At 41.9% G+C, this 72,089-nt stretch overlaps 5 protein-coding genes across 10 annotated transcripts in view; all 5 read right to left on the bottom strand.

Moving 5' to 3' along the window:
- The window catches only part of lpar2b (lysophosphatidic acid receptor 2b), a 22,671-nt gene extending 17,640 nt beyond the window's left edge, over positions 1–5,031 (bottom strand). For 2 of the 3 annotated variants that reach the window (XM_084100775.1, XM_084100776.1), the window contains exon 1: positions 4,710–4,850. The gene's annotated coding sequence lies outside the window, so the exon portion shown is untranslated. Of the gene's footprint in view, positions 1–4,709 lie in introns of all 3 variants that reach the window. The other variant, XR_014604271.1, reaches the window with a different exon arrangement.
- A 7,743-nt stretch (positions 5,032–12,774) lies between these two features.
- Positions 12,775–23,712, bottom strand: akap8l (A kinase (PRKA) anchor protein 8-like; the record flags this gene model as incomplete). 4 transcript variants are annotated; one of them, XM_084100838.1, is made up of 13 exons in its annotated part: positions 12,775–13,613; positions 14,682–14,777; positions 14,855–14,985; positions 15,427–15,532; positions 17,043–17,184; positions 17,260–17,380; positions 18,187–18,220; positions 18,306–18,364; positions 18,451–18,565; positions 19,906–20,407; positions 21,558–21,786; positions 22,024–22,074; positions 23,604–23,712. In XM_084100838.1, the coding sequence occupies 13 exons, from the start codon at positions 23,623–23,625 to the stop codon at positions 13,221–13,223; spliced, it is 2,001 nt and encodes a 666-aa protein (XP_083956964.1). In that variant the 3' UTR covers positions 12,775–13,220. The 4 variants fall into 4 exon arrangements, with proteins under 4 accessions (XP_083956964.1, XP_083956966.1, XP_083956963.1 ...); XM_084100840.1 differs by having other exon boundaries at positions 17,287–17,380; XM_084100837.1 differs by lacking the exon at positions 23,604–23,712 and having other exon boundaries at positions 22,024–22,099.
- A 453-nt stretch (positions 23,713–24,165) lies between these two features.
- On the bottom strand, positions 24,166–30,951 carry mvb12a (multivesicular body subunit 12A). Its single transcript, XM_084099485.1, has 10 exons — positions 30,824–30,951; positions 30,093–30,188; positions 29,935–30,018; positions 29,220–29,319; positions 29,002–29,131; positions 26,970–27,110; positions 25,583–25,698; positions 25,324–25,382; positions 25,001–25,060; positions 24,166–24,771 (listed from the first exon to the last, which is right to left on the bottom strand). Exons 2-10 carry the CDS (start codon positions 30,186–30,188, stop codon positions 24,709–24,711), a joined length of 849 nt encoding a protein of 282 aa, XP_083955611.1. The 5' UTR covers positions 30,824–30,951; the 3' UTR covers positions 24,166–24,708.
- A 556-nt stretch (positions 30,952–31,507) lies between these two features.
- olfm2b (olfactomedin 2b) lies at positions 31,508–40,519 on the bottom strand. The gene is made up of 7 exons (XM_084104986.1): positions 40,104–40,519; positions 38,352–38,492; positions 38,102–38,257; positions 36,694–36,913; positions 36,449–36,555; positions 34,837–34,951; positions 31,508–32,721 (listed from the first exon to the last, which is right to left on the bottom strand). Exons 1-7 carry the CDS (start codon positions 40,242–40,244, stop codon positions 32,141–32,143), a joined length of 1,461 nt encoding a protein of 486 aa, XP_083961112.1. The 5' UTR covers positions 40,245–40,519; the 3' UTR covers positions 31,508–32,140.
- Positions 40,520–41,470: 951 nt separating this feature from the next.
- On the bottom strand, positions 41,471–67,928 carry col5a3b (collagen, type V, alpha 3b; the record flags this gene model as incomplete). The annotated part of the gene is made up of 58 exons (XM_084093108.1): positions 41,471–41,948; positions 42,722–42,955; positions 43,034–43,102; positions 43,250–43,362; positions 43,460–43,730; positions 43,806–43,859; positions 45,243–45,278; positions 45,370–45,423; positions 45,501–45,608; positions 45,703–45,756; positions 45,835–45,888; positions 46,087–46,194; positions 46,970–47,023; positions 47,130–47,183; positions 47,288–47,341; positions 47,415–47,468; positions 49,400–49,507; positions 49,599–49,652; positions 49,784–49,837; positions 50,219–50,272; positions 50,363–50,416; positions 50,559–50,666; positions 50,744–50,797; positions 50,877–50,930; positions 51,284–51,391; positions 51,482–51,589; positions 52,256–52,309; positions 52,941–53,030; positions 53,124–53,231; positions 53,359–53,412; positions 54,479–54,532; positions 54,604–54,657; positions 54,819–54,863; positions 55,008–55,061; positions 55,152–55,196; positions 55,286–55,339; positions 55,429–55,482; positions 55,887–55,994; positions 56,091–56,144; positions 57,934–57,978; positions 58,086–58,139; positions 58,242–58,286; positions 58,364–58,417; positions 58,620–58,664; positions 58,757–58,810; positions 58,907–58,951; positions 59,108–59,161; positions 59,331–59,375; positions 60,152–60,205; positions 60,477–60,530; positions 60,840–60,893; positions 60,999–61,052; positions 61,144–61,197; positions 61,903–61,959; positions 67,220–67,303; positions 67,491–67,565; positions 67,650–67,739; positions 67,803–67,928. 58 exons carry the CDS (start codon positions 67,926–67,928, stop codon positions 41,802–41,804), a joined length of 4,245 nt encoding a protein of 1,414 aa, XP_083949234.1. The 3' UTR covers positions 41,471–41,801.
- Between the last annotated feature and the right edge of the window lie 4,161 nt (positions 67,929–72,089).

Genomic DNA, 72,089 nt, shown 5'->3' with positions numbered 1-72,089 from the left:
AAGAAAAGATATGAAATTATGATTTGCATGAAGGCGATGAACACTGTTTTTACAACCATTAGGATGTGTGACATTTTCATAACAAATAAACACATTTTAAGGCAGATTATGCATCTGGATGTTTTACTGATGGGTTTTTTTTTTCATTGATTATTCTACTGTAATGCAATGATTTATTTTTACTTTATTTAAATCTGCATAAATTAAAGAGAGTACAATACAACTGACATACTGTATATAAACAACATGCATTAAAAAACAAGATACATCTTCACTTGAAATAAAATACTGATATCTTAATCGTCACATTACAGAAATGAGAATTAACTTTTTTAAATGACAGTAAATGTCATGAAAACTGTAAAATGTGATTCATTTTCTATTAGACTTTTACATTTCCTGACAAGTTTTGTGAGATTCACTGAGCCTCAAAACTGCCTAAGTCACACACAACTGAAGCAACTACCATAAATAAATATGTTTCAATACATTTCACATAATCACACCAGGTCATCCATCCGTCTAACACACTCTCACCCGAGTAACTCGACCGCAGCACAAACCCAGAAAAACATTTCCCGCTGAGATGGAGAGACCACACCTCAACCAATCACAGCCTGCGCATCAGCTCAGACGCGTGCTGATTGGACGCCGCGCTTGTCAATCATCTGCCCGAGCAGAAGGTTTCCCGTAACATGACTGTTATCATCTCACAAACCTCAGATTCAACCCACACAAGGACAAACATCCTCCTCATCATGTGTGTAAAACTGTGAAACGGTGTGTTTTCCGTCAGCTCAGGAAACACTTCAAATAGACTACACTGAAAATAAATCAGATTTCATTACGCAGAAGTCACTAATCGCTACTATCTAACACTACTAGCGTATCCAGGACACTAAAACAAAAGTTAAGAGATGACGTGTCGCAATCGTATCATGCATTTCTTAAAAATAAATGTTTCAAAAGTGGGATTCCTCAGAAGAACCATGTTTGTCTTTTCTTAGTCAAAAGTTAAAAATTCTTAGTTAAAAATATACTTCTACTGTAAAGAAGCTTGTGGCCAATGGAAAGGCAAGAAACACATTGAATTAAAGGAATAGTTCACCCAAAAATGAAAATGCTGTCATCATTTACTCTCCCTCAAGTTGTTCCAAACCTGTATGACTTTCTTTCTTCTGCTGAACACAAAAGAAGATATTTTGAAGAAAGTCGGTAACCAAACGACTGATGGACCCCATTGACTTCCATAGTAGGAAAAAATAAATACTATGGAAGTCAATGGGGACCAGCAACTGTTTAATTACCAACCTTCTTTAAAATATCTTCTTTTTTGTTCAGCAGAAGAAAGAAAGTCATACAGGTTTGGAACAACTTGAGGGAGAGTAAATGATGACAGAATTTACATTTTTGGGTGAACTATCCCTTTAAACATGTAATATTTTCGTATAGGCCTAAAACCTGCGACAACTTTTTGTTTACATCTTGGTGTACGTCACTCGGAAACAGGTCAAAGGTCAAGTCTTGGCATTAAAGGGTTTGTTCACCCAAAAATTTAAATTATGCCAGTAATCACTCTCCCTCATGTTGTTCGATGAGATCTGAGAGCGGACTCACTCCTCCATAGGCTGCTGGGTAATCGAGATCTGCCGAAACGTTAGTAAAGACATCGTTAAAATAGTCCAACCTTAAGGTCATCAAGCGACGAGAATACTTTTTGTGCGCAAAAAACCCCCTAAAATAACGACTTTATTCAACTCGACTTTATTACTGACAGAATTTTTATTTTTGGGTGAACGAACCCTTTAAAGTTTGTTTCCCTGGGTTATTTTAGCTATAACAGCGTTATTGTCATTAACTAAAACTATTAAAAGCATTAATTGAAATAAAATTGAAAAAATATTTGTTGAAAAACTAAATAAATGTTTTTAATTTTGCCTTGGCATTAATAAACTGAAGTAATTTGAAGCCCTAAAATTATTACCTGGAAATGAATAAAAACTCAAACTGAAATAAAAGTAAATTAAAACCTAAATAGCAACATTTAAATAAAAAAAATGACAAAAGTTCAAGTTCAATAAAACGATGAATATTTTCAAATAACCTGAGCTAAGTTTAAAGTGCTCGACCTTGAGAGGGTCATGGTGTTTCAGTGTTTCTCAGACAGAATAGAGATCAGCTTGTGTTAGTGAAGCGCTGAACAGTGATTGTCAGAAAACTTGGGAGGAAGTTTCATCATCATCAACCATAAAAACCGAGCAACACATTCCTGTACAGACGAAAAGAGAACTGAGAGGGAAATGAAACTGTGTGTGTGTGTGTGTGTTTGAGAGACACAGACTTAAACAGAAGAATGAATAATTTGAGATATCCGTTTCAAAAGTGTGTGTGTGTGTGTGATGAACGCAAGAGCCCAGTAATGAACTTAAACCTGTTATTACAGCAAGACACACCCTTCAGCAGCCGGTTGCTCTCTCTGTGAACTTCAAGCCATTACACACTGCAAAGGTACTAGGTAGTTTCCGTCTGTATGTCTCACACACACACACACACACACACACTAACATGTGTGCAGCTGAACCCATAAACAATTCAGAAAGTAAAACACCTGCAAACTGAGCTTATACACAGATCTACTCCACACAGAAACACACACACACACACACTAACATGTGTGCAAACTGAGCTTATACACAGATCTACTCCACACAGAAACACACACACTAACATGTGTGCAAACTGAGCTTATACACAGATCTACTCCACACAGACACACACACACACACACACACACACACACACACTAACATGTGTGCAAACTGAGCTTATACACAGATCTACTCCACACAGAAACACACACACACACACACACACACACTAACATGTGTGCAAACTGAGCTTATACACAGATCTACTCCACACAGACACACACACACACACACACACACTAACATGTGTGCAAACTGAGCTTATACACAGATCTACTCCACACAGTCAGACACACAGGTTTCAGTGCGAGTGTGTTTTACCACACACATAAATAAGTCACTTGAGTTTCTATACGTTATAAAAGCTCTTACATGATACTTTCATTCAGGAAACCTGCCTTTCAACTTTCAATCATTCATTTTTGATTTTATTTTAATATTTGACATTGGTGTTGGAGATGTGGAGACTCTTTGATTTACTCATGAATGATAAACAAGAGCGCACATTATACAGTATCAGCCAAAAGCCTGGACCCACTTCAACACATACATGTTGAATTTCTTGTCAAACCTATTTCTATAAACATTATTATAATTCTATATTCTATAATTCTATAGGGTAAAAAGTAACTAATAAACTTTCCGCAGTTTTGTTCTAAGTTTTCTGAAATGCTATGTTTAAATATGCACTCATTTCTATGCAGTTCCAGAAAAGAAATGTGTTCAAAATGATTGTTTGAATTTGTTGTTATATTAGAGTTGGAGGTTTCTACCGAAGGGATTTTGGATTTCTCTTTTTATCGCTCCATAAATCAGAAAATACTGTCAACAGACAGAAAAAAATACATTTTCACCATGTTTTTAGGAATAAGGTGTTGTGTAAAAGCATGTGAATGTTACATCAACAAACCCCTCAGTAAAAACCTTTAGTATATAGATAGGAATAAAACTGTAAGTTTTAGAGAATACAAGTAATGCTGAAGTGGAGAAAGAAACTCATTTAGAGATAGTGACCATTAAAAAATGTCTTGTAACTGAAATCTAAAAACGCAAATAGACAAAGTGCAATACAATAAACACTTAAACATGTATTTTGGGATGTTGTAGTGTGGAAGCAAACTTGCCCAAAATCATAAAATTGACCAATGCATAAAAAAACAATGCTTTAAAAATAAAACAATGAGTAAATGTGACCATTTTTTGTTGTTGTTAACTATCAAATTAATACAACGCTCATGAGTTTAATAATAATAGCTTTTTAAAATATGAATGTTCTTGGGAAAAGGCAGTTTGAGCAGTTTTTATGATCATAAGTGTGATTCCTCTCTTCTTATCAGTCAGTATCTGGGTCAATGACATGACGCCTACATGTTCTGTCTGATTGCATTTTTATCAGTTTAAATTCATAAAAAGATACCATATGCATGTAGTACCTCTCCCATGCATGTACTCACTTTAACTTTTCAAAAATCATGTCATTTGCCATTTTTATCTGTTATTTAAAGTTTAATAATGTCATGTGGCGCGACCGTCCAATTCATCTAGATGAAGAAAAAAACACTAAAATCACTTCATTTTAAATTTGAATATGCATTTATGTGTTCACAGCATCCTTAATGTTTGAACAATTGCAATTATTTTTAGTATTTTAAAATTGCACAGTCGAAAATCCTTACACGTCATTGACCAATCTAATGAATGTGAAACAGCTAACAAACACCGTGTGTGTGTGTGTGTGTGTGTGTGTGTGTGTTTGTGTGTTGTGGGTGCGTCGCATTTTTCAGTACACATATAACACATACACACAATATTCATAAACACTTGAGTTATTCTTCAAAACGTTGATAACTTCGCCTGTCTAATAAGAGCCGAGTTGTAAATCTGCAACACAAAGGCTGAACCCTCCGCGAAACTGAAGCGCACATCAGACTAAACTCCAGAAGTGAGTGAAACTCTCCTCGTTTCGCATCGGTCGGTCAGAGTAAAACACACAACACTCACGGGCTCCTCGCTTCTGGTTCTGATCTGGTCAAACTGGACCGTTCGGCTCGTGCTCGTCTCGACCGCAGTGGATCCTCAGGCTCGCGCTCGCTTCGCTGGCTGCTGTGCGCGCGCACTCACTCACCTGTGCGCTGCTGGGGGGTGTAGGTGAGGGCGGGGCCAAGCACCCCTGAGCACGCAGCTGATTGGATGCAGCAGGTGACGTTTACAAATATTTCTGTTCGTCATACTGAGTTTCTTTTCTATGGCATGCTCGATGTCTTGGTTTTTTATTGTGTGTGTGTGTGTGTGTGTTGATGTCGTATGGAGCTGTTTATCATCTGGTACAGATTTGAGGCTGGTGAAATATCACCCCACCCACACACACACACACTCCCACACAAACACACTCACATACTCCCACACACACGTTGTTTTTGGATCTGTGAGCACTTCTACCCACGAGAAATGATGTCATTCACTCCGTGTCAGAGACACACACACACACACACACTAAAGAATGTACTGTAAGTAACACTGACACATTCAAAACATCCTGAAAACAACCAATCGTGTTAACACGCACACACATGCAAAAACTGTTGATCCTCATCGATGTAAATGAGACACATTCACACACACACACACCGGTAATCGCATGGTCTGTGTGTGTGTGTGTGTGTGTGTGTGTGTGAATGTGTGTGTGTGTGTGTGTGATGTAAAGTAAATGTGTGTGTGTGTGTGTGATGTAAATGTGTGTGTGATGTAAATGTACGTGTGTCAGTGTGTGTGTGTGTGTGTGTGTGTGCGTAAATGTGTGTGTGTGTGTGTGTGTGTGTGTGTGTGTGATGTAAATATATGTGTTTGTGTGTGCGTAAATGTGTGTCCTGCTCCCTCTGCTGCTGAAAACCTTAATTTATCTGGACTAAACCTCATGTTAATGATGTAAATGTGTGTGTGTGTGTGTGTTTGTGTGTGGCTTGGGTGATGTAAATGTGTGTGTGTGTGTGTGTGCGTAAGTGTGTGTCCTGCTCCCTCTGCTGCTGAAAACCTTCATTTATCTGGACTAAACCTCATGTTAATGATGTAAATGTGTGTGTGTGTGTGTGTGTGTGTTTGTGTGTGGCGTGGGTGATGTAAATGTGTGTGTGTGTGTGTGTGTGTGTGTGTGTGTGTGCGTAAGTGTGTGTCCTGCTCCCTCTGCTGCTGAAAACCTTCATTTATCTGGACTAAATGATGTAAATGTGTGTGTGTGTGTGATGTAAATGTGTGTGTGTGTGTGTGTGTGTGTGTGTGCATAAGTGTGTGTCCTGCTCCCTCTGCTGCTGAAAACCTTCATTTATCTGGACTAAACCTCATGTTAATGATGTAAATGTGTGTGATGTAAATGTGTGTGTGTGTGTGTGTGTGATGTAAATGTGTGTGTGTGTGTGTGTGTGTGTGTGTGTGTGTGTGTGTGTGTGTGTGTGTGATGTAAATGTGTGTGTGTGTGTGTGTGCGTAAGTGTGTGTCCTGCTCCCTCTGCTGCTGAAAACCTTCATTTATCTGGACTAAACCTCATGTTAATGATGTAAATGTGTGTGATGTAAATGTGTGTGTGTGTGTGTGTGTGTGTGTGTGTGTGTGTGATGTAAATATGTGTGTGTGTGTGTGTGCGTAAGTGTGTGTCCTGCTCCCTCTGCTGCTGAAAACCTTCATTTATCTGGACTAAACCTCATGTTAATTATGTAAATGTGTGTGTGTGTGTGTGTCTGTGTCTGTGTGTGTGTGTGGCGTGGGTGATGTAAATGTATGTGTGTGTGTGTGTGTGTGTGTGTGTGTGTGTGTGTTTCAGTGTTAATTTCGTTAACGAAAACTATGACGAAAAATGTTCGTTGACGACCTTTTTTCCCCTGACTAAGACAAGACGATGAGAGACGACACCCACGTCATTAAACGATAACTGTGACTATATCAACACATGCAATATCGTTGACGAAAAAAGACGAGACTGAAATGTGTTTAAACATTTTTAAACTTAACCAAAACCACTTGTTTGTGTCAAATAAAGGAGACGACAACACATTGACTGTTTTTACGAGCGTTCATGCTTACGGTTGCCAGATTTTAATAATTAAATCCCCAGACAGAGCTTTTCTGTTAAAAGAGCACGTTTTCTACCCGGTCTTTTCAATAGTATCTGGCAACCATGCGCGCGCGCTCTCTACACTGCTGAAGAAGCGCGGATGATCTGAAAACAACACAGACAAGTAAGCTGGAGTTTAGCGATCTTCATTTGACATTTTCTACTTAAATTAAAGTGTCTTTCAGTCGGTCTGTGTTCTGTCACGAGCCGTTTGCGCTATCTGTGCTACTAAATCTGCGATCAAAATATAGGCTGATATCCAGAGTTTTTAATGTCGATCATATTATACGAGCAAGAATGCAATGTTTCCTGAATATCCACACGATTTCAAATGAGACATTGATTTTATACAACAGTTCAACAAACAGAAGGGTAACATTAAATTATTTACTACATTTAAAACAGTATATTGTCATAGGCGTATTGCTCTATTTTGCAACGAAAGCCACAGCAGAACTGCAGCACACAGCGGTGATTCGTGAACGATTCTGTGGCTTAGAATGAATCGTGAGATTCCTGACCCGTTCATAAAAATAGCAGCTTGCTTCCTTACTGAATGAATGACTCCATGACTCACTCATAAAGACAGTGACTTACTACTGGCTTTAATTTAATATTTTAAAAGTACCGGTATCACTAAGTTTTTACCATCATTGCATATTTATTGAACATTGTTTAATTTAAAAATATATATATAAAAAAATATTGTCCCTTAATGGAAAAAGTGTGACTGCAGTCTAAGTGGAAGAGAGGGGGTACCAGGGGGTAGGGCACTCTAAAAACCACTGAACGAAAAGGGGTATGTAGAATTGCACAAGTGCTACTGCTAAAGAGTGCAATGTCAATACAGCCTGTTACCTTAATTTACATTTCTCATAAGCTTAATTGAATTGGCCTAGAGATAAAAAATTAGGACATTTTTTTGTCTAAAGACTACATATAAATAGCTACCAAAATTAATGTCGGTAACTGCAGTTTGACTAAAAGTTGACAAAAAACGCAATGACTTTTCGTCAACTAAAACTAGACTAAAACTATGAAAGACAAAATGACTAAAATGTGACTAAGACCAATAAGTATTTTCGTCTCAAGATGAAAACTAAGACTAAATCAAAAATGGCTGCCAAAATTAACACTGGTGTGTTTGTGTGTGGCGTGGGTGATGTAAATGTGTGTGTGTGTGTGTGATGTAAATGTGTGTGTGTGTGTGTGTGTGTGTGTGTGCATAAGTGTGTGTCCTGCTCCCTCTGCTGCTGAAAACCTTCATTTATCTGGACTAAACCTCATGTTAATGATGTAAATGTGTGTGATGTAAATGTGTGTGTGTGTGTGTGTGTGTGTGTGTGTGTGCGTAAGTGTGTGTCCTGCTCCCTCTGCTGCTGAAAACCTTCATTTATCTGGACTAAACCTCATGTTAATGATGTAAATGTGTGTGATGTAAGTGTGTGTGTGTGTGTGTGTGTGTGTGCGTAAGTGTGTGTCCTGCTCCCTCTGCTGTTGAAAACCTTCATTTATCTGGACTAAACCTCATGTTAATGATGTAAATGTGTGTGTGTGTGTTTGTGTGTGGCGTGGGTGATGTAAATGTGTGTGTGTGTGTGTGTGTGTGTGTGTGTGTGTGTGCGTAAGTGTGTGTCCTGCTCCCTCTGCTGCTGAAAACCTTCATTTATCTGGACTAAACCTCATGTTAATGATGTAAATGTGTGTGATGTAAATGTGTGTGTGTGTGTGTGTGTGTGTGTGTGTGTGTGCGTAAGTGTGTGTCCTGCTCCCTCTGCTGCTGAAAACCTTCATTTATCTGGACTAAACCTCATGTTAATGATGTAAATGTGTGTGTGTGTGTGTGTGTGTGTGCGTAAGTGTGTGTCCTGCTCCCTCTGCTGTTGAAAACCTTCATTTATCTGGACTAAACCTCATGTTAATGATGTAAATGTGTGTGTGTGTGTGTGTGTGTGCGTAAGTGTGTGTCCTGCTCCCTCTGCTGTTGAAAACCTTCATTTATCTGGACTAAACCTCATGTTAATGATGTAAATGTGTGTGTGTGTGTGTGTGTGTGTGTGCGTAAGTGTGTGTCCTGCTCCCTCTGCTGTTGAAAACCTTCATTTATCTGGACTAAACCTCATGTTAATGATGTAAATGTGTGTGTGTGTGTGTGTGTGCGTAAGTGTGTGTCCTGCTCCCTCTGCTGTTGAAAACCTTCATTTATCTGGACTAAACCTCATGTTAATGATGTAAATGTGTGTGTGTGTGTGTGTGTGCGTAAGTGTGTGTCCTGCTCCCTCTGCTGCTGAAAACCTTCATTTATCTGGACTAAACCTCATGTTAATGATGTAAATGTGTGTGTGTGTGTGTGTGTGCGTAAGTGTGTGTCCTGCTCCCTCTGCTGTTGAAAACCTTCATTTATCTGGACTAAACCTCATGTTAATGATGTAAATGTGTGTGTGTGTGTGTGTGTGTGTGTGTGTGTGTGTGTGTGCGTAAGTGTGTGTCCTGCTCCCTCTGCTGTTGAAAACCTTCATTTATCTGGACTAAACCTCATGTTAATGATGTAAATGTGTGTATGTGTGTGTGTGTGTGTGTGTGTGTGTGTGTGTGCGTAAGTGTGTGTCCTGCTCCCTCTGCTGTTGAAAACCATTTATCTGGACTAAACCTCATGTTAATGATGTAAATGTGTGTGTGTGTGTGTGTGTGTGTGTGTGTGTGTGTGTGTGTGTGTGTGTGTGTGTGTGTGTGTGTGCGTAAGTGTGTGTCCTGCTCCCTCTGCTGTTGAAAACCATTTATCTGGACTAAACCTCATGTTAATGATGTAAATGTGTGTATGTGTGTGTGTGTGTGTGTGTGTGTGTGTGTGTGCGTAAGTGTGTGTGTGTGTGTGTGCGTAAGTGTGTGTGTGTGTGTGCGTAATTGTGTGTCCTGCTCCCTCTGCTGTTGAAAACCTTCATTTATCTGGACTAAACCTCATGTTAATGATGTAAATGTGTGTGTGTGTGTGTGTGTGTGCGTAAGTGTGTGTCCTGCTCCCTCTGCTGTTGAAAACCTTCATTTATCTGGACTAAACCTCATGTTAATGATGTAAATGTGTGTGTGTGTGTGTGTGTGTGTCCTGCTCCCTCTGCTGTTGAAAACCTTCATTTATCTGGACTAAACCTCATGTTAATGATGTAAATGTGTGTGTGTGTGTGTGTGTGTGTGTGTGCGTAATTGTGTGTCCTGCTCCCTCTGCTGTTGAAAACCTTCATTTATCTGGACTAAACCTCATGTTAATGATGTAAATGTGTGTGTGTGTGTGTGTGTGTGCGTAATTGTGTGTCCTGCTCCCTCTGCTGTTGAAAACCTTCATTTATCTGGACTAAACCTCATGTTAATGATGTAAATGTGTGTGTGTGTGTGTGTGTGTGTGTGTGCGTAAGTGTGTGTCCTGCTCCCTCTGCTGTTGAAAACCTTCATTTATCTGGACTAAACCTCATGTTAATGATGTAAATGTGTGTGTGTGTGTGTGTGTGTGTGTGCGTAAGTGTGTGTCCTGCTCCCTCTGCTGTTGAAAACCTTCATTTATCTGGACTAAACCTCATGTTAATGATGTAAATGTGTGTGTGTGTGTGTGTGTGCGTAAGTGTGTGTCCTGCTCCCTCTGCTGTTGAAAACCTTAATTTATCTGGACTAAACCTCATGTTAATGATGTAAATGTGTGTGTGTGTGTGTGTGTGTGTGTGTGTGCGTAATTGTGTGTCCTGCTCCCTCTGCTGTTGAAAACCTTCATTTATCTGGACTAAACCTCATGTTAAAGCCAGACTCTATTATTATGCGTGTAATAGTCATAGAGATTATAATAATATGATGTTCAGGAACCAGGTCTCACATCAGTAAATGCATGAAGACAGTGGGCAGACTAACTGATCCATAAGTAAAAGAAGCAACAAGAATATATAGCTGCGCGCAACAAGTATTGGGGCCAATAACACAAAGAGTTCTGCAAGCATGAGTAATTAAAGACATTTTTAGATTATTATAGTCAAAAAGGCTGAAAAATCACTAATACAAGTATGATTAACTTACCACTTTTGTATGGAATCTTTCCGCCTCATAATGAAATATAAAAAAGCTAATTGCGACTTTTTTCCCCTTACAATTTCGAGTTTACATCTCGCACATGACATAAAGACGCAATTGTGAGAAATAAACTCAAAATTCTTTTTTTCCCCTCAGAATTGCATGTTTATATCTCGCAATTCTGACTTTATAACACGCAATTGTGAGACATAAAGTCAGAATAGTCATTACATTCAACAATTATTGCTCCATTTATACTTATAAGTATTACTATTCTATAAATATATTTAAAAATACACATTAAGACCTATACTGCTTTATAAGAAGTTATAGTTAGATTTATATTATTTTTTATCATACATTTCCTTTTTAAATGCTCATGCTCATAATCCATTATACACTGCTTTATAAATGATCAAATATAAAATAGTTCCAGAGACACTTGTTTGCTGCTCCAGTTAGTTATCAATTATGTCTTTAATGGCTAATAGTTGCATTAGAGGTCATGAATGGTAATTTTGATTTGTTAAATCTACATCTCAGACATATGCGTCATATTGCTTATAGCAGTTTGAAATTATACTTTAAAAAATATTGTTGCATTGTTCTGCTAGTATGTCAGATTTTTTTTCCCAACTGTTTGTTGATTAGTTACATTTACAAATAAACAACTTAAAATGTATGATGAGCTTCATGATTTCTTAATATTTACTTTCAGAAAATTGCTTCCTGTTTTCACTTTACTTAAAGCCATCAAGGATGCAATTATAGAGGTTAGTAACTGTATTCACTCACAGGAAGTATTTATCGAATTTATACTTAAATACAAAGTAAATGTATCTCGTTACATTCCACCACTGGTTATTTGGAAAATAAAACTAACACAATTTCTTGTCACAATATTAATAAATTATTGCTAACTGCGTCCCGGGAGTTGTTCTCAACTCAACTCAATTTTATTTATTTAGCACCACTAAACACAACAATTGCTGGTAACATACAAGTCAACATTTAACTTTTATTGTATTTTTTTTTCATTTGCATCATTACATACATTAGATTATACAAGTAAATTGAAACACAATACTTGCATTTAAAAGTGTAATCTGGTAAAAGTGGTAATCACCAGTACACAATGAACTCTGGGATGGGCAAGGCAGCGAAGGGTGCATCTGTTGGCTCCTTCATTTCACGGCGAACGAAGAGCGCATTTGAAGGAGCGTTTGAATCGGGACAGCTTTCGCCACGGTCTTCAAAACTGGTTTGATGTGTTATTTGAGAACAGTTGGGTTCATCAAAATACTTTTAATAATTTTTCGGTTTGAAGATAATCTGAGCCAACGTAGGTTTTTCTGGAAACTTCAAAATGGCGGTAAAATGGTTGTGACGGAAAATGAGTCGAATCGCCTTCAGCTCAAGGAATCAGAAAGGAAAATTGTTTTTTAGAATTTTGTTTCTGTCCCTTATAGTTCACAAGTTAAAATAAACTTGAGTTTATGTTAGAGGGATTGAGTTAGAGACTCCAAATTTGCTATGGTGACAGTTCAGACTGTCCTCCATCAGTGCACCAAATTTCATTACTTTCCCGCAAGCGGTTGTACTTACCTTACAAAACCAGATCTCTGAAAATGTTTGCTGATGCATGTGTGTGTGTGTGTGTGTGAATGCATGTTTTGACCATATATACAGTATATGTATATAACAAAAACACTGAATTTCCATCGGTCACTTTTATTTGTACCCTGCCGTCACTCTTAATGTGTTGCCTCTCTGTATGCCCACTAGAACACGCAGTTTCTAATAAAGAGCAAAATATCAGATAAAGACACTCCTGTCAATGTTGCATTTTTACTGGCAGAATATATAGAGCAGAACATCAACACTCGCTCAGAAAACACCCTCACACACGGATGACTTACAGACATTTATTTCCTCAACACAAGAGAAAAACAATGAGTGGAAATTGAAAAAATTAAAGTATTTAATCTCTACAGGCCACGTCCATAAAACCAAATAAAAAAACAAGCAAAAGGAAAAAAGAGAGAAGGAAATTAAACGTTTTACTTCAGCGTGTAAAGACGTGACAAACTGAAATCATCTCAATAGCACATCAATAGTCACATGACGCACGCGTGCATCTAATCGGACCGAACGGGACACGGGCGTAGAGAGGGGGCGGAGCAATCCTGTGATTGGATGAACACAAGACGACTGGTCAATTCTGATTGGTCCTCAGGCTGCAGAGTGCATTCTGGGAGATCTGCCCTGACCCAAGGTCAGTTTTCATATAAAGTTCAAAGGAATAGGATGTAGAACTGACTCTCCAAACGAACGCTAATCAGCGGTTTAGTTGACGGCTACTCGACGGGCGCGGCGGCGGCGGCGGCGGCGGCGGCGGCGTCAGCATCTCCTAGCGCTCCTGCGTCTGCGCTAACGGCAAGCTCCGCCTCCTCCTCGCCCACCTCCACGCCCTCCACTCCCTCCTCCTCCTCCTCCTCCTCTCCTTCACCCGCCTCCACACCCTCCTCCTCCTCTGTGGCTCCGCCCGTCTCCATCTTCATTTCCTCGTCATGCCCCGCCCCGTTTCCCACGGCTTCTGCTACAGGCTCCGCCCCCTCTGCCTGAGGCTCCTCCTCTTCCTGTTTGACCTCGTTCAGGCTTTCATTGGTGAGATCGCCCTCGGACACATCCATCACCATGGAGTCCTCGGGATCCTGGTCGTCCTGGTTACCGTTGAACGGGTTTTCGCCCTGCGAATTAAGCGAAACTCGTAAACGAACGAATCAAGCAATATCTCAGACATACTGAACGAGTGTATTGAGCACAGTTGAACAAAATGCAAAATTAACACTCACCAAACACTACAATGTAAAAAAATATTTTGTAAATAAAATGAGCGTTATTGGAGTACTACTATAATTTCACGCTTAACTCAATAGTAGGGATGCATGATATATCGGCCACCATATCAGTATTGGCCAATATACATCTCAATATCGGCCCGGTAAGAGAATTTGGCCGATATATTAAAGCGGATAAATAATGTATTATTTCCTCCAGCTGAGACGCTTCAGATGCGCACTGTTCAACATGATGGGTTTGAATTGCTTGAAATATGATTGGAATCACTTTAATACAGTTATGTGCTGGCATATAGGCTACATAAAGTTATAACGAGAACAGCATAATTGAGTACTTTTAATGGTGAAACTTGTTTTTGTAATCAGGCTCTAAAAATTATAGAAAAATTTGGATTTAAATTTATCGGCCAATATATCGATTATCGGCTTTTAAATATAAAGAATTATCGGTTAACGGTATCAACTAAAATCTTCTTATCAGTGCATCCCTACTCAATAGTTGAGTAACTTGCCATTTCTTTATAATTATTTACAAATAATAATAATAATAATAATAATAATAATAAAATCATCTTGTTTCTTTACTTTTATAACAGCAGCAGAAAAAAATATTTTAACAATAGGCAAAATAAATGGACAAAGTTGAATGTTCTCAAATGGAGAACAATGAAGTCATTAAACAAATCTAAATTAAAAACTTAAAATTAAAATGAAGGTTTGTGTTTAATATGCTGAGGAGTGGAGACAACAAGTTGACTGGAATAATAAAGTAAACAAAACAGTAGAAACCAATATCTTCAGGAAAAATGCTTAAATATCAGGGGGAAATGGTTATAAACTGATTAAACCAATTAAGTCTACCAAACGTAGTACCAATTTTAAGATGCGGTATCATTAAAAACAGAAAAAATGACTAAATATGGCTTCATGACTGGCGAGTGCGAGTATGAGACGAACCTTCAGGTAGCTCTCCAGCTTCTTGCCGATGACCTTGTGGTTGAGGATGCTGCGCGCCACAGACAGACTCGCCCTCTTGGACTGCTCCATCATGCCCTGACACACACACACACACACGGGTCAGACCAACACCTCTCCAGGAGCTCCACACACTGATCAGATGCGGTTGGTACCTTGCGGTTGTAGTTGTGGTCCGAGGACTTGAGGTGTTTCTGGATCAGCATGTACTGCATGGGGATGAACACGTCACACGCCGCGCAGTGAGCCGCCTCCACCTTCTTCATGAAGTGCTCCATGCCCAGATCTGCACAGGAAGTGACATCATGAGCTTCAGGCCAGCAGGGCGGGCACAATTGCTGACAAGCTCACTTCGAATTTATTTCTTAAATATTAGCAAAATTTGAATTATCTTCAAATTCTAAAGGCAATACTGGAGGAAAACAGTGCTGTATTGTCTCCTGTGCCCACAAGAGGGCGCAAGCGAGCGCAATAAGCCAATATAAACCAAAATCAATCATCTTTAAAATAACATCTACTTTTTAAAGTGCATGAACTTTTGAAACAATTGTTCTTAAATAAAATACAATTTCCTTAATGTGCATGCAAGGACAACTGGGTTACAATAGTGCATAAATCTGTGTCCACGCATCAGTAACCTGAGAACACACACGCTTCAACACACAGCGTAATGAACTACATGACAGGAAATGACATCATGAGAGCTTCTCGGCAGATCTAGGCGTACCTCGCGTCAGATCCTGGTCTTTGAACACCTGACAGATGGTGGCGCTGTGGTTCTCCATCTGATTCACTCGCTGCTCCGTCTTCCTGAACTTATTGTTCAGATACTCCTATAAAACACCAGTATCGGTTCACTAATAACCCTTGTGCATCGCTAAAAGTGACACATAGGTCCAGTGCACAAAAATGTCCAAGTCCAAAAACTGTCATAACACTTTTAAAGACCCGTGGCACATTATTGTTCAAGTAAAAATGTATATGAAAAAAGAAAATGTATACGAAAATATATTTTATGAAACATGTTGAACTCTGAATCTGCAAGAAAAACAAAGCCATAAATCTAAACAAGTTGTGTTCTAAATCTGAGGCTGATATCTCCAGAAATTAGCTAAATGTTTCCCCATTAGGAGCCAGTGAAGCTCCACTGGGACACACTGATTGAGTTTCTCTCGCTCAAATATTACAAGCACATTCTTTTTATTACACACATACAAACCACACTCTGACATCCACACTAACACACACACACACACACACACTCACAGCTGCATAATTTATCCAACTGGCTCTATAATATGAAGCAGCAGAAAACAGGAATAAAGCGAGTGTTTGCTTTATAGACCAAACCTGAGAAAATGGCAACATCTGGTAAAAGAAAAGTTTTTAAATAAAAGCAAAAATGAAAGCTTATTAAGAAATACTGCATCATTTTATAGTTAAAGGTGCAGTGTGTAATATTTAGGAGGATCTGTTGACAGAAATGCATTATCATGTACATAACTATGTTTTCAGTGGTGTATAAAGACTTTACTTAATGAACTTTATGTGTTTATTGGCTTAGAATGAGGCGTCTCTCTACACACACCGCGGGTCCGCTTACATCCACGTTTCTACGGTGGCCCTGAACGGACAAACGCGTTTCCTCACTATGTTGTTCTTCGTGATAAGAAGCTAAAGCTAAAGTCAGCGAATAAAACACTGACACAATGATGAACAGGTGACAATAATATTCACAATAACATATCACTTTACTGAATAATTAAATATACCTAATTTCTTAATCTTTGTAAAGAATCCTCTTTGTTTAACTGGCTACTCTCTGCTGTCTCAGACGACGACATCACTTCCTGTCGGCCAAAGTAACTTCTGTTGGCTGCAGTTCACAACCTCACCACTAGATGCTGCTAAACTTACACACTGCACCTTTAAATGGCCTGGGATTAAAAATTGCAGTTTTAATGGGGAAGTTTTTGTCCTTAAGATCCTGAGAGGAACTATTTTGTGTTTCTAGTGCAAAATAGATTTTTTTAAAGGAAATAGGGGTGAAATAGTAAAAATCTATACACACCTGTGCCAAAATGTATGCAGTCGGCATTAACACAGACGAAATGATAAAAAAACTGAATGTGTGTAGAGAGAAATGGCTCATTCTAAGCTAATAAACACACAACGGTTCATTATGTAAGGTCTTTATACACCACTGAAAACATAGTTATGTGTATGATATTGCATTTCTGTCGACAGATCCTCCTAAATATGCACCTTTAACTGGCAAAATGATAAAAAAAACAGAACTGAAAGACTAATGCGTCATGAGGCCGTTAAGGCAAGCGCCCGCACCTGCAGGAAGTCGGTGGTGGGCTTGGACAGCTGATTGGACAGGAACCTGAAGTGGTCCTTGTGGAACTTGCTCTCCAGGTGGGCGTCCATGTCCTCACTGTAGAAGGAGCGAAACTTGCAGACGGAGCAGGCGAACGTCACCCTGGGAACGAGCGTACACACGTGAGCCTCACACACCCCAGAACACACACCTTACACGGACAGCAAAGAACCTGACCTGTGAGCGGACACTTTGACCCCTGACCTTTCAAAGAAGCCCCTCCTCTTCCTGATTTTTGATGCAGGGGGTGGAGTCTGCTTCGCCTTGGCCTGAGCTCCCTCGTCCTGATTGGATGTTGCTAATGAGAGAGAGAGAGAGAAACACACGTTACATCCAAACGTTGTTTTTTAAGCATCTCACGCCATGAGCGTCAACTTAAAGTCAAAGTTAAGTCATTTGCAGTGCATTTAACTTTAAAGGAACACTCCACTGTTTTTTGAAATAGGGCTTATTCACCTTCTTTCCTACATTTAGATAGGTGGGCAAATGTATTTTTGTCTCAGTGCATGCATTGTTTTAGTTTGACAGGGTCGGCGCTAGGAATATCGGCGCATATCTGCCTAGGAAATCGCCTAGTGTTAATCTGCATCGCTATTTGTACTCATTGTGAATACGCAGGCCACAAGAAGTAATTAGGTGGGTTTTTTTATTTTTATATATCACTTTTACTCAGGACATGCTAGCTGGCAACAAAGGATTCCATTCATTATGCTAAGCTAAGCTAGCGCCGACCCTGTCAAACTAAAACGATGCATGCACTGAGACAAAAATGCATTTGCCCACCTATCTAAATGTAGGAAAGAAGGTGAATAAGCCCTATTTCAAAAAACGGTGGAGTGTTCCTTTAATTTAATTTTAGAGGAATTTGGTTGAAATTAGAGGAGATTTAAGGGGAACAACTGGGAACTAGAATTTTAATGGGCGTGAACTAGATTGTGCACACCAATGTCAGTTAATGGACCAATCAGAAACAGCTGGAGGTGGGACAATCAATTTTTGCGGGGCTGGCACATATTTATGCACTGAAATTTATATTCAATTGACATATTTAGTCCATTAAATAAAAGCAGAAGAAACCAGGAGACGGTAAAGTCCCCAACGCACCAGCACTCTCTCCTCCATCTTCTGCTCGGGAGTCCTGAGGAGCAGAGAGAAGCGTTAGTTGTGTTTCGGGAACAGTCAATGACATAACTCACAGACCACTGAAATAAACGTGAACGTACAGCAGCGACGGCTTCGCTCGCCTCCTCCGAGTCCCGCCTGTGTTCTTCAGTGGCAGCTTCTGAAACACAACACACTTATGAACACACACACACACAGAGGAAGCAGGAGATCAGAAGGCATCATGGGACAGGGGTGTGCTCGTACCGGTGGCCCTCCTCTCCCTCGCGGTCTCGGTTTTGCCCATCTTGGACTCGGGCTCGTCGGTGGCGCTCAGGGTCTGTTTCCGCTTCTTCTGTCCGTCGCGCTGGGACTTCACCTGCTGCTTGACATCATCACATATGCAAATGAGATCTGAGGTCATGTGTATGCGTGTAGTCATGAAGGTGAGTCAATGAGGAGAGGATCTACAACAGGTGTGTTCGACTTTGGCACGCGACACCACGTGACTGTTGCTATCGAACAACCGCGAGCGCAATTCAAGAGCTGTCGGCTGGTGTGTATAGCGTCATATTTATCAAACTGATAAAAAAAAATATAGATCCCGACTATTCGGCATTTAAATAGTTAATAATAGTTTAGGCTCATGCTGAACTTTTTTGACTATTATTGTACATCATCCTTCCCTCGCGGGTCAAAATGACCCGAAGCCTTAAAATTATACTTACATTTTTTTTGTCCAGAAAGCTTATTTTATTTCATTTTGATAATATTTTTTCTGTTTTTTAATGAGATTGTTATTTTTTGTTTCATTTACCTTTAAATTACTAAATTTGATCAATAAATAATTAATAAATAGTAATTTAAGCACATTCTTCACATACTTTCAACTTAACACAAATTCAAGCATAAGCCTTTTAATTCAGCTCCAAATATCTTACACTGGGTGTCTTTGCCGACCTCTTGTGGAAAATAATGATATAAGATGATATTTCATGATTTTAGATGGCCTTATAGCTCTATATGGAGCAAACGAGCTGTTCCGCTGGGTCCTAAAGCCAGTTCCCCTTCAGTATGCATTCAGATACGCATGTAGACATTATAAAATCAGTTTTGGTAAAGTTTTAGCATTTCTAGTTTCTATTTTGAGCATTTTAAGGGTTTTTCTATGTGTACTGAAGCATTCCTGGCATTCCATTCATTCCTAAGGGGGTCAAATTGACCCGAGAGGGAAGGATTTGTTACTTTTTAAAATTTCAACCACAAACCTCCTCGAATCCCATCAAGAAGCAGAATGTGTCTGACTTCATGTCTCGGTTTTTAACTCCTCGTCGAAGTCGAAAAAGACCCGAGGGAAGGATGAGGGCAGAATATAAAAGTGTTGAATAAAAAGCGTTACTGTTGTGCATTTGACGCAACGATAAAAATGCTTCTACGTTGTTACGAGAACCAAAACGTATCGTTTTTTTAACTCCTCGTCGAAGTCGAACACACCTAGCGCTTTTTTAAACGTGAACTATCCCTTTAACACACCCATTATCACCGCCCTGTAATCATGTGACTCTTTACAATTATCCTCCAGTGTGTAACTAAGAGGTCAAAGGTCAAATGTGGGCAGGCTGGGGCTCCTCCAGGGGTTGTTTGTTTGGTGGGATGAATGCGCTTGATTGGCTCTGCTGATCTCTCAGCCCCGCCCCCCCGCAGGGAGTGGGAGGTACTTACTCGGTTCAGGGGTCTCTTGCGGCCGCGCTGCCGGTTGGCCCTCGGGCCCCCTCCGAAGTTCCGGAAGTCCTGGGGCCCGCGCTGGGACTGGAAGGCCCCGCTGTCAGGGTACATGCGGTTGGCCAGCAGCGAGGGCAGCTTTCCTCGCCCCGCGGGGGAGTGGCCTTGGCCTCCGCCCCGCCCACTTCCGGAGGAGGAGGAGTCCTGCCTGCGGCTGTAGCCGCGCCCTCCTGAAGCTCCACCCCTTCGCGGGGATCTTTGCCCCGCCCCCCAGCCGGAGCCCGAGAAGGCGGAGTCTCGATTCGACCGCATTTTGGCAGATCCGAATCCGTCAAAGCCGGACCCGCCCCCTCCAGCTCCGCCCATGACCCCAAAGGCCACGCCTCCGCGCTGGGCCATCATGTCGCCCCGGGAGTCGCTGTACCCAAAGCTACCGGATCTGTAGAGATCTCGGGGGCCGAGGGAGGCGGAGCGCGAGTCGAAAGACTCGTATTGGTCAAACCTGCAGAGGGAGGGAGGCGCAGAGCAAAGGTCAAGCGGGGGACCGACCATCGGCTGCATTTTCATCATGAGCTCTCAGATGACAAATAAACTCAAGCCCTTCCACAGCCACGTTGTTTGTTTCTCAGGTGCATTGTGGGAAGGCTGTGGAAAAGCTTCAGAATGACTGGTTGCACAGATGGACATATAAGGCAACGAGGTGGAAACAGTGAGATAGCAGGGACTTCTAGGGGTCTGTGAGGGCGTCGTTAGCATTATCTGGGACGCTAGATCTGGACGTCTGAACATGAAACGGGTTTTTGTGTGTTCAAATGGTCAGGAGGGCATTTTAAAAGAACGGCAACTGCTTTATAAGTGTTTTAGCCAAGAACTGAGCATTACCGTAGACAGCAAATCATTACAAATAACAGCTTCCACAGGGTAGACGCCACATTTAACTTTATGATCAATTTAAGATGTACACTAGCGTTCAAGAGTCTCTTCTGCTCACCAAGGCTGTGTTCACTTGATCAAGAATACTGTAAAAACAGTGAAAGATTATTCCAATGTAAAACAGCTGTTTTCTGGACTTCTGGGGTCTGTGGGGGCGTCGTTAGCATTAACTGGGACGCTAGATCTGTGAGGGCCGTCTGAACATGAAACAGGTTTTTGTGTGTGTTCAAATGGCCAGGAGGGCATTTAAAAGAGTGTGTTCACCAAGAACTGAGCATAATCATTAAAAACAACTTCCTCAGGGTAGACGCCACATTTAACTTTTAAGAAAAACTTCTGAGGGGAAGATGTAAACTAGAGTCTCTTCTGCTCACCAAGGCTGCGTTTATTTAATCAAAAATACAGTAAAAACACTGAAATATTATTAGGATGTAAACCAGCTGTTTTCTATGTGAACATATAAAAATTATCGATATCCAACGCAATATGGCATCTACCCTGACTAGCCTACAAGACGACATCTAGACAGGATCTTGTCCAAATTTACAGTAAATTATCACCAATTATTATCAGACAAACTAGTGCGACATGAGAAAATAACTGATCTGAATTATTTTGAGAGTGAAATTGTATTGCATACATTTTAATACGCAAAAAAGCATAACTCCTGCATCTGTAGACATGCATGAGTGGTTGTGTGTGTGTGTGTGTGTGTGTACCTCTCCCGGGTGCTGCTCTTCATGCCCCCCTCCAGCTGCGTGAGCATGTCCAGGCGCTGGTTGATCTTGGCGATGACGGCGTCTGCGGTGGCGCCGGAGGACAGCAGAGATCCCCCTGAGAGACCTCTCTTCATGCGCTCGCTGGAGCCGTACCCCCCGCTGCCCCCGAACCCCCCGCTGCCCCCCGACATCGAGTCCTTATAGCCGTACATGTCGTAGCTGCCCGACCCTGAGCCAGAACAGAGCACCATCATGAAGACACTACACACATGAGTCTAGGGCTGGGCAAAAAAATCGATTTCTCGATTCATCATTTTATAAATATAGGATTAGTATTAAATTTATATAGATTGAGTCGAATCGAGAATTGAATTTAGAGCATGCAAATCGAACCGAACATCTGAATGGATACCCAGCCCTACATGATTCTGCTGTATTAATGTATGTGAACTAAAGCGTGTCTCACCTCGGGACGATCCTCCTCCTCCTCCTCCTGATCCTCCCCATCCAGAGAATCCTGACCAGATTACAAACATGTACATGAAGCACAGCACACATCCCAAACTCATCTCAAAGTATTAGAGATGCACAGATATGATCATTCAGGCCGTTAACCGATAATTATTTATATTTGGAAGCCGATAACCAATATATTGGGCGATAAATCTAGCCTAAATCACAATTTCTATAATTTGAGAGCCTGATTACAAAAACAAAAGTCTCACCATTAAAATCCATGTCCTACGCACACAATTTTATACTAGCCTATATCTCATTACGTATGCAGCCGATATGACAGACGTATGTTGGACTTTACTGTATTTTCCTTTTTGAAGTGATTCCAATCATATTTCAAACAATTCAGAAACATAGGCTAATGTTGAACAGTGCGCATCTGAAGCAATACATTATTTATCGCTTTAATATATCGGCCAAATTCTCTTATCGGGCGATAACGATAACATTAAAAATGAGCATCAGCCGATACCGATATGGTGGCCGATATATCGTGAATTTATACACTAAGATGTCGTCGCTCTTTCCAAAAGCTGATAACCCTACAGTTTCATATTCGAGTCCTCTAAATGATCTTCATGATATACTCAATCTCCTCCAGTCTCTGATTGAGACTCTTATATCTATCAGGTAAAAGTGTGTTAGCTTGAACGCTTATAACTGGCCAGGCCAGTGTAATTAGGGGGCGGGACATTCACTCAAAATAACATTTGACTGGACAGAAATGTAAATCTGACTCTTTAGACATGATGATCATGTCAACTATAATTCCGTCTGTTTTCCCGAGAGAAAGCGTATAGAGATGAACTTACGCACGTACACTAGACACGAATTTAAAGCCACAAAAGAACAATAGCATGAGGTCTTTTAAGATGGCAGTACACTCAAATATCTGTAAATCCTGTAGATTAATACTGATATCCAAACAATCAACCGAATAATCGAACAATAGAGCGGCAGAATGGACACGGCAGCCATTTTACGATTAAACGCCCCCATTTCACCGATCCAGCACTCAGTGTCTATTTAGCGAGAAAATATGGCGAGTCTTCTCTTTCGATTCGCCATTTTAGGCGCTAAACTGCAGAATTTATCGCTGCGCGTGAACTCGAGCAATCGGGCCTCGTGTAAAACATTTCACTGCAGAAAATCCCTCACAAGAAAAAAACATTATTAGTTTGATCGATTTAACAATACGTTAATGTTTCGTGTTTCGAAAAGCGCGTTCGTGTGCGCGCTTCCGCAAGCAGACAATAACAATGGGATTTACGTCGACATTGACAACAATCGATGAAACTACACTTTAAAATGTAAATACTTACACAAAAGGAAACTAACGTATTAATAAGGTCTGTATGAATGATTAAAACGAGTTTTCCGCTTCATTTCGACCTGCGCCATTTCACGCACACAGCGAATCATCGAACTGCGTTTCTCAAATACAGAGTAATACATGATGCCAGCATACAAACGATTGCATTAAACACAGAGAGATGCTTATTTAAAGTGAATAAAGATTAAATCACTAACCTGAAGAATATCCTCGGTCCATCCTGCTGCAGTGTTTAGGGTAGGTGTGACTGAAAGCGAGGCGGTCAGGCCAGTATCAGGCCGCGAAGACTCCGCCCACTAAGAGGGCGTGGCCACATGATTGACGTGTGAACGAACCAATGATCGACTTCCAGCGGCCGGAAACAGCATTAATTATTTCAAAACAAAAGTGTGTATTTCACTGTCTGGGATTTAACTGTTGCGTTTAAAATAGGTGATAATCAGCATTAGGTGCTTCAGTTGTTTCATTTATAGACATAATAAATACATTTATAATGTCTATGGTTTCATTAATATGTTGGATAAAGCAACATAATTTAATCACATTTGTTGCCGTTTTTAATGGATCGAGGAACTGACTTACTGGGGTTATAATCATTGTGATCCTTAAAATAACACATTTGTGTAGGTATAGAAAATTAATATTAACAATTAAAAGGAAAAATATGAACTGGTAGTCTCAACATGTAAAATTTGTACAGAAAACGACTTAACATTTAATTTCCTTAGTGTAAACCTGCAAGTGTATTCAGCCAAAATCTGATTTTATAAATAATTTTTATTAAAATTCCACAAAATAGACAGAATTTCAGCAGAGCAAGTAAAAAGACTATCTCACAGAGCACCATCTGATATATAAAAGAGCATTTAAACAGACAAAAGAGTGATTCAGAGAATACAAGAGCATTTTTGGTCCCCACATTTCTTAAACGTACACTTTATGAGATAAATAAAGAAGTGTAAATACACTGTTTAAATACGAAACTACAGCCCAAAATCCCAAATCATTCTGGCCTCATAATATAACATATCTCTGTCGAGATGCACTTTGATTCGCTTGTTAGTGTTTCGCAGAAACACACGAAGCTGTAACATACACAAACACATCTACATAATGTGTTTGCATGCAGAAAATCCTTCATGTTTAACAAACCCAGACAAGAAACAGAGAACGAGAACAGCCAGAACCCAAAGTGTGAGAAAGACTTGATCATAAAACCAGAAAGAACCATAATTTCACGGTGTGATTGCATAGATCAGAGCTGATATGAAGAAACGGATATGATCTGAAGAAGGGAAGCGTTCAGGACACCGACGGACGGATTCTCTTCGCTGCCTGTTCCTCCACTGCAAACGTGTAGTTATACTGCAGAGAAACATCTGAGGTTCACTTCTGCTCAGCCACACACAAATACACCAACACACACTCAGGCTTCAAAATAAAAGTCCTCAGCAGAGCCAGAGACAAACATCTCTGCATTGGTTTAAGATCATGTGCTACAATCGTACAATGAGAATAATTATTAATAATTATTAGTAATTATTGTCTTATTATCAGAATGATGAACTCAATGAAGTGTTGCACAGGACCTCACCTCATTCTCGATGTCCTGCACCGATTTGATTCGGATGTCACTCAGTGTGATCACAGACACCTGACACACACACACACACACACACACACACAAACATCACAGTTCAGCAAGCTGTTGTTGGTCACTTGATTATGATTGGTTAATGAAAGCATGCCGTGGTCAGAGATGTATGCATGTATAATATTGTTTTTCAGGATCTCTTTCTCCTCACATAATAAAGTAATTTACATATAAATAAAATCATTTCCTGTACATTTTTACTGTTTACTGTGCCATAATGACCAGATGATTGCATGTAAATGAGTGATGCAGTGACCTCTGACCTTTGTGTTTGACTGAGACTCAAACTTGGGGTGTAGAGTGAAAGGAACACCATCCATCGCTGAGAGAACAGACAAACAAGAGTGACTGACGTGTTTTTACTCGTACCACATGTGATTTATATTAGGAAATCTAAGTACGAATGATGAACCATTATTAGTGACTTCAAGAATGATAATGCATGATGTGTATGTGATGATATATACAGTATAGAGGAAACAGATCGGAAGGATGATGAAGTAAGTTTGCCTGTTGCTGTACCTGTGATACCATAGATGTTGCTATGGTTACCGCTGTCATACACTCCCTCTGTCGGCTTGCTCATGTCCAGCTTACTGCGGCGACGGCTGACTTTCGGTGGGATATCGGGAGCGTTGCTATGGAGATAGACAGTCAGAGGGAGAAAACCACCCAAGGAACCACATAGCAACAGCCTAAACACTCTAGAACCTACACAGCAATACCCTATCAATCACCCTAAAACCCACATAACAACACCCTAGCAACACCCTGAATTATCTAGAAACTACACAGCAACACCCTACCAATCACCCAAAAACCCACATAGCAATACCCTAGCAACCAGCCTGAATTATCTAAATTATCTAGAACCACAACACCCTATCAATCACCCTAAAACCCACATAACAACACCCTAGAAACACCCTAGCAACACCCTGAATTATCTAGAAACTACACAGCAATACCCTAGCAACCAGCCTGAATTATCTAAATTATCTAGAACCGCAACACCCTATCAATCACCCTAAAACCCACATAACAACACCCTAGCAACACCCTGAATTATCTAGAAACTACACAGCAACACCCTACCAATCACCCAAAAACCCACATAGCAATACCCTAGCAACCAGCCTGAATTATCTAAATTATCTAGAACCGCAACAACCTATCAATCACCCTAAAACCCACATAACAACACCCTAGAAACACCCTAGCAACACCCTGAATTATCTAGAAACTACACAGCAATACCCTAGCAACCAACCTGAATTATCTAAATTATCTAGAACCGCAACACCCTATCAATCACCCTAAAACCCACATAACAACACCCTAGAAACGCCCTAGCAACACCCTGAATTATCTAGAAACTACACAGCAGCACCCTACCAATCACCCAAAAACCCACATAGCAATACCCTAGCAACCAACCTGAACATCCTAGAAACTACACAGCAATACCCTATCAATCACCCTAAAACCCACATAACAACACCCTAGCAACACCCTGAATTATCTAGAAACTACACAGCAATACCCTATCAATCACCCTAAAACCCACATAACAACACCCTTGCAACCACCCTGAATTATCTAGAAACTACACATCAACGCCCTAACCACAACCCTAAACACCCTAGAAACCTCATAGCAACACCCTAGCAACCAGCGTGAAGACCGTAAGGCTGCAGCTCTTCAGTCAGCACTAGACTACAGTGAGATCAAACATAGAACACAGTAAAGATGCAGTGGCAGAGAGCAGGTGCGGATTCTGACTCTACACGCTGCTCTCCACACACATAGCTGATTTGCATCAGCCTGATTTAGCAGTCAAATCACGCAAACACTGGAGTCTCACACGCCTCACCAACAGACTCCAGTGTTCTCGCTGATGTGGTGGTACCTGGGTTTGAGTGGCTGGGGGGGTCCGGGGCCGTCCAGGGAGAGACTGCGCAGGTCCAGACTGACACTGCGAGGCTTGGCCTGAGGCATCGGGCTGGAGAACGGGCCCTTCAGACACCACACCACGAAGCCATTCATGTCCCTGACACACACACAGACAAACAAACACTTAACGGGAGAATGGAGCGTCTGATAGTGCTGGGCGGTATAAACAAACATTTATATCACTGTATTTTTCAAAATTATACCAGTTTCACGGTATATGGCGTTTTTTCAAGCATGACTGGGTGTTAAGCACATGTTCTACTGAGTGAGAGAGGAGATACTGCAGTAGATTGACTCAGAATGCCCTATTTTACTGTCATGAGTGAATATTGTAGAACAACTCCACACTACTATTAATACAGGTTTGCAGTGTTTATAAAGAGCACCAGCAGGAGGCGCTGTAGGAGCGCAGAAACCGCGGTTTCCACGGTAACGGCTCATAAACGCTACTTTAAATGATCCCAACACTGTTAAAGCGACATATTAAAAATTCATACCATAACAACAATAAACCGGAACACCGCCCAGCACTAGCGTCTGATATAAGAAACTTATGATGAAAGGTCTGATATTAAAGGGCCCCAATTATGGATTTTTGAGAATGTCCTTTCATGTAGTGTGTAACAGCTCTGAGTGAATGACATCCTGCAAAGTTTTAAATCTGAAAGCGCACCGTTTTGTCTTTCAAAAGTAAGAGTCGACTCTGAGCCAATGAAATTAATCGATTTTCAAACGAGTCATAAGCCGTTTCGTGGTGACGTCAAGACGAAACATTAGCATATTGCGCGCGCAGACACCAGGGAAAACTTGAACCTCAAACACTGCAGCTGTGAAGAATCAGAGGTTAAAGTTCATCTTTACCACGGTATCACAGCAGTATAATCCTAAACTCTTGCTGTGTTCCCTTTATTTCACTGACGACTGCTTCTCAAATCTCAGAGTTCAGTGCAGGAATCGCAAACCACTTGCTCTTGAAAGATGGTGTTCAAAATACTAAGTTTTGTGTTGTATATTGTGTAGGTCTCCTGCTAACTGGCTAACTCACGTTATCACTGTCTTACTGAAACACTTCTGCTAATCAGTTGTGGGCCACGATTACCTATAACTGTGTCTATTAATGCAGATCGTCTGTCGTTCTCACTACTTTGAGGAAAGATTACGCATGGAGCAAGATTTGTTTTACCAACGTTTATGTTTCATCAGTCATTCACGCTAGAGCTCGGCTAATGTGTGCACTGTTATTGATACAGTTTTCACGTTCACCGCAATAAATTAGAAAAATACTCGGTAAATAAATAAGTACAAGTAAAATAATGGGTTTGTTGATGGACATGCGCGTGTTAATGCTGATGGAGAGGAATTACAGTTGCAACATCTCATAATGTCCCTCAAACTGAGTAGAGTATCACTGAGAAACGGCATCCTTGTGATAGAGGTTCGGGTTCAATAACTAGTTCTTCCAGTGTTTCATCATCGCACTCGCACTCACATTGATATGGTCAAATCGACGTCATTGTTCATTTCTGTGTTTAGTTTTCGGTGTAGGAAGCCTCAGGACTTGCAGAGTTGACGTTGTTATGGCAATGGGCGTTTTTGTTTTCGAAGCGCACGCTGTACGCGGCAGACCAATCGCAACAGACTGAGCTGTCAGGCCAATCAGAGCAGAGTAGACCAATCACAACAGACTGAGCTGTCTGGCCAATCAGAGCAGAGTAGACCAATCACAACAGACTGAGCTGTCTGGCCAATCAGAGCAGAGTAGCTTGCGGAAAGGCGGGATTTAGAGAGATTGATTCATCTGACGAGTCGTTTGAGAGTCACTGAAAATGTGGTGATGTGCAAATGTATATTATGAGGAAATGAAACAGTTTTTTGACCTTTGATGCACGTAAACCTGTTGTAGGAGACTCCACAACAACATTAGGAAACTTTAAAATAGCATAATAGGGCCCTTTAAAAGTGGCGAGCCAGCATGGAGCGAGTCTCACCCCAGGCAGGTGTACTGCTGCACCATGGTCTTGTTCTTCGCCGTCAGTTTGAGATCTAGAACCGCCATCGTAACGCTGCCCACTGGAACCATCCGCACACAGATGCGCTTCTTCTTCCCCACAGACGCCTCTACACACACACACACACACACAGGTTTACTCTTCCACCGCACGTCAGAAGGTCAGGAGAAGCAGATCTGTCCAGTAAACCGTCTTACTGGGCTCCAGGTATTCTGGGATGTAACAGTAACCATGAGGAATCGTCTCTTTATCCGACATCAACAGCGCATCCGCCACGACCATCCCACCGGACAGATCCTACGAGACGGAGGCAGACGAGAACGAGACAGGGGTGGTTGATTATGATTTCACTTCTCTAACTTTAGTTAGTGTGTAATGTTGCTGTTTGAGCATAAACAACATAAAGTTACAACGCTCAAAGTTCAAAGCAAAGGGAGATATGTTCTTTTACAGAAATGCTTTTTAAAGACCAGAACAAACGACTAGTAGGGACTACAATGAGCTTCTTCACGGGTTAGTGACATCACTAACCCTTAAATTTACATAAACCCCGCCCCCGGGAACAGGCTGGTCAAGCAGGTAAAGCTGTCGCATCCGTCTTTTCACATTTATTTATTAATTTTCAGTTCATATGTGTAAGGTAATCGGAGCTGCTAACACACACACACACACACACAAGCTCTTGAAGCTCCGCCCCCTGTGCCGGGAGCAGCAGCTCATTTGCATTTAAAGGGACAGACACAGAATGACACGTTTTTGCTCGCCCTCAAAAAGTGACAACTTAAACATGCTATAAAAAAATATCTGTGGGGTATTTTGAGCTAAACATTCACACACACGCTCTGGGGACATCAGAGATTTATTTTACATCTTGTGAAAAAGGGCATTATAGGACCCTGTAATGCATCTCACCTTAGTGTAACACAGGAAGTATCCCGACTTCATTGCAAACCCCCGGATGAAGTTAGCGGAGCCTCCATCTTCCGTCTGACTGATCTAAACATACATGCACGTGGTTAGTGACATCATATGGCCATGTGACCGAAAGTGTGAGTGGTTGTCATGGTTACCAGGCTGAAATGACTGGGGCATGTGGTGGCGTTAGAAGCCCAGGCCACTGCAGTGATGGGCCTGCTGGAGCCGCTCGACGGATCGTACATAGACATCTACAGACAGACACATCATGAGACTACATTAATGATACGCAACTACGCCAGGTCGTAATTACCACATTCCAACTTGTAAAAAGCATTCACGTCCTCGGGGAGCTCCTTATTACAACTTGAAAAAAAAGTTAATTTTCTGAGAACGCCAACTTGTACCACCTGACCACTTAAGATTGTTGATAGTGTTGCCTTAGAAACGCATGATTCCCAGTCGAGGACGTGATGCTCCGAGTAGAACGTCACGTGACATTTAGTATTTATTTATGGTAAATATGTAATGGCGTGAACTCAGCATTACTGATTATTATGACATCTTCAAACTTCCAGCAACATGAGTAAATTTAAGATCATCATCAACAAAAGCTCACCATCATCGAAAAGAAAGAAAGAAAGAAAGAAAGAAAGAAAGAAAGAAAGAAAATGATTTATCTTGACGTATAACGTTATCTCACGTCTGTTAGTAAATCACACTTTTAATACTGTTTTCACTGGTTTATCAGCTCGACGCAGCGCGATCATCTTATTGTTCCATTAGTTTCAAACTCTCGATATAATCAGCACTAACAGCCGCATTTAAACATTAGCCTGGTTGTAAGCAACTTTAATGAACACGTGAGGCGGAATTCAGTACTTACGGAATTACGATGGTTATGATGAGGTTTATTCTCGATTCAAAACAGTGAAACTAAACTCAACTCACTCCCTCAGTCAAACAACAGGAAGAACCTAACGACTGCAACTCCCATGATGCACCGCGGCGACGTCACAGAGGACTGCGCATGCTCAGAGAGGGGAGATTGTCACTTCTAAAACCAGTTCCTCAGCGGACTTCTAAGCCAAGGAGCCTCAAGACGACTTAAAATTATTCAAAATAAAGATAAAAGAGCGTTGAAACTACTAAAAATCAAGATAGCCTATTTCTTATTTTATCTCTAAAGTCATGCAAATTAATAAACGCTTCATGCAATAAATTTCACAGATATATTTTCTAGTTATGCCAAGTTCTAAAATATTTCATCTTGTAAAAATTGTGAGTAAACACTTAAATCAGGAAATGAAAATGTAAACTACAAAAACAAATCTAATTTAAAATATTTAAATAACTATAGCAATAGCTCAATGATACTACTACAATAACATTTAACATTAATGAATAAATAAATGAAAGGTAAAATAAACTATAATTAATACAAAGGAATAGGAAAAGGAATTTAGAGAAACAGCTATTAATATTCTAGTTTCATATTTGTTGATTGTCTCATAAATATGTAAATGTAGGCTATATATGTGATATATAAATACACACCAAAAATGAGAACACCTGACACATGTATTTTTTTTGTTACATTTTTACAGACATGAACATACAGAAGGTACAAGTCACAACATTTTCTACTTTTTTCCCACCACAAAGGACGTTTCAGAAACTGAAGATGCATTTTTCCACTTTTAGCAGAGTAAAATATGATAACGTAAACGTCGGCCTCAGCTTTACATGCGTCAGTCATGCAGAATCATCAGACATATCAGTGATTTCTGCTGTCGTGCAAATGAACGACCAGAACACATTCAAAGTTTTCTGTTTTTATTAAATTAAATGTCCCCAATTAAGCAAGCCAAAAGCCAAAGGCGACAGTGCATCTGCTTTAAACATTACAGTCCTCATGATAACTTTGGTTAACTTTACATTAAGTAAATCCACTTCACCAGCTAATCACTCCTGGACAGCGATGCCATAGAGATACACAGAGCGACCGCAGGAACGGAAGTTCAAAGGCAATACTCTAAAGATGGCTGCGCTTGTTTCTCTGGCGCATAAGGTCTATAGTTAACAGACAGTGAAATGACAGCTATTGCATGCTGGGAAGGAACCAAAACTCCATCAGGTGACAGAATGGAGAGAAAAAAACAGGTGACTTGAGTCCCGGTAAACACACAAGGTCCCCCAGGTGTTAATCAGCGTGTGGTTCGTCGCTGTCCCGGGCCGTCCTGATGAAGTGCATCAGCGTGAGCTCGTACAGCACCTGGTGTCCGTTGTTCCAGGTGTACAGCGCTCGTGTGCGCGGGTTGTAGTCCAGCATGGAGATGTGTGAGTACAGGTTGTGGAAGGGGATGTCGGTGTACTCGTAGGACGCCGTGTCCGTGTGGAAGCTGAAGTGGACCTTGGCTCCGGCCAGGTGCGAGTCGGTGACGTACAGCGTCCCGCAGATGAGGAAGGCCTCGCCGGCGCTGCGTTTGGGGAAGCCGGTGTCCCAGGAGCGCTGGACCTCGAGCGTGTGCGGGTCGAGCCGGCTCAGCACCAGAGTCCCGGCGTGAGGGGTGGAGCTGTACACGGCCCACAGGCCCAGCTCGTCGGCCATGAGGTCGATGTCGGAGGAGCCGCCCCACGAGTACGGGAAGGTGTTGTTGAACCCGGCCTGATGGAGCGGCTGCTGGTGCTGGACCACACCCGACACCAGGCTATAGCGGATCAACACGTTACTGTGGTGTTTGGTGTAGTACAGGGAGCCGTTGTACACCACGTGACCCGTGCCTGACACACACACACACACACACACATAACACTGTTTACATCTCACAATTCAGGAAAAAATATGGAATTAGACCAGGGTTCACCAATCTCGGTCCTGGAGGGCCGCTGTCCTGCAGAGTTTAGCTCCAACCAGCTCCAACACACCTGTTTGAAAGTTTCTAGTATGCCAGTGAGACCTTGATTAGCTGGTTCAGGTGTGTTTAATTGGGATTGGAGCTAAACTCTGCAGGACAGCGGCCCTCCAGGACCGAGATTGGTGAACCCTGAATTAGACAGACAGACAGATTATAGATAGATACTGTAGATAGATAGATAGATAGATAGATAGACAGATAGACAGACAGACAGAGAGGTAGATAGATAGATAGATAGATAGATAGATAGATAGACAGATAGACAGACAGACAGAGAGGTAGACAGATAGATAGATAGATAGATAGATAGATAGATAGATAGATAGATAGATAGATAGATAGACAGAGAGGTAGATAGATAGATAGATAGATAGATAGATAGATAGATAGATAGATAGATAGATAGATAGACAGATAGACAGACAGACAGAGAGGTAGACAGATAGATAGATAGATAGATAGATAGATAGATAGATAGATAGATAGATAGATAGATAGATAGATAGGTAGATAGATAGATAGATAGATAGATAGATAGATAGATAGATAGATAGATAGATAGATAGATAGACAGATAGACAGATAGACAGACAGGTAGACAGACAGACAGAGAGGTAGATAGATAGATAGATAGATAGATAGATAGATAGATAGACAGACAGACAGAGAGGTAGACAGATAGATAGATAGATAGATAGATAGATAGATAGATAGATAGATAGATAGATAGATAGATAGATAGACAGAGAGGTAGATAGATAGATAGATAGATAGATAGATAGATAGATAGATAGATAGATAGACAGAGAGGTAGATAGATAGATAGACAGAGAGGTAGATAGATAGATAGATAGATAGATAGATAGATAGATAGATAGATAGATAGACAGACAGATAGACAGAGAGGTAGATAGATAGATAGATAGATAGATAGATAGATAGATAGACAGAGAGGTAGATAGATAGATAGACAGAGAGGTAGATAGATAGATAGATAGATAGATAGATAGATAGATAGATAGATAGACAGACAGATAGACAGAGAGGTAGATAGATAGATAGATAGATAGATAGATAGATAGATAGATAGATAGATAGATAGATAGATGGACAGACGGACAGACAGACAGACAGATAGATAGATAGATAGATAGATAGATAGATAGATAGATAGATAGATAGATAGATAGATAGACAGATAGACAGAGAGGTAGATAGATAGATAGATAGATAGATAGATAGATAGATAGATAGATAGATAGAGAGGTAGATAGATAGATAGATAGATAGATAGATAGATAGATAGATAGATAGATAGATAGATAGGTAGATAGATAGATAGATAGATAGATAGATAGATAGACAGATAGACAGATAGACAGACAGGTAGACAGACAGACAGAGAGGTAGATAGATAGATAGATAGATAGATAGATAGACAGACAGACAGAGAGGTAGATAGATAGATAGATAGATAGATAGATAGATAGATAGATAGATAGATAGATAGACAGAGAGGTAGATAGATAGATAGATAGATAGATAGATAGATAGATAGATAGATAGATAGATAGATAGATAGATAGACAGAGAGGTAGATAGATAGATAGACAGAGAGGTAGATAGATAGATAGATAGATAGATAGATAGATAGATAGATAGATAGATAGATAGATAGATAGACAGACAGATAGACAGAGAGGTAGATAGATAGATAGATAGATAGATAGATAGATAGATAGATAGATAGATAGATAGATAGATGGATAGACGGACAGACAGACAGACAGATAGATAGATAGATAGATAGATAGATAGATAGATAGATAGATAGATAGATAGATAGACAGATAGACAGAGAGGTAGATAGATAGATAGATAGATAGATAGATAGATAGATAGATAGATAGATAGATAGATAGATAGATAGAGAGGTAGATAGATAGATAGATAGATAGATAGATAGATAGATAGATCATACCTGCCCACGGGTGAGGAAGATGATGGATGATGAAGTTCTGTCTATTAGCGAAGTCATAGAGTGACTGATACTCCACCAGACGCCTGCCCTTCAAATACCCATCCATCACCCACACCTACACACACACACACACACACACACACACACACACACACACACACACACCTTTAAAATAAGCTAAAACAGCTAAAACTCAAGATCTTTTTGATGAAGATGAAGAACATCCAGGTTACTAATGTAACGTAATGTGTAACGCCTCATTAGTAACCTAGACGTTCTCATCAGTCAGTCACGTTTGATGATAAATCTGAACTGAACTGATGAATTGTGATCCCTATGGAAGACGCAACGACTGCTGCCCCTTCCAGCACACGAGCGCTCGTTCGTGACCGAGTCCAACTCCATACCAGAAAAGAGATCCTCGGCACGGGGGACAGTTTGCTCTTTTGCCCGCTGACCCAAAGCCCCAAGCGGCTGAGGTGCGTGAGCACCATTACTGATCTTGAGATGGGGCCAGTATGAGCCAGTCATCTAGACAGTTAAGGATGCGAAAGCCCTCCTCCTTCAGTGGGTTCAGGGCGGTCAGGTCTTCATAGAGACGCAGGGTTGTCTGCCACTGAGGTAAAGCGGACGCTGCTGAACCTGACTGAATCGCATAGCTGAGTCTGATCATCTGAGTGACCCAGCGAGACGAGCTGGTAAGCACTAGCCAGGCGTCCAGACACCATGGGGCAGTGAGTGTGGTGGCACTCTTACATGGCTTCCCTGCGGGAGTGGCTGGAGACTTGGTCTCGACACTGGGCCTAGGTGAAGGCTTCAGCTGAGGCTGTGACGTCACACCTGTGTTTACTCTTTTAGGGACTGCTCTTTAGATGTTGAAGCACTCACACTCACACTCAGCAACCGTGACCCCCACTGGAACACGGCGTCACACCAACACACGTATAGGAACCCTCTTGTTCTACTACACTACCCTGGAAATCAGAGTTCTCGCGAGAGCACAAGTTGAATTTGCTCAGCAAGTTACTGTCGAGTAATGTTGCTCATTAAATATGCCCCTCGATCTGAGCTGCACCAATCACAGCGGGTTATCTGATATAGGCGGGCCAGAGGCGAGATGACGACAGCGCTGTGATGGTGAAGTCATTAGTAAACATTGCAAGATGACTATGGATGTAGTTATTTGAAACGGCTTTGGCCGCTACAATGAACGAGTTAGACTTGGCTTTTTATCTAAAAGAGGAACAGAAGACGGCGCTCGAATCATTCCTTTGCAAGAAGGGCGTTTTTGCTGTTTTGCCGACCAGATACGGCAAGTTTAATCTACCAGTTAGCTCCGCTGGTGGCTAAGGTATGGGGCTTGTTGTGATTGGTCGTAGTGTGTAATGCTTGGTGCCGCCCCTCGAGCTGGCCGATCTTCATTAGTCGATGCCAGACCATTAATCTTTCAGATTTCTTTCGGATTACACAGGAACGATGAATGAAGAGCAGACATAACATCGAATGGGACTGATTGATCGGGAACCAGGATTCTTCCCTGGAACCTGTATATATTTTTCTAGTCTGGTTAAACTACAGACGTGTTGTGTGTAGGATCAGATCTTTTACATACACGATTGTCTGAACTGTCAATCATGGTGTCCATCATCCATGATCCGAAGCGTGAGCCTGAAGATCTGATGGTGAGCGGAGCACTGATCCCCGTCAACCTGCCACAACCTGCCAACACACACACACACACACACACACACACAAACACTCTGTAAAAGTAGAGCAAGGTCATGGGTTCGATCCCCAGGGAATGAATGAACCCATGCAGTGTAAGTCACTTCAGGTGAAGTGTGTGTGTGCGGATACCCAGCTGGCTGGAGCAGGTGTGCAGGTGTTGCTGCAGGACGGACGAGCGCTCCTGCAGACGCTGATAGTGGCGGAGAGTGAAGAGTTCCTGCAGGACGGACAGAGAGTCCTTGAGTCTCTCCAACTCCTCCTTCAGAGACTCCAGCTGCCCCGAATCCGCCCGCAACCGGCCCGTCAGCGCCCGCAGGGGGCGACACTGAGACACGCTCCAGCGCAGATCCTGTGGAGGACGCAAACAACATGTTACACACTGCTAACTCTGGGACCTTATATAGACAGGTGTGTGCCTCAGGTGGACTCCAATCCAGATGCAGAAGCAGCTCAAGGAGGATCAGTGGAAACTGGACAAACCTGAGCTTTGAGTGTCATGGCAAAGGCTGTGAATGCTTATGTACATGTGACTGTTTATTTTCTTATTTGTAATAAATTTGCAAAGATTTCAAACAACCTCAGAGGTCGAGTGTGAGGGTTGGTTCTGGGGTCAGAGGTCGAGTGTGAGGGTTGGTTTAGGGGTCAGAGGTCGAGTGTGTGTTGCTTGTGTGAGTTTTGATTTAAAGGTCAGAGATTGAGTGTGAGGGTTGGTTTAGGGGTCAGAGGTCGAGTGTGTGTTGCTTGTGTGAGGGTTGGTTTAAAGGTCAGAGGTCGAGTGTGAGGGTTGGTTTAGGGGTCAGTGTGAGGGTTGGTTTAGGGGTCAGAGGTGGAGTGTGAGGGTTGGTTCAGGGGTCAGAGGTCGAGTGTGAGGGTTGGTTTAGGGGTCAGAGGTGGAGTGTGAGGGTTGGTTCAGGGGTCAGAGGTCGAGTGTGAGGGTTGGTTGAGGGGTCAGAGGTCGAGTGTGAGGGTTGCTTGTGTGAGGATTGGTTTAAAGGTCAGAGGTCGAGTGTGAGGGTTGGTTCAGGGGTCAGAGGTCGAGTGTGAGGGTTGGTTTAGGGGTCAGTGTGAGGGTTGGTTTAGGGGTCAGAGGTGGAGTGTGAGGGTTGGTTCAGGGTTCAGAGGTCGAGTGTGAGGGTTGGTTCAGGGGTCAGAGGTCGAGTGTGAGGGTTGGTTTAGGGGTCAGTGTGAGGGTTGGTTTAGGGGTCAGAGGTGGAGTGTGAGGGTTGGTTCAGGGGTCAGAGGTCGAGTGTGAGGGTTGGTTCAGGGGTCAGAGGTCGAGTGTGAGGGTTGGTTCAGGGGTCAGAGGTGGAGTGTGAGGGTTGGTTCAGGGGTCAGAGGTCGAGTGTGAGGGTTGGTTTAGGGGTCAGTGTGAGGGTTGGTTTAGGGGTCAGAGGTCGAGTGTGAGGGTTGGTTCAGGGGTCAGAGGTCGAGTGTGAGGGTTGGTTCAGGGGTCAGAGGTGGAGTGTGAGGGTTGGTTCAGGGGTCAGAGGTCGAGTGTGAGGGTTGGTTCAGGGGTCAGAGGTCGAGTGTGTGTCACCTGCAGGCTCTTGCTGGTCAGGCTGAGAGGATCGTCATGCGCTGTTTTTAATCTGGTCTCCAGCGCGTCCAGCAGCGTCTCTGAGTCTCTGAGGTGCTGAAGATCTTGAGCCGTCCGCTGGTTCAGGAGCTCCATGTCCTGGGAGACGTTCAGCACCTGCCACACACACACACACACACACACACACACAGATGAAGATGAGGTGACGTGTTCCAGAGTGTGTGACCTCTGACCCCTGCTAGATTCTTACGTGACTGGCGAGCCTCTGCAGATGGTCGTGTCGAGGGTCTCCTCCACAGACGCTGTGAGTGGGACTCATGATGGAGCAAACACACCTGTCCTGCACTGAGCCGAACACCTGCCAGCCCTCGTCCTCGCCGGGGTACCACACCTGACGGAGCACACACACACACACACACACACACACACACACACACACACACACACACACTAGAACATCATCTCCACACATTCACGGAACAATCGGAGTTATCTACCTTATTTTGCAATGCAGGATTTAGCTTTTCTTCTGTGAGTGTGCAAGTCACTGTGTTTATAATTACAGCACCTGTCTGCATTCTAAAGAGATCAAATGAGGACCACTTGTGGAAAATATAAATATAAAACCACTCCTGTATAAAACACACACACACACAAACACGCACTCACACGCACATACTCTCTCTGTCTCTCACACACTTGCACTCAGACACACTCACTCACTCACTCACTCACTCACTCACTCACTCACTCACTCACTCACTCACTCACTCACTCACTCACTCACTCACTCACTCACACACACACACACACACACACTCACACACACACACACACACACAGGCTGCTGGGCTCTTTAATTAGACGAGCCTTTTCCATCTGTTCTGATCCGGTTACTGTGAGTCTCAATGTGTGTGTCACAGCGGCGTATGAAACACAAACACACTCCCACACAGAGAGGACCAGCATCATGGTGACACACACACACACTCGCAGTGTTTGACCTTCAGTGTAAAAGCTCTTCACTGGACGAACCCTCTTCACACCATAATTAATTTAAAACACAAATGTAGTCTGATTAATGAACACATCAGCGTTTGTATTCAGTTTCTGCAGAAAAGCTGCTGTGTGTGTGACGTGCAGATGCTACGCTAGTTCAGGTGTGCAGATGCTATGCTAGTTTAGGTGTGTCCGTTTAATATTAGTCACTGTAAGTCAGTCACCGGTAGTTTAACTCCTGAAGAGTGCAGCACTGTGACTCTGTGATGCTTTCACAACCAATCGTGTGTGTTTGGGGGCGGGGCCATCTCACTGACTGACCAATGGTGGACCGGGGGAGTGTACAGGGAAACCTGTGTGAAAACACTCACTATTCCTGCATGTCTCGCTGTGTCTCACTCCCAAGACTGCCACATGTCATCCAGTCTGACTCATTTCAGAAAAGTTACCGTTATAAAATTAACAGTTATTCCCTGTAAGGTGTAAATTACTGTGATTTCTCACTTACATAGCAATATAATGGTTACTTGTTGCTGAGTGTGTTTTCTGCTGCCTCTGATTGGCTGGCTGGTGCTGAGCGTGTGTTTTCTGCTGCCTCTGATTGGCTGGCTGGTGTTGTGAGGTTGCTGTGCATCTCTGATTGGCTGGCTGGTGCTGAGCGTGTGTTTTCTGCTGTCTCTGATTGGCTGGCTGGTGTTGTGAGGTTGCTGTGCATCTCTGATTGGCTGGCTGGTGCTGAGCGTGTGTTTTCTGCTGCCTCTGATTGGCTGGCTGGTGTTGTGAGGTTGCCGTGGCGATGCCAGGTCCTGGCCAACGGTGAGTGGCAGATCTCCAGTTCTTAGAGGAAGTGCCACACTGTGTGTGTGGGAGTGTTCGTGTGTCAGTGAGTTTGTCTCTGTTCTGGTTCTCTGTTACACACACACACACACACACACACTCTAAAAGACAGTAAAGCACAAACACACAATAAAGCAGACACAAATACAGTGATAATTGTACGTACGCTGATGAGCTTCTCCGAGGTCCCGGGTCGAGCGCCGTGTTGATCGAGACCCACCAGCGCCGGCAGCTTCTGGGACATCCAGTTCGAGACCATGATCATGGTGCTCACAACCGCACCGAGCTTCAGCAGAGGAACGCTCATGTTCACACACACACACACACGCTAGTCCTTCTGTTAGTCCTGTCACGGTGATGACAGCCAGTGCGGTCCTGCTGTCACAGAAGAAAGTTTGGACAAATCTGGATAAGAGGCAAAAAGTGCAGGCGGATCCGAGACTCTCAAACTCTGACAGATTATACGAGAATTATGACTGAAAGAAGAGTCGTCGAGTCCAAACAACCTGATCCACTGCTGACCAGAACAGAGGAACAACAGAACACACACGCCTCTGAAAAGAGAGAGAGAGAGATAGAGAGAGAGAGGAACAACAGAACACACACGCCTCTGAAGAGAGAGAGAGAGCGAGAGAGAGAGAGAGAGAGAGGAACAACAGAACACACACGCCTCTGAAGAGAGAGAGAGAGAGAGAGAGAGAGAGAGAGAGAGAGAGAGAGAGAGAGAGAGAGAGAGAGATGGGAAGGTGTGTATCCTAGGAAAGATACAGGAAATCCCACAATCATTCCTGTAATGCAAAATAATGAATTAAATCACAGTGGTAGAATATATTATTTATGTGTTTATTCTGATTTACATAAAATAATAATAATAATGGTATGACAGTCATGAGAATCTAACGAGAATCATCATCACTTTTCAGGTGCAAATGCGTTTAACTGGCATGAAAATAATGCAAAAATAACAGTAATACTCAGTCTAAGTATAATTTGACATATTGACAAAGTCATAATTATGAGATTAAAAAGTCAAAATTATAACATTAAATCTAAATTGACATTGTATGTCATAATTATAACTTTTTATGTCATAATTTTTACTTTTTAAGTCAGAATTTCAACTTAATCTCATTATTAGGATTTTTTAATTCAAAATTTCAATTAAAATTTTAACAATTTCAACATTTTAAGTCAGAATTATGATATAAAAAGTTGAAATTCTGACTGTTTTGAAGTTGATTTGGACTTTTTATGTCAGAATTCAATTATGTCAGAGTTCAATTCAGAATTAAGTTAATCTTGTAGTAAATCCTCTTGTAATTATGATTTACAAAAGCATGATTTTTATTAATGTTTTATTTCTGCAGCTCAGGTACGACTGTGTTTAAGCTTCAGTTTGAAGATCATCATGAAAGAGGCAATGGATAATTTATAAGTTATTATATATATTGAATCACACATTTATTCAGGGAAATGTTCGAACTGAAATGAAAGCTGATTTGTGTATGTAAATCACGTGTCCTAAACCAGTGGTTTTATTAAGTAATAGTTTTATTTAAAAATCTCTCCTCTCAAACAGTATTTATCAGAGAATCTCCATCCATATTAAACACTAAAATCATTACATCATGTAAACAAGTTAAAATACGGCCTCAAGATTACCAAACATTCAAACAAACAAATAGAAAAATACATCAACATCTCTCAAACAAACAGTACAAAATAAATGTGAATCTCTGTGAGGTCTGGATGTGTGTAATCATGTCACATGATCTCCCTTCAAGCACCACTTCCTGTTCTCAGAGAATCAGACAAACACAAGCACCTGAAGGACTGATGTATAAATATACAAGTCTTTTCTGGACTAGCCGTTGAAGCAGACCTTCCCCACGCTGAACCCGAACTTCTGTCTGGAGTTCCCGAAGTCTGTGACGGCCACGTCCATGAGCGGCAGAGCGTCCGAGTGAGGAGAGTCCACCTCCAGGACGGTCCGGTCCTGCCCCGAACGCCACTACACACAGAGCAACACAACACACGGGGAACGTCACACGACAGAGGGAGCTCTCTTCAATGAGTCATTTATGTGAACTGATTCAGGATTCACTGACTTGTTCATATGGGTTGATTCAGGATTCATTGAATCATTTATGTAAACTGATTCAGGATTCACTGACTTGTTCATATGTATTGATTCAGGATTCACTGAGTCATTTATGTCAACTGATTCAGGATTCATTGAGTCATTTATGTAAACTGATTCAGGATTCACTGACTTGTTCATATGTATTGATTCAGGATTCACTGAGTCATTTATGTAAACTGATTCAGGATTCATTGAGTCATTTATGTAAACTGATTCAGGTTTCACTGACTTGTTCATATGGATTGATTCAGGATTCACTGAGTCATTAATGTCAAATGATTCAGGATTCATTGAGTCATTTATGTGAACTGATTCAGGATTCACTGACTTGTTCATATGGATTGATTCAGGATTCACTGAGTCATTTATGTAAACTGATTCAGGATTCACTGGCTTGTTCATATGGATTGATTCAGGAATCACTAAGGCTGAATCCGAAATCGCGCCCTATACCCTCAAATAGGGCGTTATTTGAGGGGACAGACATTTGTAGTGGTGTCTGAATCCACAGTGGACATTATTGAGTACACTCATTCTATCCCACAATGCACCACAATAACGAGTGTACAGCTGATGTACGCTCAATGGCTGCCGGAATGGGGCGAGTGTGTTGTTCACAGTGAGACGGGGTGAGTGTGTACCTGACAGCCGTCGTGCGTGGGCTGGATGTAGTGTGTGTTCTGCTGCGTCAGCTCCTCCCCGTGTCCGCCTCTGAAGCGCAGTGCGTGTGTGTAGCTGAGGGAGGCGCTGTCGAACCAGCCGGCCGAGTTCTGGCACACGTATGTGAAGCTCTGGTGGGCCGTGGCGCTCAGGAGCTTCAGGAAACCCAGCTGAACCACATGAACGGGGTTTCCGTCCACATCCACATACGAAAACTACACGAGGCAGACAGACAGAGTGTGAATGAAGGGATCAGAGGCTAAAGATAACACAACAACACAATAATGAATGACCTGTGAGCCCTTCTTGAACTGGCTGAACCAGGTTCCTGGTTTCTCTTTGCTCCATGAAGCCATTTTGACCTGTGCACAATAAACATCATTCACACGTCACTTTATTTCTGATGACACATGGCAGATATAAAAGCCTAAGGTATTGCTTCTGCTGTAGAAGTACAGGTTTACATCATAACTTCATCCCAACAGGTGTAGTGTGACTGAAGATCTCACCGACTGTATGCTGCTGTGTGGCTGGAGACACGTTTCACCTTCTGCTGTGAAGTTGCAGAACACCTTAAACGCGTCTCTATGGCAACCCTGGTTGGGGTCAATCCAGTAAACACCTGAGGTCAAAAGTCATGCAGAGAAATCAGAGTCGGTCTGAGAAAGCATGAAAAACATTCTCCAGCACTGGATCAAGTGCGGACTGGATCCCCGTACCGTCGGGATACTCGGGGTGGCACATCCACAGCTCTTTGCAGGTGCGGGCGGGACTGTGGAAGGTTCCCAGGGGAGTTCTGAGTCCCTCCACATCAGTCCTCATGGATGACAGAGAGGCGAACACCTCCTCCATGTCCTTCTCCTCCCCCTGAGCCTCCTCGTCCTGCATCTCTCCGTCCTCCACAGAGGCTCCGTCCACTTCCGAATGTCTCCTCCTCTTCCCACGGCCGTCCAGTCCCGGAGGAGCCACCATTCCCACCGCGGGAGAACCCTGGACAGAGCATTGCTCTGTTAATGCTCCTTCTGCCATTTATTCATCCTAAAAACATGGGGACTGGAGACTCACCGGGGGTCCTGGGGGTCCGGCAGGACCGGTATCTCCTCTGGGTCCAATAGGGCCCTTAAATAAACCACATCATTCACATTATTCAGTATCCGCTGGTGTTCATGAGCTCACAGACTGATAAGAACACGCTCACTCTCGCTTTCCAGACCCTTCACCCTCTCTGTTCCAGTGCGGTGGATTGAGCTCTGAGACCAATTGCTTTTGTTCCTTTATTTTAAGTTGCTTTGAATAGCCGCGTTTCCACTGTCGGGCCAGAATCTCTGCAGCGCTTCACTAAAACACACCCGCAACGTCACACAAACCCAACATTTCACCAACAAACGGAAGTTTTATCAGAAAACTAATCAGAAAAAAAATCAATGGAAACTAGCGAGATCGCAGAACGAACATGATAAATGTGGCCCTTTGTTGTTTACTTCAAGATTTAAAACCCAAGCATCGATGTTTTACCACAGGTTTAACCAGTGATACATTAATCCTAGTGATACATTAATAACCAGTGATACATTAATCCTAATGAATTAATTTGTCAAGATTGCACATTAGTCACACAGAGATAAAGTGGTATTTAGACACGTACTTAATTCAGCTGCGTCTGTTTCTGTTTAGTTACATAGCCTGTGTTTACATCACATTTAGAAGAATGATAATTTCTACAAATATTCCACCAAAACTACGACCTGAGGAGCTTTAGCACTCTCTCCCAGTACAGTTATGTTTTCATTTAGAGAAACAGAGGAAGCTCCCGAAAAGTTAGTTTATTTTATGACATTTGCGGAGCTAAATACGGATATCAGACAGTCCGGTATAAAGAGACGAGACGTACTGACAGATCAAATAAATACACGATTGTGATAGCCTATATGATTTGTCTGATTTCTTCAAGCGTTCATATTTACTATGTTTACTATGGTAATGATTAGCGTGCATAGTCTTTTGCATCGCATATAAATATTTCTGCCTGATACGGTGATCAGAATCCACATCGGATCACAAACAGAAGTTATTCAAACATGAAAGTGAGTTTTGAGCTAAAATGATGTTAAATCAGTCTTTAATGCTGATGTTAGCTGGTATAGAATCATCCGGCGCTGGCGTCTCCAGACTCAGGCAAACTCTGACTCTGTTCGTAACCACTTCTCAAGCCCGAGCTGGCCAGCTGTAGACCAAGGTATTCGCCGGGCCAGAAAACCCTGGCCGTTGGTCCCGAGGAAGCCCCGGTGAGGCCCGATCAAGCCCTGGGAGAGACAGTGGAAACGCGACTGGCCCTGGCACGCACTATCCGCCCGCTTTTGGCCCGACAGAGGAAATGCTAATAAAGCCATCAGTTTACTTCATACATGTAAATGGGGGATAACTCTAACACTCTAATGGAAATAGATGTCGAAACATGATCAGAGCGAAATCACACAAATGAGATGAAATTCGGTGTGTCACCTGGCTTCCTTTAGATCCTTTCTGTCCCATGGACCCCTGAAACACAGTGATACAGACAGAAGCTGTGACACCAGAACAAACCCGAACGCACACAGAACACCCTGATGGGTCTGAAGACTAGACTTACAGACAGTCCCGGTGGTCCCGGAGGTCCATTGAGTCCTGGAGGTCCAACTGGACCCTGTCAGCAGAAACACAGTGAAATCATCTTCTTGTCCGCGTTTGTGAAAGTGTGTATATTGGTGTGTGTGTGTTCACCTCCTCTCCTTTGGCTCCCTGCGGCCCCTGGTTTCCCGGCAGTCCTCGATCACCTTTCTCTCCGAACTCACCCGGCGGCCCAATCAACCCAATCAGACCGCCATGACCCTGAAGCACACACACACACACACACACACACACACTCAGATAAAATCATGTGTATTTCCAGTGTGTGTGTGTGTGTATATATGAGATGACGTACCTTCTCTCCTTTCCTGCCCGGATCTCCCTTCAGTCCTGCCAGTCCAGCGGGGCCCTGTACACGTGCAATGACATCATCAGTCTGACATCATATTAAAGATCAGCGCATGAGGAGTGATTAATGAGGCGTTACCATCGGCCCCGGGGGTCCCGATTGACCTGGGGGTCCGTTCAGCCCTTGTTCTCCCTATAGCAGAGAGAGAGAGTGTGAACATGCATTTAAATAATAGATATGTTCTGCTGACTTTAAGGATATTACTGGACGATAAGGCTATTTATAAACTCATGACTTCATTACATGTTCCTCATGAAACGTGGGTTTGAGTAGAGAAAGTTTAACATGAGTCTGTAGAAAACCATTAACAAATTTAGGAAAGAAGCTCACCGCTGGTCCAGGGATTCCTGGAAGCCCCTGAGGTCCGGCCTTCCCAGAGTTCCCCTGACCGCCCACCGGCCCCGGCTTTCCCATGAGGCCCTCGTATCCCGGAGCTCCCTGAACACGGACAGAGATCCAGTGTCAACAGGAGGACCATTAGTTCCCTAGAACATCCTCTCTGATCTCATTCAAGAGTTTACTAGTGTTTGCTTCGGGTTTTAGTTGAAACGGTGTCGTGTTAGCAGCCCCTAAGTTAATAACTAATGATCATTGTGACGGAAGTGAATTAATAAAAACTAACTTTAGCTGGACAATAACTTTATTCTAGAGCTGCTGTGAAGCCTAAACAATCTCTGTTACTCTAATTTCCTATTATCACTGTAAAGCTGCTTTAAAACAATCTATATTGTTAAAAGTGCTGTATAAAAGAAGGAGACTTGACTTGACTTGGTTTCATACTCAGGGATTCCCTGCTGATTCAACATGATTTTTGACTTTTTTTAAAGATTTTTTTTTATTATGATAGGATAGTATAGAGTGGACAAGAAGTGAGGTGGGAGAGAGAGAGAGGGCGGGATCGGGAAAGGTCCACAATCCGGGATTCGAACTTGGATCGCCCGAAGCACAACAGCGCTATATGTCGGTGCTGCCCACAAGGCTATCGGCCGACTCGACTGGGCGGAAATCCACAGACGGGGTCCGACGAGTGCAGAACACACCACAAAAACAATGACACTGCCTGTCGGTTTAGTGTGTCACTGCGTTTACACCACTGGACCAATGAGATCTCACTGTGGGCGGGTGTGGTGTGACAGAAGCTGTGAATGAAGCCTCAGTGATTTATCCTCTAGTTCAGACACAGTGTGTCTGTGTTTCTAACTGATTGACTCACCTTGTCTCCTTTCAGGCCCGGCCGCCCTTCTTTCCCAGCAGGACCCAAGTGACCCTAAATGAGGAACACACACATATATAAACACACAAGGCTCCACAAGTACACAAACACAGTTGAATCGTGTAGTGCTTGAGCCGACCGATCACAAACACACACTCACCCTGCGTCCCGGTCTTCCTGGAGGTCCTGGTTCTCCGGAGGCTCCTGGAGGGCCCTAATCACCAGAGCAATGAGTCGAAACCAGAGTTATTATCATGAACTAAAACTACCTGAAACTCATTTGACATAAATATTAGTGCTGCACTAGAACAGACTCACAGATTTCCCAGGATCCCCGTGATCTCCTTTAGATCCCAGAGTGCCGTCGATCCCCTGTGAGGACAGACGAGATGTTTTATCAGCACCGATCACAGTGTGTTTGACTGACGTCACCGGAGATACTCACGTTAACGCCCGCCTCTCCAGGAGCGCCCAAATCTCCAGGAAAACCGATCGGACCCTGGAGGGAAACAGAGAGAGGGTTCGTCAGCAGATAATACACTGCAAAAATGAGTTTCTATCTCAGTGTTCTTGTCCTGTTTTCCAGTACAAATATTCTTAAAGGAACACTCCACCGTTTTTTGAAATATGGCTTATTCACCTTCTTTCCTACATGTAGATAGGTGGGCAAATGCATTTTTGTCTCAGTGCATGCATTGTTTTAGTTTGACAGGGTCGGCGCTAGCTTAGCTTAGCATAATGAATGGAATCCTTTGTTGCCAGCTAGCATGTCCTGAGTAAAAGTGATATAAAAAATATAAAAAACCCACCTAATTACTTCTTGTGGCCTGCGTATTCACAACGAGTACAAATAGCGATGCAGATTAACACTAGGTGATTTCCTAGACAGATATTGACTTATATATTAAGGACTATATTAGGGGGAAGCACAGGCGAAGCACTGCTACTTGGGTGTGATATCTCTGCGCCCAAGTAGCAGTGCTTCGCCTGTGCTTCCCCCTAATATAGTCCCAAGTCAATATCTGCCTAGGAAATCGCCTAGTGTTAATCTGCATCACTATTTGTACTTGTTGTGAATACGCAGGCCACAAGAAGTAATTAGGTGGGTTTTTTTTTTTTTATATCACTTTTACTCAGGACATGCTAGCTGGCAACAAAGGATTCCATTCATTATGCTAAGCTAAGCTAGCGCCGACCCTGTCAAACTAAAACAATGCATGCACTGAGACAAAAATGCATTTGCCCACCTATCTAAATGTAGGAAAGAAGGTGAATAAGCCCTATTTCAAAAAACGGTGGAGTGTTCCTTTAAAGTGAAATTGAAATTGACAATTTTTTGGAATATTGCAGTGTTAATTGTAAATGATTTATTAGTGCACATCAATATTGTGTTAATAATCTTGAATCAGAATAAGTTCCTCTTGCAGCATCTCTTCTCTGAAGATGTGGGCGGGGCAACCTGTCACTCACATGAGATCCACCAATAGCAAACCAGAACCATCCAATCAATTACCCACAGACACAGTCAAGCCCCGCCCACATTTGTTCTTGTTCCAGAAGCGTTTCACTCGGATATATGACACAATAGAGAAGAAAAGACCAGCACAACTACCCTTTTATGATGAGTGTAAATCAAGATACATTTATTTGTGAAAATTATATTTTTATGAGCAATTGTTGAAAATTAAGTGAGTTTTAGCTTTTTTAAAAAGTCAGAAAAGTTATTTTCTTTTTGAATTAAGTTTATTTTTCTGACTCCATTAGCAGATATTTGTTCATGTTTTAGGCATAAAGTCCCTTCATTTTGATGCATTTTTTCAGTAAACAAGCCTTAATATCTGAATAAATTTTGATTCTCCAGGAAATGTATCTTGATTTCAACCTGTGGTGAAAATCCAGCTTTTAATGTTGTTTATGTGTCTATGTGGTGTTTTTAATATGCTTTAAGACAAAGCATGTGTAAATTCAGCAAAAAGTCGACACCATTGCTGAGTATTTTCTCCTTAAAACTGCAGTGAACCAAAGAGTCTCAAAAACACGCTTTGAAATCGCTGGTGTTTCTGACGTCACAAACTACCTTGTAACCAATCAGATCAACGTGTGATCGTCAACCAGTGGATCTCTGAGCTGAGTGAGTGAGTGGAGGCGGGGCTCATTTGCATATTCATAGAACCGCTCATACTAAATGAGGCAAGGGTGTCGAGTTACATTCAAGTTATTTCAAGAAAAAAACAATAATGCCTTTAAATTTAAATGTTTAAATATGTCATTTTGGTGATCAAAGATGAGTTTTTAGGGATACAATTATTGACTACAGGGGGACTGTAGAAGAATGTTTAGATATTTGTGCTGGAAAACAAGACAGAAATACTGAGGAAGAACATCATTTTTTGCAGTGTCACACACACACACACACACACACACACTGACCGCGTTCCCTTTCCCTCCGTCTTCTCCAGGTACTCCTCTGGCTCCTGGTGAACCTGCCGCTCCGGGTGGTCCCGTGTCTCCTTTCTCTCCCTGCTCGCCCTTCTCCCCCTGACAACACACACACACACGCACGTGTGGCAGCAGCGATACAGGAAGTGATGCGAGTCACACAGGATATTCAGAGGAGAGAAGGACTCACTGCGCTGCCAGAAACACCAACAGCTCCAGGATCACCTGACTCGCCATCTTCACCCTGTCAATCATCATCATCATCATCATCATCATCATCATCATCATCATCACTGTCACCATCATCATCATCATCATCATCATCATCACCGTCACCATCATCAGCATCATCAGCTCATGTTTAACTGTACGAACCTTCTCGCCCACTCCACCAGGCTGACCACGAACACCAGGACGACCAGGAGGACCCTGAAACACACAAGTGTGTGAGTGTGTGTGTGTGAGAGAGAGGGTGTGTGGGTGTGTGTGTGTGGTGTAGATCAGTGATTACCAAACTTTTTCAGCTGAACCCTTTTTGAGCTAAAATATTGACTTAAGTCCCACTGAGATTGTAAATTAATAATTCAATAATTTAACAACACATTCACATGCTCACGATTCTCTAATGTCAGTTAATGGTCACATGACATGCAGGTCAGCAAATATAATATTTAATCTTTTTCTATTTTGATTGTTTTTATTTAGAAAAATATTAACTTATTTTATTTGTACCTTTTTGTTGTTTTGATTAATTATTAGCTTTTTATAAAATCATGGTTTCAGAAAGTGAAGGTGTGAGTGTGTGTGTACCTGTCCACCAGAGGGCCCTTGAGCTCCTCTGGGCCCGAACTGACCAGGAGGACCCTGGAAACACACAAACACACACACTCTGAGTCACATAACATAGAGATTAATAAACATGATCATATCTGACAGATGAATCCATGAGCTCACCATCAGACCAGCGTTCCCGCTCTCTCCTTTCTCTCCGGGAGGACCGGGCATTCCCTACACACACACACACACACGCAGACACACACACGCAGACACACACACGCAGACACACACACACACACACACACACACACACCTGTATTATATGATTATCTCCTGATGTGTGATGGAGGAGGGACAGTGAATGATCACGTACCTGTAGTCCCCCGGGGCCCCTGGAGCCCTTGAATCCTCTCAAGCCCTCGTCTCCTTTCTCTCCGTACATGCCCTGCTGTCCTGGGGGACCGGTCTCGCCATCCACACCCTGACACACACACACACACTCGATCACACACACTCTCTCTGAACACAGCAACAGCGCTCCTCCTCAAACACACTCACCGGTGCTCCCGGCTGGCCCTCGGGCCCCTGAGTGCCGGCTGGACCTGCGGGCCCCTGAGAGACGAACAAGCTGGTCATTAGCAGCAGTGTGTGTGTGTGTGTGTGTGTGTATTTCAGTATTTCAGACACTCACTGATTCTCCTTTGTCTCCTTTACTGCCTTTCTGTCCTGGAGCTCCTGTTTCCCCCTGACAAACACACACAAACACACACACCCAATTAGTATATATACCAAGTTCCAGCTCTCGATGACCTACAGAACCAATCTTCGTATTTATCCCTATAACCCTGACCTAACCCATTTCTAGAGCTTGGCTTCAGAGTCACTTCCTCCATGGGCACCGTGGAACTCTCTCCCCAGCCAGAGTGCACCCTCTTCGGCCTGGGTCACTGCCATGAAGGCCCTGGAGGTTTGAACCCACTGCAGCTTTTTGGACATTTTCACAACTAGTGCTTGTGATGATTCACTTAACTAACAATACAACAAAAAGTCCATTCTAGATTACAAACATCATCTCTACTAAGCACAGATGAGCATCACCTTATCCCCATCCTCTCCCGGGGGTCCTGGAGGGCCAGCGGCTCCTGGCAATCCCACCGGCCCCTGCTCACCATCCTGTCCCGCGGGTCCGATCGGACCCTTCTCTCCCTGTACACAAACACAGCGTTACACACACACACACACACACGGGTCAATGGCTGAGATTTATCATCGCATGTGCGTAGGGGCGTGTCTTACTGGCTCTCCCTTCTCTCCCATTGGTCCAGGCCCACCGATGGTTCCAGGTCGACCAGGCTGACCAATGGCACCAGCCAATCCTGAGGGGCCCCTTTCACCCGTGGGCCCCTGAGAAGACACACACATATTTGTGAATTAATAAGTTAATATACTTGGTATCTACATACATACAGTCAAACCAAAAAATTATTCAGACACCAGATATCATTTTTGATATTTGTTTCACTAGTGTGTGCAGGACACTGTAGTTCATTTATGTAAGTGAGGAGAGCAAAATAAAGAAAACTGTGACATATTATACCCAATAATTCTTCATACAGCGACTACCAGTCAAATTTGGGACCAAAAATGATTCGGACACTTTGAGCTGATCATGTTTTGCTGAAGTGTGTTTTCTTTAATTGCTAATGCTCTTTTTACACACAGACTGAACACAATGAAGCATTGCTTGGTGATTGGTTGAGCTAAACTGGTATTATCTAATTGTGTAGTTAAATTTAACAGCTGACAGATATTCAACATAATTCATGTGTGAGACAGTCTAACAGAAGGACGGACAAAACCAGTCAAATATCAACTGAGTTCTGCTCATATTTTATTACCATTTTCTAAACTATAGCGAATAAACTGTGAGAATGTGAGGAATGTTGAAGGTGTCTGAATAAATTTCGGTTTGACTGGATGTATAACAGAATGTGAAGAATCAGTCTAGAACATCTCCAGGTCATAAGCCCTCTATGTGTTTTTGTGAGATTACAGAATGAGGTCACATACAGCAGGTCCCGGGGGCCCGATCGGCCCCGCCCCGCCCTTTAATCCAACCGGCCCCTAAACAAGAGAGCACAGGTCACATGACAACACTGGCCAATCAGCGGCAGTCCAACTGACCTATCGGTAAGCCCCGCACCCCTAAGTTACTGTTGCTATCTCTGACAAACAAATGGATTTGCTAACTTGACAATGACAACCAGAAAATTAACGTTTTCGTCTTCATCGGGATTGAATCCTTTGGGAACCAGGTTTCTGCGCTCACATCAGTGATATTATAAATGAACCGGGCTTCAGTCGTATAGCGCAGATGATTGGTCTGTTTGCGCAAATCTTATCACACTTCTGAAACGAGCTGGTGAACGCACACACAGTGCAGTGATTCAACACATGAACACCTGTGCCCGTCCTCTCAGGATCCTGGATCAGTGTTACAGGAACCCCAGGCACATCGCTTCAACATTTCTGTAGCATGAACACCATAAAACCAACGAGAGCTTCAGATCTTCCAATGTTTCTCTATGGCGATGAAACCTAAAGATGTCTGAGTTCCCCGTGCAACTGATACTCAACTGCCATTGGCTGATCTGTGTTCGAGGGGAGGGGCTTACCGATAGGTCAACTGAGGTCATATAACAACATAAAGAATCACTGGCAACAATCATGAAACAGGCGGATACAGTATTGTTACCATGGCACCCGGCGCTCCACGACTACCGCGGAAACCCTTCAGACCCGCTGGACCGTTCTTTCCTGAAGTACCCGAGCCTCCAGGGTCGCCCTGATGACCGAACACACGCATGTTATGATGAGATGACGACAGAAATGAAAGGAAAGCGCAGACAGAAGGAAGTGTTATCATTGATTGTCTCACCTTTGCTCCCTCTTTCCCAGCGGCTCCAGGTAAACCTTGCTCTCCGGCTGGTCCTGCGGAGCCCGGGTGTCCTCTCTCTCCCATCGGTCCGGTTTCTCCTGTGTTACCCTGGAAACAAAGTCACAACCAGTGGGAACAACAGCTGTGGTCATTCGTTTAAACAAATAAAACAAAAAACAAGAATCCACCCAGTTATGAAGACTTCTTAAAAGATCCCTGAGCGATGAACTCTCACCTGCGGCCCAACGACACCGGATGGTCCCGGAGGACCCGTCTTTCCTTGGAAACCCTGTCGGGAACCAAAACGCCAAACACCAGATCAAAAACAGACCATCAAAACTAGGGTAAGGAATCAGGACTTGTAATTAAATAAAAATTTTGATTCCTGTGTGTGCATTTTAAAGTGGTTTTAAACCGTTTAAGCGCAAGAAGATCCAAAATAGAACTCTTGTGTGTGTCTTCTTGCGCTTGAATGGACAAATACACACAAAAGTATGTCAAAACACAGTTGGTCATGTCTTAAGTGATCATAAACGCATATATTGGATCCTGCGTTCGGTCTTAAAGGGACAGCAGCCTAATAAACCCGTCAGTGTTATTACTGTTAATCAGAGAACAAAAGAAAATCACTCACTGCTCTTGACTGAATAACTTCAGTAGCTTTAACAAGGATTCATCTATATTTCATTTATAAAAAGAAAACCATGCAGTGTTATTTTACATTTGATTTAAATTTATTCAGTTGTATTTATTTGTGTAATAATTTGAATGTACGTGTTCATTAACGTGTGAATATATTGCTGATACATTTAATATTTGATCAAACAAAATGAAAGATTATAGATATAGTTCATTCATTCAGCTGAAGTTTTTCTGGTTCAAAGGAACAAAACCACAGTCTTCATCTGTAAAGATTTTCATGATGTAAGAAACAAGTTAGAATCATAAACTTTCTGTTGGTCTTCTGCAATCATCCACAAGTCAATGAAAAAATCCAATTGGGATTTTAGTCGAAGAAGCCAGTATGGGTTGGCCTACAAAAATACATCATGGTTGAATCCGAAATCCTAAACCCTCATTCACTATTCCCTACGTTAGTCCACTAATACTGTTCACTTGAAGGAGTGAGTGAAATAGAGCGATTGAATTCGGACAGCCGTTGAGCGTGCATCGGTTGTACACTCATTATTGCGGTGCATTGTGGGATAGAATGAGTGCACTCAATAAAGTCCACTATGGTTTCGGACACCACAACAAATGCCCGTCCCCTCAAATAACGCCCTATTTGAGGGTATAGGGGGCGATTTCGGATCCTACAGTTCCACAAGGTTGTGTGTAGATGTTGCGGGACTCACCGGCTCCCCCCGCTGGCCTGGATGACCCGGCAGGCCGTCCTTCCCACCAGGCCCCTGCAAACAGGAAGATGTTGGGAATACTGTACGTGTCGTATTATCATGAGGTGAAGATGAGGGTCACTCACGTTGGGTCCTTTGGGGCCCATCTCACCTACACGTCCATTAGGTCCTTGTGGCCCCTGCAGTATTTGAGCACATGCATTAATCAAGTCACATGATCAATGACACTCATTTACTTGCATTTGATTAGTTTGATTAATTTTTATTAAATCCTATCTTTGTTAATTTCCAGGTTTCAGTCCAGTTTGGACATTTGAACATGTGTGTGACAATCTCTTACTCTCTCTCCTGAGGGCCCTGGGGGGCCGTCATGTCCCGAAGACCCCTAGAACAGAGATGGGTCATCCCTTTACAGTCATTTCAACACAATAATATGAACAGAGTGCATCAGAATAGACTCATAATCACAATGAGTGTTTGGCTTCAGCTCATTATTATGCTGTATTATAGACCTGATATGACCTCTGACCTTGTCTCCTGATTTCCCAGTGGGTCCTCTTGCACCCCTCCCTCCTCGAGCACCCTGACAACACACACACACACACACATTCGTGATGTTGGATGTGACTCAAGCTGGATGCTGATAATCCTCAGTGTGGACGGGGACACTCACATTAGGGCCCCTCTGACCCGCGGCCCCTGCAGGACCCGGTGGACCCTGAGAAACACAGTATTCTCACATCAGTGCACATTTACATACTTATGTGTTTGCGCAAGTGTTTTTATGACAGGGATGTGTTCAGTGACCTTCTTCCCTTTCTCTCCCGGAACTCCGACAGGACCAGGAAAACCATCCGCACCCTGAGAAGAGACCACCACAAGACCAGCAGTTACTCTCCCACCCCACTAAAACTTCATCTGTTCATCATCTGCTCGTGCTCATGCTTCACCTTCAGGCCTTGACGTCCCGGGTAACCTGGTAAACCTGGAACACCCAGTTTTCCCTGCGAGGAGAGGGACAAAATCAGAAGGAAAAAAAGGGGAAAAAAAGAGAGTGCAAAAAAGGGTGCTTGATACAGTATAATTTTTTCTTTCATATTACAACTAGGGTTGGGAATCGGATACTCGAGGTCTGAGGTATGAAATAAAAATGTCCATTCTTATCGACTCCTTTGTGAGCATTTCAGTATGGCTTTAAACCCTTCAGGTGCGAGACGACTCACTGTTTTCAGCTCTTAAAGTGACAGCAGCCTAACATTCAATAATCAATAAAAACATTATTTTTTTACTTAATGGAATCAAAATAAGGAATCGATAAGAATCGGAATCAATAGGCAGAGTCGAAATCGGAATCGTTACAATTCAAACGATACCCAACCCTTGATGATGTTGCATTAGACTGCTTCACCTTTTCTCCAGCGATGCCCGAGGGTCCGGATTCACCCAAGGGGCCACTCTGTCCTTTGGGGCCCTCGGGACCGTCCTCACCACGCATCCCAGCAGCACCGGAGTCTCCCTGACACACACAGATGGGGTAACAGCATGTTTTAGTGTGTGTGTGTGTGTGTGAGTTTGTGTGTTTCATTAGTGTGTTTGTGTTGTGTGTCATTACAGTGTCTCCTTTAGAACCCATTTCTCCTTTTGCTCCTGGGAAACCGTCTTCACCCTGAACACACACACACACACACACACACACACACACACAACAATCCATCAACATGTGATTAAAGACATGAGGTCATGTGTTCGCTTCACATGCTTTAGAAACCTCTGGAAAACATCTGCACATCTGATCACATCTAGACGGGAACATGTTGGAGATGTTATGATGTCTCATAATGTCTGGAAATGTGATGTATGAAGATGTGCTGAAATCTGGGGACATTATATTTGGATGTGAGGATTGTGATGATGTTGGAGAAATGATAATGTCTCACTATGTCTGGAAATATCTTGTGCTAGTTTCTGAAGATGTTATGATATCTGGACACGTGAGGATGTTAGACTTACACTACCAGTCAAAAGTTTTGGATCGGTATGATTTTTAATGTTTTTAAAAGTCTCTTCTGCTCACCAAGGCTGCATTTGTTTGATTAAAAATGCAACAACAAAAAACAGTAATATTGTGAAATACTATTCCAGTGTAAATCAGCAGTTTTCTATGTGAATATATAGTAAACTGTAATTTATTCCTGTGATCAAAGCTGAATTTTCAGCATCATTACTCCAGTCTTCAGTCTCACATGATCCCTCAGAAATCACTCTAATATGATGATTTGATGATCAAGAAACATTTATGATTATTATCAGTGTTGAAAACAGTTATTTACATTTTTATTTCAGGATTCTTTGATGAATAGAAAGTTCTGAAATAGAATCTTTTGTTCGTTCAAAAGTTAGTAAGAATTTTTTTTGGGGGGGGGGGGGGGGGGGGGTAATGCAGTTGTGTTGTGGGAAGAAGGAGGTGGGAACCCGCAAACATTCAAAGACTTTAATAACGTAAAATAACCAAACAACAAAGCGAAAGACCGCAGCCCCATATGGACGAGACGACTGCTGCTAAAATAGCCCAGGCCTGGTCCTCTCTCCTCCTTCACTGAGGTCGCTCCTCCGTGAGAGACACGAGACCGGTGCGTCGCGCATCAGTTTGTGTTTGAGCATGTGTTTTATTCACAGAGAAAACAGCTGATTTACATATATTACAATATTAGTTCTTTTTTTTATCAAATAAACAAAGCCTTGGTGAACAGAAGAGACTTTTTTCAAAAACGGTAAAAATCTTACCGATCCAAAACCTTTGAACGGTTGTGTAATATGATGTTTAAAAATGTTTGGACATGTAAAATATGAAGATGTCTAAAGTCTGGGGACATTATTGTCGGAGCCATACTTACTACCTTATTTAATTTGTATAAATTTGTTAATTTAAATATCAGTGTGTTGTTATACTGTTAATTGTGTTTATTTCTGTGAGTGTGAGTGTGTGCCCTCTATAGGTGAGAGGGGGAAAGATGTATAAAGGATAGGCCATCCCTGACAGGAGGGGGCGCTGGTGCTGCTCTCTCACAGTCTTTTCAAGTGGCATAAAAGTTGTTTGTTTTGTTTTATGCTACAATGCATCTTTATTTTTGATTTAATAAACTTCAGTTATTTGTTTGGAACATCAACACACCTCTCTGGATCTATTTATGGTACGAATCATGGCATCAGCATCTCCCGTACAGTGGACAAGAAACAAGGACTAAAAACAGGAGACTTGTTTTTACCACTTCATTATGATGATGCTGATGTTATGATGTCTCACGATGTCTGGAGATGTACTATATGAAGATGTGCTGGGATGTTGAGGGTGTTTATGAAATCTTGACATGATGATCAGTGGAGATATGGGGATGTTGACGATGTCAGACTGAAATGATGAATTATGATGACTGATGTGTAAGTGATGATCTCACCTTCTCTCCTTTACTGCCCTTCAGTCCTCTGAGCCCATCAGCTCCCTAAAACACACACACGTACAGTCAATACACACACACACACACACACACACACACACACACACACACACACACACACACTGAGGTGTGCTAGAAGAAGGCATCAGTACTTTGACTCCTCTGGGTCCGGGATATCCCACAGGCCCCTGAACACCTGCTGCACCCTTCAGGAAACACACACGAGAGCAATCAGTGATGTGAACACCGGGACACTAAGATGATGTCACACACACACACACACACACACACACGCACGCGTCTCTCACCGGCAGGCCCTTCTCCCCGGGCGACCCCTCTCGTCCTGGATGACCCTGTGTGTGCAGTGGCATCATGAGGAACAGCAGGAGCACTGATCAACAACACACACACACACGTGTTACACACTCACCGGCGGGCCGTCCACTCCAGGCAAACCCTTAATTCCCTGCTTCCCCTGAGGACCCTGAGTCACACACACACACACACACACACCTGTTAAAGTCTGCAGGAACCGCCCTGCTTCACACTGAACACTTTCATGTACGTGTTTAAGAGCAGCTGAGTTCAGTGTGTCTCTGATGGTTAATCTTGAGTATTTTCAGTTGTATATTCTCCCTGAAACCAGTATCAGTGATTTACTGTGACAGAGAGAGAGAGAGCGGCACCTTTTCTCCTGGTAATCCGATCGCTCCCTGAGGACCAGGAAAACCCTGCAGGACAGAAGAGAGATCGTCAGGAGAGTGTGTGTGTGTGTGTGTGTGTGTGTATGTATGTGTGTGTGTGTGTGTGTGTGTGTGTGTACCTGGAATCCCGGGTTCCCCTGCTGTCCCGGAGCTCCAGGTTCTCCAGCCGGCCCCTGTGTGAAGAAGAGGAGAGGGTGTGATGTCATGATGATGTCATCAGCACATTCCCAGCATGCCCTGCAGCTGATCTGAGGTCAGTGTGTACTCACCAGATTCCCCTTTGAGCCCTGAACTCCATCAATCCCACGAATACCCTGTCAAACACACACACACACACACACACGTCATCGACATGATGCTACATGACATAAATATGAATGTAAATGACATTTAAAAGTCACGTGACCTCCCGTTGGCTGAAGTGGTCTTATCGTGAACACAATGATGAAACCCAAACACACATCACTCACCTGCTGACCTGGAGGACCAGGAAGACCCCGCTGACCCGTCAACCCCGCCAGACCCTGACACACACACACACACACACACACAGAACCATTCACTGAGGAATATCTGTTAACACACAACTGATCCTGTCCATCAATCACTGACAAACACATCAGTGGATCAATAAAGATGATGATCCATATTTGTATAATATATAATAAAGGTGATTAAAGGAGTGACACATACCGGCTCTCCTGGCTGACCTCTCGGCCCCGGCTGACCATCTGAACCCTGGAAACAATCATATAATCACCGTCAACTAGAGATAGATGGGGTGTTGCTATGCAGTTGCTAGGATGTTCTGGGTGGTTGATAGGGTGTTGCTATGCAGTTGATAGGATGTTCTGGATGGTTGATAGGGTGTTGCTATGCAGTTAATAGGGCATTCTGGGTGGTTGATCGGGTGTTGCTATGCAGTTGCAAGGATGTTCTAGATGGTTGATCGGGTGATGCTATGCAGTTGCTAAGATGTTCTGGGTGGTTGATCGGGTGTTGCTTTACAATTGATAGGATGTTCTAGATGGTTGATCGGTGTCACAGGACCACACACGGGAAACAGGGATAGGTCCAAAAGCAGTATATTTATTGTTAGGGCAATCCAAAATCATAATCATCCAGGCAGGGGTCAAAATCCATATAATCAATCCAAACAAAAGAAACAAAACAAGAACAGGCTAGGAAACAGACCTCAGAAGTGATGTGACGAATAACACAATGACTCCGTGACAAGGACTAAAAGAGACAGGGTATTTATACACAGACACTAACAATGTGATAGGGAACAGCTGAGTGCAATCACGAGTGACGAGAACAGACAAAGGATTATGGGAAATGCAGTTCCAGACTGAATGGTGACAGTATGGGGAAGAGACCTCTAGTGGACACCCGGGGAAACATAAACCAGACACTGTGACAATCGGGTGTTGCTATGCAGTTGCTAGGATGTTCTGGGTGGTTGATCGGGTGTTGCTATGCATTTAAAGAATATTAAAGAAATGTTCACTCACTTTTTCTCCAGGGGCTCCTGGAGGACCAAATGGCCCTTTCTTCCCCGTATCTCCCTGCGTACACACACACACACACACACACCAACACACACACACACACCAACCACACACACACACACACACATACACACACACCAACCACACACACACACACACACACACACACACACATACACACACACCAACCACACACACACACACACACACACATACACACACACCAACCACACACACACACACACACACACATAGATGTTTCTGACACTCATGATTATTCATTCATATTGAGATGATATGATATGTGTGTAAATGGAGAGTGTTTTACCCGGTGACCCTTGTTTCCAGGCAGACCAGGTAAACCATCAAACCCTCTGTCACCCTGATAATGACACACACACACACACACACACCGAAATCATCTCAGGTGTCCTACAGGCTCACAAATGAGACCAAAAGAGATCATCTTCATCATCGCCTTATCTTCATCAGCATATTCATCTTCACATTCAATGTCTCATTCGTCTCCTCTAACTTCTGATGTTCTGAACTCATTATGAGGCACAGAGTGTGTTTGATGGGTCAGAAAATAGAATAAATATTGTTTGTTCTGTCAAAATCCATTTGCATGAGGTCAAACTCATTACAAGAGTCAAATAATGCATCACTCATGCATGACAGAATAACTTACTTTAGTCCCTGTTTCTCCTGGTTCACCTCTGCTTCCGTCAATCCCACCACGACCCTGAACACACACACACACACACACACACACACACACACACACTGGTGTATTTCAGGTGTTCAGGCATGTATCTGCTGGTATGTTTTGTGTGCAGATGAGACTCACCCTCTTGCCTAGTTTACCGTTGAGTCCCGGAGCCCCCGGCAGCCCACGAGGACCCTGAACACACACACACACACACACACAATTATTCCAAACTTTGGTATTGTAGAGTGAATATGAACATCTAATGAGTGTCATAATCTCGTACCGGTGGTCCTGTGAGTCCATAATCTCCCTTCAGACCCCGCGGCCCTGGAGAACCCTGACAAACACACAATCACACCAAACACACAATCACCAAACACACTCATCATCAAACACACAATCACCAAACACACTCATCATCAAACACACAATCACCAAACACACTCATCATCAAACACACAATCACCAAACACACAATCACCAAACACAAAATCACCAAACACACAATCACCAAACACACAATCACCAAACACACAATCACCAAACACACAATCATCAAACACACAATCACCAAACACACAATCATCAAACACACAATCATCAAACACACAGTTACAGACATACACTTCTTTACTAGCTTAAAAGTCCTTTATAACCAATAAAGCACATTAAACTGAAAGTAAACTCTGATGGTAAGACTGTCACACAGTTTTATTTGTTCTTTTGTTTTTATATTTGTTAATTTGTTTAATTGTGTAATTGTCCAGATGACGGTAAAACTGTAAATGGTGAAACCTGATGACACGCATAACCTCAGCTGACTGTGTAATCCAGAGCACAAACACACAAGAGCACTAGAGGGCGCCACACTCACTCACACACACTCACACACATACACACACACTCACACACACACACTCACTCACACACACATACACATGTTTTTACAGATAATACAGACTAACCTAACACTGATCTTAATTATAAACATTTACAAAATAAAAATAAAACTTTTAACATCATAATGTTTGAATACACTCACCAGCGGTCCCGGGCGTCCAGTGAGTCCTAACGGTCCCGGCGGTCCTTTCAGAGACAGCTGAGACACACACATCAGGACACATGTTCATCAGTGTGATGCAAAGCATGTTAAAAGTGCATTAGGACAAATCTGAATTATGAGCAAATGAGTTAGAACTAGAATTAATGTAGGTATTGACAATGCTTTACAAGTAACATGCATTACATCAGATTACTTTTTTAATGTAACAGTAAATTAACATGTGTACTTTATAAATGTACACATTAATATTGGAGTTACTTTGCATGGTACTTTTCTGTCTACTTCTCTTAAAAATTGTTTTAAACTACTGAAATAAAAGTATCTCCGTCCTCCATAATGTAGTCGCTTGTACATGCCCACTCATGCATGTGCGGGAACAGACAAAAAGTGCAAGAAGTAACACAACACATTACGTTCAACTTTCAATAAAAAGAGTTGTACAGTTGGTAATATGAACCATAATGTTAAGAGATCTTTAGTATGGCTCACATCGCTCTAGAGGTCAGGAAATATTCTAAGTGTTCTGGATATAATAATATTCTATATGTGTGTGCGTTACATAGGCTATGTTGTTGAATCCATAACTACATTAAACACTTTTCTCACAATTTCTCAGTAAAACACCTGTAAGGCCTGAAAGAGATCAAACCTCAACCAGGTGAGATTAAAGTAACGCAAAAGTAATGTAAGAGATTACTTTCCATAAAAAGTAACTATGTAACGCAAGTAGTTACTTAATTAGGGAGTGACACAATATTGTAACAGGTCACTTTCCATAGAAGTAACTATGAAACGCAAGTAATTACTTTATTAGGGAGTAACACAATATTGTAACAGATTATTTTTAAAATAACTTTCCCCAACACTGGTTACTAAAGCATCAGAATCATGCCAATTAAAATCTCTGCTTGTGTAGAAAAGGTTTCAAAACAAACCCAAAAGCTGAAGAGTTTCGAGACATTTGACTGAACAACAACTGGACAATTAATTCATATATATTTGTGTGTTTCATGTGCTATAAGATTTTGTATTACTATTTGTGCTTAAAGTTAATATTATATTTAACACCCATTATTGTGCAGCTATTATTATTAACCCCCTGAGGTCGGCAATCACGCCGGCGTGATCTGCTCGCTTTTTTCCTTATCAGTGCAAGAGAGAGTAAAAATACTATTTTGATTTTGATTTTGACATACTTATGTTATACATCAATCGATCCTGTTAGGTGTATTTTTTTTGTGTATACTCACAATAAAAACAAAGTGTTGTGCTTTTTGCCAAATAAAGAAAAATAAACATGATGCAAGTTCTGCCTTCTCTCTGTCAGTGAAGTCCATTCTGAAACACGTCCAAAAATGAACTGTAACTCAGCGAATACTCAGTCAAACAGTCACACAGGCACACAGGCATGAAGCTTGAATTCTCTTCTTTTTAATGAAGTAATTTTTATAAAAAACAAATATTCTCAGTTTATGTAATTTGTATGAAAAGAGAGAGATGTCAGTCGTTCTTATCTCAGCTCATTATGTTTTAATTTGACTCCGCCCACGGAGAGCGCGCGCTATTCAAACGCAAATGTGAGGCGATCCTGCAATCCTGTGAAACACCCACATCAGCTGGATAACACACACTGCGAGTTCACTTTCAGAGTCATGTACTTTACGACGCTGTGAGGAATAATACTATTTTGATAATCCTCAAATAATCCTGGAAAATTTACCTCAGAAGTTCTGGAAGTTTCATTTCGAGGAGTAACAGATCCGGCTGAGGAATAGGTCAGTTCTATATATGCTTTGTTCTAATCGCAAGTGTCTGTACACGCAAAAAGACTGTTTAAATATGAATCGCGTTTCTGTGCGTGAATGAATGAATGCACAGATGCGCGCTGTTGTGTAGCTACAACAGCTGGCACAAATACTGTTTCAAAATGAATCGCGTTTCTGTGTGTGAATGAATAAACAGCTTTTAGCAAACTCTATTGATATACTAAGATGAGTAAAAATCGACTACAAAAATTGGATAGATTATAAAGTTTTTACTGTAAAATACTGCCTAATCAAATAAGCTTATAATGTTGCCAATTTCTGCTCATGTGTTAAATATATATACAGTGAGGAAAATAAGTATTTGAACACCCTGCTATTTTGCAAGTTCTCCCACTTGGAAATCATGGAGGGGTCTGAAATTGTCATCGTAGGTGCATGTCCACTGTGAGAGACATAATCTAAATAAAAAAATCCAGAAATCACAATATATGATTTTTTAACTATTTATTTGTATGATACAGCTGCAAATAAGTATTTGAACACCTGTATATCAGCTAGAATTCTGACCCTCAAAGACCTGTTAGTCTGCCTTTAAAATGTCCACCTCCATTCCATTTATTATCCTAAATTAGATGCACCTGTTTGAGGTTGTTAGCTGCATAAAGACACCTGTCCACCCCATACAATCAGTAAGAATCCAACTACTAACATGGCCAAGACCAAAGAGCTGTCCAAAGACACTAGAGACAAAATTGTACACCTCCACAAGGCTGGAAAGGGCTACGGGGAAATTGCCAAGCAGCTTGGTGAAAAAAGGTCCACTGTTGGAGCAATCATTAGAAAATGGAAGAAGCTAAACATGACTGTCAATCTCCCTCGGACTGGGGCTCCATGCAAGATCTCACCTCGTGGGGTCTCAATGATCCTAAGAAAGGTGAGAAATCAGCCCAGAACTACACGGGAGGAGCTGGTCAATGACCTGAAAAGAGCTGGGACCACCGTTTCCAAGGTTACTGTTGGTAATACACTAAGACGTCATGGTTTGAAATCATGCATGGCACGGAAGGTTCCCCTGCTTAAACCAGCACATGTCAAGGCCCATCTTAAGTTTGCCAATGACCATTTGGATGATCCAGAGGAGTCATGGGAGAAAGTCATGTGGTCAGATGAGACCAAAATAGAACTTTTTGGTCATAATTCCACTAAACGTGTTTGGAGGAAGAAGAATGATGAGTACCATCCCAAGAACACCATCCCTACTGTGAAGCATGGGGGTGGTAGCATCATGCTTTGGGGGTGTTTTTCTGCACATGGGACAGGGCGACTGCACTGTATTAAGGAGAGGATGACCGGGGCCATGTATTGCGAGATTTTGGGGAACAACCTCCTTCCCTCAGTTAGAGCATTGAAGATGGGTCGAGGCTGGGTCTTCCAACATGACAATGACCCGAAGCACACAGCCAGGATAACCAAGGAGTGGCTCTGTAAGAAGCATATCAAGGTTCTGGCGTGGCCTAGCCAGTCTTTCTCAGCGACAGCCCAGAAATCTGACTGATCTAGAGAAGATCTGTGTGGAGGAGTGGGCCAAAATCCCTCCTGCAGTGTGTGCAAACCTGGTGAAAAACTACAGGAAACGTTTGACCTCTGTAATTGCAAACAAAGGCTACTGTACCAAATATTAACATTGATTTTCTCAGGTGTTCAAATACTTATTTGCAGCTGTATCATACAAATAAATAGTTAAAAAATCATACATTGTGATTTCTGGATTTTTTTTTTTTATAGATTATGTCTCTCACAGTGGACATGCACCTACGATGACAATTTCAGACCCCTCCATGATTTCCAAGTGGGAGAACTTGCAAAATAGCAGGGTGTTCAAATACTTATTTTCCTCACTGTATATATATATATATATATAGTCCTTGCATTCTTTCCTGTGGCTCAGTGACACACCTGAATGAAAGGCTCATTATGGGTGTGAACTTCTCAGGTGTGAACCACTAAATATTCATGATGGTGTTGGATCGTTTACGCCCCATCCGCATATTGCCTTTCCAAACTAAAAGTGTTTCACAAAATTTAAATCAATGTATCGTTTTATGTGAATGATTAGGCAGGATGATTTTCATGTTTTGTGGCCTTATTTCAGAAACTTTCATTTTTAGTTTTTTCAATAACCATGCATAAACATTATTCTCTCAAAAATGAAAACATGCACATACATGTTGCTCACATATTATGGTAGCCCTGTTTGTGCCAAATAGAGTGTAATTACACCTTTGCCATTAATATGTTTATAAGCAACTGAAAAAAGCACAAATGTCAGGGCATGTCAGAACATCTCAAGGACCCCAAAAACACCTTAGACCCCAGAGGGTTAACTGAAGTGATTCAAATGAATCTCTAGAGCTGCTTATAGCTGAATTGAACTATATCTGATGAAGTTTGCATAATTGATTCTGTTAATCTGCTGTTTGTTACGCTAAAGTGGCATTTGAAACAATCTGTATCGTATTAGCGCTGTAAAAATTAAGCTGACTTGACAAATTGCAAGTATTGTCATAAATTGTTTAATGCGCTTAAAACCCTGATGTTTATGTCCATAAAAATCATCTTCGGGGGAAAATACTGCCTCTAAATAATCAAAAACACTTCTGAAACTGGTCAAGATTTATTCAAACCTCAGGTAGAGTTGGTATAGAGTTAGTGTAGCGTTAGTGTAGAGTTAGTGTAGATAGTGTGGGGTTAGTGTACAGTTAGTGTTGATTTTGTGTGGAGTTAGTTTAGAGTTAGTGTAGAGTTAGTGTGGAGTTAGTGTAGAGTTAGTGTGGAGTTAGTGTAGAGTTAGTGTAGAGTAAGTGTAGAGATAGTGTGGAGTTAGCGTCGAGTTAGTGTAGAGTTAGTGTGGGGTTAGTGTAGAGTTACTGTGGATTTTGTGTGGAGTTAGTGTAGAGTTAATGTAGAGTTAGTGAGGAGTTAGTGTAGAGTTGGAGTAGAGTTAGTGTAGAGATAGTGTGGAGTTAGCGTAGAGTTAGTGTAGAGTTAGTGTAGCGATAGTGTGGAGTTAGTGTAGAGTTAGTATAGAGTTAGTGTGGAGTTAGTGTAGAGTTAGTGTAGAGATAGTGTAGAGTTAGTATAGAGTTAGTGTGGAGTTAGTATGGAGTTAGTGTAGAGTTAGTGTGGAGTTAGTGTAAAGTTAGTGTGGAGTTAGTGTGGAGTTAGTGTAGAGTTAGTGTGGAGTTAGTGTGGAGTTAGTGTAGAGTTAGTGTGGAGTTAGTGTAGAGTTAGTGTGGAGTTAGTGTGGAGTTAGTGTATAGTTAGTGTGGAGTTAGTGTGGAGTTAGTGTAGAGTTAGTGTGGAGTTAGTGTAGAGTTAGTGTAGAGTTGGTGTAGAGTTAGTGTGGAGTTAGTGTAGAGTTAGTGTGGAGTTAGTGTAGAGTTAGTGTAGAGTTAGTGTAGAGTTAGTGTGGAGTTAGTGTAGAGTTAGTGTGGAGTTAGTGTGGAGTTAGTGTAGAGTTAGTGTCTGACCTTGGTGTGCTGCAGGATGGCTTGAGCTTGAGCTTCTTGAGCCGATATGACGGGACCCAGACGAGCATCACCACCAGACTGAAACTAACACACACACACACACACACACACACACAGGATTCAAACACACAAACGCATGATCCGGACCAGACTCACATATGAACCGGTTGAGTTATGGCTCATTTAAATTTAAAACGCTAGTGTTTTTGTCAATTCAAACGAAGCTCCAAAACCAACATCACGTGATTGACAGACAGTCAGTGACACACACCGGTAACATCAGCAGGTTGCCTGGAGGTCCAGGTATCCCATCAGCCCCTGCAAGTCCTTGACGGCCCTCAGGACCCTAATGAGAGACAGACGGTGTAATAGTGTGTGATATCAGTCATTAGCCTGGCGATCATGACGAGTGTGTGTCCATGTGTCTCACCGGGTCTCCTGGATCTCCGATCGGTCCCGGGGGTCCCATTGGACCATGTTCACCCGGCGGCCCCTGCGGGAAACAAGCCAAACGCAGCGCCTGTCATTCACACGCACGTGAAACATGATAAACACAGTGATGATGTACGGCGGGTGAGGTTACCTCAGCACCATGCAGGCCCGGGGGTCCCATAATCAGAGTCCCCTCTCCCAGCAGCGCCGGCTCTCCCTTCTCTCCTTTCTCTGGGCCGCGGGACGACTGGAGGAAACAGTCAGATATCTCTTTCATTTAGTCTCGGTCTTAAAGTCTGGTTTTCGTCAATGAAAACTTTAGTCATATTTTAGTCATACAGCATAATGTTTAATGTTTTTTCAAATAAAACATCAATAAAAATACGGTGTATCATCACACAGAAGTTGCATGAGTGCGTTTATTACATAACCACAATCACAAACAAAAAAGTTGAGATTCATGTTTAGATTTATTACGTTTATATCATTTTTTTCCATCTTATTTCATCTTTTCGCAACAATATTGCATGTTAATGTAGTCATAGTTAGTGTTTAATGATGTTGATGTTGTTCTGTTGTCTTAGGCATGGAAAAAACAGTCGTTAACATTTTTCGTCATAGTTTTCGTTAATGAAATTAAGACTAGAATGAACACAATGGAATATCAGACAGATGAAGGAGACGCAGAGAGAGAGAGAGAGGGTGAGTGAGTGAGAGAGAGAGAGAGAGAGAGAGAGAGGGTGAGTGAGTGAGTGAGAGAGAGAGGGTGAGTGAGTGAGTGAGTGAGTGAGAGAGAGAGAGAGAGAGAGAGAGAGAGAAAGAGAGAGAAAGAGAGAGAAAGAGAGAGAGAGAGAGAGAGAGAGAGAGAGACAGTACCTGTCCATTGAAGAACTGCTCCTGTCTCTCTGCCGGCCGGTACTCGTACTCGTCATACTCGTGATACTCAGTGTACTCTTTAAAATACTCCGTCTCGTTCTCAGAGTCCTCGTACTCCACTATCTGACACACACAGACACACAGCATTAGAACATCACTGTAAAACTACTGACAAACTGTGCTTAAGTTCAAGATACTATGTCAAAACCTTTACTCAATTAAAAGTCTACATTCACACCAATAATGATAACTAAAGATAGAAAGCATAACTATAGTGATAACCAATCCACACCAATGCAAAATTGCACAATGTATTATAAGCGCTGCAGTTTTGTAGGATGGATTCTGATTGGCTGTCAATGCTTTTTTCATTCATTAGCTGGAAACATTCACTCTGATATGAACTCTGCTATTCTTTAATATTTAGAATGATTTATAATACTTAGGGCCCCTATATCATACACCCGGCGCAATGCAGCGCCAAGCGCGACGCAAGTGTGTTTTACTAGTTTCAGCCCGACGCAGTTATCATTTTCACGTCCTGTGCCACGTTGTTTAAATAGCAAATGCATCTGTGGCCCATGGAAGAGCGCGTTAGTAATGTGCGCCTATAGACGGGTCCAACATGCGCATACACTCTGCTTATTACACACACACTCTGCTTATTACACACACTCTGCTTACACTCTGCTTATTACACACACTCTGCTTATTACACACACACTCTGCTTATTACACACACACTCTGCTTATTACACACACAGGGACGCACAGCACCACACAAACATGCCAAATATTTAAAATAAAAGGATTACAATGTAAAAGATTATTATTGTGTACATAAAGATATGGTGAATCCGGCTTATCTCATAGATGTTCTGCTAGCGCACTTTGACCTTGCGCACGAGCGGATCCGTTTAAGCTCTGGAGACGTGTTCGGTCTTTCCACTATCAAATTCCGTCATGTAAATAGCGAATCTGCCATGGAGCGAGCGCAACTGGCATTTAAAGGGAATGGGAGATGAGACTCTGATTGGTTTAATGCACGTAAATCCCAAAACACACCCATTACTCATTATGAGAATAGAGACAACCGTTTTAGACCATGCGCCGGGAGCACCGACCATTTTTCCCGTCGTTAAACTAGCAAAAGTGGATTCGGAGACGCCCTAAGTGAACTTGCGCCGTGAGCTTAGATCGTTACAATAGGGCCCTTCATCTTTATTGTTATTGGTAAACTGAAAAAAATGATTCATTGACTTAGTTGAATTTGCTAAAAAAAATTATGTTAATTGGTTCCACATAATTAATTTTAGCTACATTTAAACAAATGCATTAAGCTGAACTTAGTTCAACGTAATGCATTTGTTTAAATGTAGCTAAAATCAATTATGTGGATCCAATTAACATAATTTTTTTTAGTAAATTCAACTAGTCAATGAATCATTTTTTTCAGTGTATAGTTATCATCCTGGCTGTGAACAGCCTTAATAATACAAAATACTTGAGTGAAAGTTTAAAAAATATCCACATTTAAATGTACTAATGGATTGTACATAGTATTTGTAAGTATTTAAAAGTAAAGACTAAACAGTTTTTTTTTTCACTTCTAAATGGACTTTTTCACAAGAGAAAGACATTTTCTCATTTTAGTATTTTTAATGCAATTTTTTTTTAAAGAACCCCGCTGAAAAATAATTGTTTTCTCATCGTTAAAAATTTATTTTTTGGTGAACTATTCTTCTAAAATGCTGCTTTATGTAACAAAACTACATTTCATTGGCTGTTTTAAAAAAGGAAATAAACTTAAAACTTTTATGACACACACACACACACACACACACACACACACACACACACACACACACACACACACACCTCGTACTCGGTGGCATTGTCTCCTGCAGTTGATTCAGACAGGTCATTGTAAAGGTCATTGTAAAGGTCATCGTCAAACTCTTCTTCCATTGGTTTCCTCGGTGGCTTCTTGACCTGCGTCACCATGACAACAGACACCATAGAAACACACATGATCAACAACACAAAACTGTCAAGATAGAGCGCAACAGCGACGCCCACTTTTTATACAGTATTTTTCCATTCATTTTTCTCATGGGAATTTAAAAAACTTTCTTAAAACTTCATAATCCATAAAACAAATCAGCAACAGAATCACAACATTACAAGCTCTGATCTAAAGCAAAAAAGTGTTTGAATACTGTAAAGACACAAGACTGAATGTGACGGCTTTAGTGAGGGAAAGAACTACAATCCCAGGAAGCACTGCAAATGACATCATCAACTTAAAAACATGGAGGAATATAAAACCATTGATTTAAATATGCTGATTATATCTATAGAAACTATATATTTTACATTTATTACAAAATATGCATATGCAAATATTTAAATTAATTTGAGACTCTATTATGTCATTTGCATGTCATTGGTAGGATTTGCTTGTCTTTCGCCTCTGATGGTGGAGATTTCTCTGCAGAATCATGGGTAATGTAGTTTTTCAATAGGAATTCCTCTAGTGCTCTTCGGTCATTTTTGACCGATAAACTTTACGTTTTATTTGTCTTTGTTAGAATGGTACGAAATTTGGTAAAGGTTTTGGCACTTGCTGTGTGAACACACACACACAAAAATCACGGGCATGTTAAAGGTTAAATGGTCCTGAATTAAATAGCCACACTTGTGCTCTTCGCAGTCAAAAATGAGCGCATTGGAAATGAATGAGACAAAGTTCCTCTAGTGGAAGCGTTTGGTACTGCAGCAGAACAATCGTCGTTTATTGCTTTAATTTTCTGGCAGTTTTAGAGTAAAATGTGATTTTGAAAATATATATTTCATACAAACATTGAAAATAGTATTTTTGTGCATTTTTCATAACAATAAACGTAAAATTCTGTTACTGAATCTGCCAAGATTCAATAATTTGCCAAGGGTCGTCTTTGAAAAGAGGACAAACTTCAGTCTGTGCTTTAAAGCATTCAAGATTTACCACAGTTTATGATGGAAATTTAATTATTGGAATTATAAATCCAGCGTAAATATAATTTAGTATTAAAAAAAAACCCCTAAAAATACAAAATATTAAATAAAAAACATTATCAAACTAAAATATAGTACATTCATTTCATTGACAGAAAAGAAAAAAAAATTGTTAATTTTTGACCGACACGAGAAGAGCACCAGAGGGATAAATGTGATTATTTAAAAAATAAGCAGAAATGACGAGGGTTATGGAGGGCATTTTCTGCCAAATTTAAATAAATAAATTAAATGATTAAAATTAAAATTAAAACCAGATTAACGATTTCATTACAGAAAACAGTACGCAAAATATGTGACAAAATTGAGAATGAAATTAAATGATTTCATTTTCACAGCATTATCCCTGTCAAATTGAAAAATAAAATGCAATTGGTGATTTCACATTTCATTTTCACTACAGTCTCGAGGCAAGACTGCCAATATTAAAATGAAAAGCCAAACGTGAAAAAGAAAGTACAAATGCAGTTTTTACAATGCTCTTTAGTAATGCTCACGCAATAAT

The sequence above is a fragment of the Abramis brama genome (assembly GCF_963993115.1).
Source record: "Abramis brama genome assembly, chromosome: 2".
NCBI classification, from domain to species: Eukaryota; Metazoa; Chordata; class Actinopteri; order Cypriniformes; family Leuciscidae; genus Abramis; species Abramis brama.
Note: the sequence above shows the minus strand (reverse complement) of the source record. Positions and strands in the feature narration are given on the sequence as shown.

Bases quoted from the DNA above. Each gene is read 5' to 3' on its own strand.
- mvb12a (XM_084099485.1), bottom strand. From the start codon at position 30,188: ATGTCTATGTACGATCCGTCGAGCGGCTCCAGCAGGCCCATCACTGCA. The intron at 29,132-29,219 runs GTAAGACGGTTT...GTGTGTGTGTAG, and splicing joins CCCAGAATACCTGGAGCCCA to AGGCGTCTGTGGGGAAGAAG. The intron at 25,699-26,969 runs GTACCACCACAT...CTATCTCCATAG, and splicing joins CCCCAGCCACTCAAACCCAG to CAACGCTCCCGATATCCCAC.
- olfm2b (XM_084104986.1), bottom strand. From the start codon at position 40,244: ATGAGCGTTCCTCTGCTGAAGCTCGGTGCGGTTGTGAGCACCATGATC. The intron at 36,556-36,693 runs GTATCCGCACAC...GTGTGTTGGCAG, and splicing joins CACCTGCTCCAGCCAGCTGG to GTTGTGGCAGGTTGACGGGG. The intron at 32,722-34,836 runs GTATGATCTATC...TGTGTGTGTCAG, and splicing joins TCTTCCTCACCCGTGGGCAG to GCACGGGTCACGTGGTGTAC.